The sequence below is a fragment of the Coptis chinensis genome, chromosome 3 (genome assembly GCF_015680905.1).
Source record: "Coptis chinensis isolate HL-2020 chromosome 3, ASM1568090v1, whole genome shotgun sequence".
NCBI lineage: Eukaryota > Viridiplantae > Streptophyta > Magnoliopsida > Ranunculales > Ranunculaceae > Coptis > Coptis chinensis.
In genome coordinates this window covers 81542275-81608784 of record NC_141458.1, presented here as the reverse complement: position 1 = coordinate 81608784, position 66510 = coordinate 81542275, and the positions used below count along the sequence as shown (strand labels likewise).

General features: G+C 37.8%; 1 protein-coding gene and 3 long non-coding RNA genes across 22 annotated transcripts; 1 reads left to right on the top strand and 3 right to left on the bottom strand.

Annotated features, from left to right (window-relative positions):
- Positions 1-23597: 23597 nt before the first annotated feature.
- On the bottom strand, positions 23598-28456 carry LOC147511087 (uncharacterized). 3 transcript variants are annotated; one of them, XR_015219205.1, is made up of 4 exons: positions 27953-28449; positions 27808-27854; positions 25130-26465; positions 23598-23883 (listed from the first exon to the last, which is right to left on the bottom strand). It is a non-coding gene; the product is annotated as an uncharacterized LOC147511087 (long non-coding RNA). The 3 variants fall into 3 exon arrangements; XR_015219204.1 differs by lacking the exon at positions 23598-23883 and adding an exon at positions 23911-24421 and having other exon boundaries at positions 24594-26465; positions 27953-28453; XR_015219203.1 differs by lacking the exon at positions 23598-23883 and having other exon boundaries at positions 25034-26465; positions 27953-28456.
- Positions 28457-31024: 2568 nt separating this feature from the next.
- Positions 31025-33815, top strand: LOC147511086 (rhamnogalacturonan I rhamnosyltransferase 1-like). Of its 14 annotated transcripts, XR_015219196.1 has the most exons (8): positions 31082-31133; positions 31247-31291; positions 31840-31999; positions 32109-32176; positions 32280-32369; positions 32497-32669; positions 32790-32927; positions 33498-33815. XR_015219196.1 is itself a non-coding variant. In XM_086602906.1 (6 exons), exons 2-4 carry the CDS (start codon positions 31484-31486, stop codon positions 32343-32345), a joined length of 453 nt encoding a protein of 150 aa, XP_086459032.1. In that variant the 5' UTR covers positions 31070-31133; positions 31247-31483; the 3' UTR covers positions 32346-32369; positions 32497-32669; positions 33498-33815. The 14 variants fall into 14 exon arrangements, 3 of the variants coding, with proteins under 3 accessions (XP_086459032.1, XP_086459033.1, XP_086459031.1); XR_015219197.1 differs by lacking the exon at positions 31247-31291 and having other exon boundaries at positions 31070-31124; XR_015219195.1 differs by lacking the exon at positions 31247-31291 and having other exon boundaries at positions 31070-31133.
- Positions 33816-44476: 10661 nt separating this feature from the next.
- LOC147511085 (uncharacterized) lies at positions 44477-44851 on the bottom strand. The gene is made up of 2 exons (XR_015219189.1): positions 44714-44851; positions 44477-44604 (listed from the first exon to the last, which is right to left on the bottom strand). It is a non-coding gene; the product is annotated as an uncharacterized LOC147511085 (long non-coding RNA).
- Positions 44852-44979: 128 nt separating this feature from the next.
- Positions 44980-49509, bottom strand: LOC147511084 (uncharacterized). 4 transcript variants are annotated; one of them, XR_015219187.1, is made up of 5 exons: positions 49369-49509; positions 48752-48809; positions 47181-47368; positions 45921-45967; positions 44980-45701 (listed from the first exon to the last, which is right to left on the bottom strand). It is a non-coding gene; the product is annotated as an uncharacterized LOC147511084 (long non-coding RNA). The 4 variants fall into 4 exon arrangements; XR_015219186.1 differs by lacking the exon at positions 45921-45967; XR_015219188.1 differs by lacking the exon at positions 45921-45967 and having other exon boundaries at positions 47181-47364.
- Positions 49510-66510: the final 17001 nt, after the last annotated feature.

Genomic DNA, 66510 nt, shown 5'->3' with positions numbered 1-66510 from the left:
GAAGAGCTGGTGAGCATGCGGGCTGCATGGGAGACTAATAAGAAGAAACTGAAGGTTGTGATGAAAAAACATCAGGACACTTTAGATGAGAGGTCGATCTTTGGTCACTTTCGATGATTGATTTGCGAGGAGAGGCCGGCTGTAGTAGTGAATCTGATAAGCATTGTTAGGTTGTTGCCGCGAAAGGTCGCGGTATATATACCGAAAGTGTGAAGAATATGCAATCTTTGGAGGAAATATACTTTGCAAAATGAAAAGAGGAGTATGATCATAGGGCTTTGGGTACATGTGTTCTTGTCGTACCAGGAGATGCGAGTAAAGCTCCTTTAACCAGTGTCGCTCCTGCTGATGATAAACACATTATTGCTGATGCTTGACTATATCTGTTGGATATCTTCATCTTTGTTGTAAGTTATGAAGTATTTTGAGTACTATGTTTGTTTTCTGTTTTGCAAGAGATTGCATAACAATAGAACCGGTGTCCTAGGCTTGTCTAGGCAGTTCGCCTTTCATTATTGTTACCAAGGTACAGAACGAACTGGTTTCCATGTGAGTGGTAGTTCAATAGTTTCAAAAAACTTGTAATCAGACTGATCTGAATTTCTAGGTAGGCCTAGCAGATTGGTGGATTTATGAACTGGTTTCCTGATTTTGTTCAAGTAGTTCGAATTGTGGATGTTATGGAATGCACTTATTTTGCTTATGTCCAAGTGTTGCTCGTGAAGAGCGTGGTAGCTTAAGAACTATAGAGACTAAGAAGCCTATGAGCTCGAGTGAGCGTGGTAGTTTAAGAAAGTGTGTTGCTCGTGGAGAGCGTTCTCGCTGAGTTGAGCCTAGAGTTATAGGTCATCAACTAGTAAGAACTATAGAGGCTAAGAAGACTATGAGCTCGAGTGAGCGTGGTAGCTTAAGAAAGTGTGTTGCTCGCGGAGAGCGTTCTCGCTGAGTTGAGCCTAGGGTTGTAGGTCATCAACTAGTAAGAACTATAGAGGCTAAGAAGCCTATGAGCTTAAGTGAGCATGGTAGCTTAAGAAAGCATGTTGCTCGTGGAGAGCGTTCTCGCTGAGTTGAGCCTAGAGTTGTAGGCCATCAACTACTAAGAACTATAAAGGCTAAGAAGCCTATGAGCTCGAGTGAGCGTGGTAGCTTAAGAAAGCATGTGTTTGGAGATTGTAATTAGCAACTTTGATACTGACGAGTTGTTTATACATGGTAGAAGGAAATTAAAAAAAAAAGAAATGAAAAATAACTTTCTTGATAAAACTTCTTTAAAGAGTAAGTGTTCCAAGGACGTGGTAATGCTTGACCGTCCTGTGTTTTGATCCAATAGGCTCCATTGCTAACAACCCGTTCTACTATGTAGGGGAATTCCCATGTTGGTGCCAGTTTGGAGTCATCTTTAGTCTTTTTAAGTACTAAGTCACCAGGCCAGGCTGAAAAGATCGAGGGTTCACTCGCTTATTGTATGAATTCTTTAGAGGTTGATGATAAGATGTCACTTGGATGGTTGCTAGGTCACGGTGTTCTTCCAGTAAGTCGACCTCTCAAGCTAGAACTTGGTGACAATGTCGAGTCGTGGTTACTGTCAGCTTGGTAGGAATGACAGCCTCTGTACCATAACATAGTAAGAACGGTGACTCGCCTATGCTAGAACGAGCTGTGGTTCGGTGAGCCCATAGGATGTTCTCTAACTGATTTGGCCATTGGCTATTATTCTTTTCAATCTTTTTCTTCAAATTTTTCAAGATTGCTTTGTTGCTAGCTTCTGCTTGGTCATTGCTTTGGGCGTACTGGGGAGTGGAGAATGCATGAACGATTTTCCACTTTGCTAAAAACTCCTTGACTGTTTTTCCTTTGAACTAAGAACCGTTGTCCATTACTAGTGTGTGGGGTAGGCCAAATCTGGTGATGATGTGTGTCCAGATGAAGTTTCTAACATGTGACTCTTTGACTTGAGCTAAGTGAAGTAATCAGTGGCAACAAGGACGAATCGAAATCCGGTGCTTTTCTGTGGGATGAATGGTCACATGATATCCATGCCCCACATGTGAAATGGCCAAGGGCTGTCAATGTTGATTAACTCGTGAGTTGGCTGGATGGTATTGTGGCCAAATGTTTGACATTTGATGCATTTTAGTACGTACTTCTTACCGTCGATCTACATTCGTGGCCAAAAGTAACCTTAGGAGATTGCTTTGTGAGCCAAAGACAGACCTCCAGTATGGTTCCCGCATTCTCCCTCATGGATTTCTGCAAAAATCAGCTGACCTTGTTTTGGGCTAATGCACTTCAAGTGAGGTCCACCCACAGACTTTCTAAATAGTTTGTTGTTTACCAGGCAGTAACGACGTGCCTAGTATTGAACTTGTCTAGCTTTGGTACAGTCTAATGGGATTATGCCATGTTGGATGTATTCTATGATGGATTGCATCCAAGTTTGACTCATCTGACTGTCAGAGAGTGGGCACAAGTCACTGATTGCCAGGACGTGCTCATCTTGATAAGCAGGTCGGTCTGTCACTCTATGAGTAATTCTCTAGGGGAGCAATTCGGTGTTTGAGTAGCTAGATAGGCTAAACTGTCCGCATGGTGATTCTCGTCACGCAAGAAATGGTGTATGGTGGATGTCTTAAAAGAAGGAAGTAACTAATTAACAACTTGAAAGTATTTAGAAAGGTTACCTTCATGGATAGTGTACTCTTTAGCAATCTGGCGAACAACTAGTTGCGAATCACTAAAGACTTTTAGCTCCTGGACGCTAAGCTGTAGTGTCGTTCTAAGTCCTATAATTAGCACTTCGTACTCCGCCTCATTGTTATAGGTCATGAAATTGATGTGAACTGATTTCTCAACCATAGTGCCATCTGGTGACACTAGGACGACTCCTATCCCGCTTCCTCTAGGATTGCTAAAACCATCCACAAAGAGTGACCAGGCTGACTTGTCTGGCTGTTTAGTGGATATGATCTCTGTTTTTGGTTCCCAGTTCAGGTCGTCAACAGGAAAGTCTGCTAGGAAGTCAGCAACGACCTATCTTTTCTGAGAAATTCGCGGGATGAACTTGATGTGATGTTCCCCGAGTTCCTCTGCCCAGACCGCCATGCGAGTTATCTTGTTGTATTTAAGAAGGATCTTCTTCAGTGGGAGGTCGGTAAGTACCTTGAGTGGATGTGCTTGAAAATAAGGCCTGAACTTCCTTGCAGAGTATAATAAAGCGAGTACTACTTTTCCAATGTAAGAGTAGTTCTTTTCAACTGGTGTTAACGTCTTGCTTGTAAAATAGATCGGCTTTTCTAATCCTTAGTCCTCTTTGAATAGAACTGAACTGATAGCAAAGTCAAAGACCGCGAGGTAAAGCCCCAATGTTTCACCATCTGTTGGTTTTGCCAAGACAGGTGGTGTTGTCAGGTACTCTTTTAGAGTAGAGAACACTTGCTGGCATTGGTCGTTCCATGAGAATTGTTCCCTTTTTTGAGAAGCTGGAGGAAAGGTCGGCATTTGTCTAAGGCCCTGGATATGAATCGGTTGAAAGCTGCCACCATTCCTGATAGTTTATGTATTTGCTTCTTTGTCTTTGGATCGGGCAATTCCAAGAACACTCGGATCTGGTTTGGATTAGCCTCGATTCCTCATTGTGATACCTGATACCCAAGAAATTTTTCGGAGGACGCTCCAAAAAGGCATTTTTCAAGATTCAGCTTCATCTGAGTTTGGCGTAATCTGGAGAACGTCTGCTCGAGGTGAGTGAGGTGATCAACTGCTTTCTTTCTTTTGACCACCATATCGTCTATATAAAGTTCCATGGTGTCCCCTAACATGTCCTGGAACATGTCAATGACGAGCCGTTGATAAGTCGCTCCAGTGTTCTTGAGACTAAACGGGAGGACGTTGTAGCAGTAGATCCCTTGCTCTGTGATGAATGAAGCTTTCTCTTGGTCTTCTTCTATGAGTGGGATCTGATTGTAGCCACTGTATGCATCCATAAACGACAGTAGTTTGTGGCCACAGGTCTGGTCCATGAGTCAGTCGATTCTTGGCAAGGGGAAACTATCCTTAGGTGTTTCTTGGTTGAGATTGGTGAAGTCTACGCAAAGGCGAACTATATCATTCTTTTTTGGGACTGCTACTATATTAGCGATCCATTCTGGGTAGTCTACCTTTCTAATGAAGTCTACTTTTTTGAGTTTATCGACCTCATCATTAATTGCTTTTTGAAATCTCAGGGATAGTTTCCTAGGTCGCTGACGGACTGGCCTAGCATTGAGGTTGATATTTAAATTATGATGAGCAATACTAGGACCTATATCAGGTATATCGATGTACGACCAAGCGAAGACGTCTTTATTCAATGATAAAAAGTTTACAAGCTATGCCTTGAGAGTAGGGTCAAGGCTACCACCCACAAGATAAACTTGGGATCGTCTTTAGTTCCTAAGGTTCACTCGCTCCTTTTCTTCAGTTTGAACTGCTGCTTTTGAAGCTGAGGCGACCTCAGTGGAGCTGGTTGCGAGTGATGCTTTGTCGATCTGAGGAATGGAGATCTTGGCAACAGGAGTTGGTGCGACCTCTGTGGTTACGACAATAGGGGCTGATGAGACCTCTGTAGTCATGACAACATGGGCTAGTGCGACCTCTGGGATCCTGACTGGTGGATTAACAGGGGCCGGGACATCCTCTGGGGTCCTGACTGGTGGAGTGACTTTTTGTATAATGCCCCTAGCGTTCTCCTTTGGCATTTTAGATTTGACCTCAGCAATTAAATCTTTGGCCATCGTGTAGCTGGTGGGATTGCATTTGGCCCAGCGGATTTGTTCGCTGAGAGGATCTAATTATAGTGGTAAGCCTTGAGCTGGTTGCTGCGAAGCTCCAACATACCTCTAGGGCTGGGAAAGCGGAGTACCTGATGGAATGTTGATGGTATAGCTTGCATTTGATGTTTCCAGTGACATCTTAGAATGGCATTGTAGGATGAGTGGATGTCTAGAACGCTGAAATGCGTGTTGATGCTAACTTTGTCCTCCTTGGATCCAACGGAGACGGGGAGTATGATGTCACCAATTGGGTCTGCTCGAGAGCCATTGAATCCATAGAGAGGGGATATTGGATCTATGAAGACCGATTTGGGCAGGTTAATATCTTTGATGGTATGATAGAACAAGATGTCACATGAACTACCTGGGTCTACCAAGACACGTTTGACTGTCCAATTGTTCATTTTGACGTGGACAACTAGGGCATCATTATGGGGGAGGCAAACCTTGTTGAGGTCGGCCTCCGTGAAAGTTATATCGCCTGAACTGCGTAGAGCAGGTGCTGCCTGAGAGGAGAACTGATAGACTTCCTGGAGAGCGCCTACGCATCTCCTCTTTTCTCTAGTGAATGTAACAGAATCATCCTAGAACGTGATATTGTTGATCGTCCCGTCATTATCTCTGTCAGATCAATGTTGACGACGGTCATGACAAGAACGGTCGCTGGGGCGTCCTCTGCTACGGGAACGAGCTTGACTATTATGGCGAGCTGAAGATCTGCTACACTCTCTGCGAGCCATGAGCTTATGGCGCAGATCGCCATCGGCGATATTGGTATAATGCTTGATATGACCCGACTCTACGAGGTCTTGGAGGTAGTGCTTGAACCCCCAGCCCTCGTTGGTATCATGACATTTTGCTCTATGGAAGGCACAGTAGGGCTTGCCTAATCGATCTTCTGGCTGCCGCACTTCAGGTCAGTAATAGGCAGCTTTCTTGATCTTTTCCAATATGTAACTGGGAGATCGAGTGAGTATAACGAACACTCGGCTGTTGGGCATTCTGTTTCCAGACTTCTGTCCATGTTGTCTAGGTCGCTTTTTTGAAGGTGGGGCGTCCTCAAAAATTGCTGCCACTTGTTGTTCTTCTGTTAAGCCTTGACGTTTCAGGCCCTATTGTAACTTGATGTACTTGTCTACTCGAGCATACATCTCAGATAAAGTTTCTGGACGTTCTTTCAAGAGCGATCTGGAGAGCGTTGTGTTGCGTACACAGCAGGCATTGGTGAATGTCAATGTGGCAAATGACTTTTTGAGGCTGATCTCCATGCAAAGTAGTTCGGTTTTGAACCGACCTAAAAAGGCGTGAATGGTTTCATCTTTGCCTAGTGAGAGTTGAAAAAGTGAATCTAGATCTGCTTTCTTACACCTGTTGTGGACGTACTGGCTAGCGAATAGATCAGTGAGATTCTCGAAGTTCTTTATCGAGTCTGGCTCGATTGAAAAGAACCAATCGAGAACGCCATCTTGTAGGCTGGCAGGAAACCGACGGCAGTGGAGATGGTCGAACTCCGGGCACTATAGAGTGCAAGGCTCTGAATGTAGCTAGCCATATGTTGACCTGGACATGTGCTGCCATCGTACATTGCAAAGTTTGGTTGGATGAAATCTGGAGGGGAAGGTTTACTGAGTACCTCAGCAGTGAAAGGGGACGCGCGGTACGTCTTTAGCATCTTTTGAACGATCTGAGTGGCGTCCTTCTTAACTGCACTCTGATCAATTCTTTATGACATCTCGTTGATCTGTTGGTTAACTTCATGGATATCGTCCTCTGCTACTACGCCAGTTGGGTTTTGCGCGTCTACTTGTGCTCGTAATGCAACATTTTCCTGCCCGAGGAGGGTGATGTGCTCATTCATTGTACCTAGTTGACTTGCTAAGCCATGGATTTTAGCTTCGAGGCTTGCCATGCTTCGTGGGCTTCAGGATTTTTGCTTATGTAAAGTGGTGTCTCAAAAAATCGAGACCACAGACGGCGCCAATGTAAAGGTGCTATTTAGTCTGGGCTTTATAACTTGTGATTAAGGTGGAGAAGATGGGAATAATTGTTTGGAAAGACCTAGTTCGTTCTGAGCAAACTTTCTACGTATTTATCTCTCACTTCTGGGGGGGAGAGTAGAATCAGGTCTGGCATAGTTCATGTAGGGGGTATTTATAGCTGCAAAATGTGGAGATCCATACAACACGTGTACTGACAAGCACAGATGTATGATTGAGATTGAGAAGGAGCGTATGTATGGTGTTGGTAGGAATTCTGTAATGATGGGGAGTGGTTACAGTGGTTCGTATTTTACGGTAATAAAATGTGTAAGTATGGCTTTGGCAATGATTACTTCTAGAAGATAGATGATGTCATGAGATAGAACGTTTTGCGTGAGGATGTGCAAGTTGAGCTTCTTTGGAGCGATCTCGTAGTTCGAGTGCGCGAGCTATTGATGTAGGTCGCTCTAAAGGCAGTTTGGGGGACGAGGGCATGAGGTCGGTATGGTATTTTCGTTATGTTAGACACGTGCATGATATTCCTGAATGAGAATATCACTCCCTCACAACTGTAATATGGAATTCTTACTTGTGTTGAATAAAAAGCTCCACAACCTAACTCCATCATTATATGGGCTTGGAGGTCATCTGCTATCACCATCTGAACACTTGAAAGATCAGGTGGATCTGGGATCCTGCCACCTTCCATATTGTTTCTATATTGGAGTCAACGGCAATCACCCACCGGAATCCATTAGTCAATCTTTGCCAAATTGCCAAAAAATGCAAGTTTCCCTCCTAAGAAAAATTCTAACCTTAAGTAATAATAAAAGGAGAATAGACCGAAAAGCCCTCAGGTTCTCACAATCGCCCTCTCAACTATCAACAAGTTTAAATCGAGTGTAAGAAGTTTCACCAAATATTTAATAGGTAAGAGCATCTTTAGGAGTGATACCAACCTACCATCAAACACCAAATTTCCAACAATTTGGTGTTTTTTCAACTTCAGGAGAGTCACATGTTGATGAAAACATCAAAAAAATACCAAACCAAACACCAAATCGGCCAATATTTGGTTCTAGCTTTGGTATTGTATCTAATCACTCACGCGGTTTTGCCAACACCGCGTGGGCTTGGGCTAGATTGTGGGCTTCAATCACGCGGTTTTGCCAAAACCGCGCGAGAGATTGGGAAAGAAAAAAGAGTTCTGTATTGGGAGCCACCAGAATTACATTGGGCAGCCTCCGCCTCAAATCCAAATCCCAAATCATCACAAAAGCCCAATACACCCCCACTTCCATTGCCAAACCGAAAAACCTCCCTTAACCGGGTCATCTTTCTCACAAGAAACCCTTCAACCCTAACAAAAAAACCAAAACAATCCAATATTATTGAACCAATCCAATCATGATTTAATCTAATCGCGAAACAATCCAATCACGAAACGCAAAACAATCCAATTTTGCTGAAATTTAATCCAATCGCGACCCAATCAAATCCAACATTCGAGCTTTTGCAATTTTGCCATTGAAGCTTTTGCAAGTTGGGAGAGCGGTGAAAGCTTGAAATTTATTTGGAGTATAAAAGAGACTGCTGTACTTTTTGTTCTTCTCGCTTTCATCATCACATTTTACATTGCCTTTTGCTAATGTAACCAAAGCGTCTTTGAGAGAAATGCAGGTTAGTTACCAATATCTTGTTGTTTGCAATTCATATTATGTTTGCTTTAAGGGTGATTGTTTATTATGTGCTCTCTGCTATTGGAGTAGCACATGGTTAGCACCATTCATTCGAAAATAATTTTGCGGTGGAAAGATCACGAGTTGTAACCGTTTAAGAATGTTGTTGTTGCTTATGAGCTATCAAACACATCATAATACTATTTTCTCGACCGCAGAGCAATGTAATTCTTTGAATTGCGGTTTATACCAACTCTCCAACACCTATCTTTAGGGTCAGTATCTTTGAGATCGGGTCTCTGCTCCACACACTAGTACTCTTGATGAAGATATAAAAGTACTCTCTTAAAATAAGGTCTGATCCTCTTCCTATATCCTGTTCTTGTATCTTTTTCTTTTTGTAGTGAAAGTGAACCTTTCTTGTAAGAAATCTGTAATGAGCCTGAAAACCGTGTATTTTTACTTCAAAAACTAAAGAACTTTCAAGTAAATATATTATCTTGAAGCAGTCTTTGAAGACGAAGAAATGCCCCTAGTAATTGCAAAACAAATGGACCGATGCTTAGAGGACTTTAGAGAAGTACAAGTATCCGATTTGAGATTATTTTTGTGTGTATGTAATGGGGGGGTTGACTTTTAATAGGATAGTCGAGCATGACACTAGTCTCTCCCCAAGTTGAACACCACACTCTACTGCAACCTACTGGTAAAAATGATTTGGTGATCGAAAAAACCGTCAACTCTACGGTTTTCCAAGGTGCTCACGGGGACTTGTGGAAATTTTACATGTAAACTCAATGAGTTGACATACCCCAAATTTTTAGATTTTGGCTGATTTTATGTGGATATAATATTGCTCCTCATATAATATACTCACTATTTAGGTCCTCGCCCCACAAAATCAGAATTCTGAAATTTACGACCCTACCAAAATGTAGTCACCAAATGGTGAAAACAAAGGGTTCACAATTCTCGTTTGGTAACAATTGTTTATGGTGATATCGTTTTTAGATTGGGCTGGTTTTTTAGAGATGTTTTGAATGGTTTAGAGATCATTCCTACATTCCTATGAGTCCCTGGACTCCCGGTAGGATTATTATAAATTGCTTTTGCAAAAATTTATGTTTCACTTTAACTTTTTTTTTTGCTTTTACTTTTTCTTAATTGCCTAAGGATGAAACTTTCATGATAATCGGGTTTTTTTTCTTACGTGTTGTGGAATTTCCAAGATTATTTTCAACCCGATGTTTTCCATTTATCCGCAGGGTTGGCAGGAAAGAAAAAGTTTTGGGTGTTTAGTGGGATAGGGAGGTTAACAAGGTAACAGTCTGAAGGTCATATTTTTGGTTCCCACAGGATAACTCTCTAAATGTATTTGATTGACTTTTATATGGACCCAAATTGAAATTTTGACATGTCTTTCTCGCGTCTAAGTAAACATTAGACCAGTCTCTTATTGTGTGTGCAAGGATAAATTTGCCCTGTTATTATGGTTTCACTGATAAATTTGTCTTTTGCATTGGTTCTTTACCGAAGAGGAGAAGTGGTCAGTTATTTCTTTGGTGATTAGACTAGATTTAGGGTAGTGGGGGGAAACGATTATCTTCTGTGCAAAATAAGGAAAGAATAAATTGAGTCCCTTCATTGTACTTCACCATATGTCCACTTAAGAGAAAAAAAAAAGTTTTTTCTCTTGGATGTTAAGAGCCTAACTGTGAACTCGCCAAGTTTTGTCAGTAGTTCATATGTTTTGGTATAAGACTCCACTTGGTTCTTATCATCATGTCCTCCACCACTCATGAACACAAAGAACTTTCCTAATGTGTGCATGGTCATCTTGATTAAGAAAATGAAAAAGTGAGAACAGCTGACAAAACTTTAATTTGATGAGTTATGGGAATGTGATGTTTGTCTTGTTCATCTTTATATAGTATGAGAAAATGAGCTCGAATTTCCTATATATTTTCTTCTTCGAAAAACTGAAAAAGAGAATCAATGCATTGAAAGTGAACAACAAAAGATTTTTTTTAAGGGTACAAAGTGTACTAAGTGTCGATTGTGTGAACTAAAGTGTACTAGGTTTTAGTTCCATAGATATCAGTCTCTCTGTAAAATTGTCGATTCGAGAGGGTGTACAAAGTGTCTTGGTAACCAATAATGGAACATCGATAAAACACAGATTATCTCTGCATTGACTACAAAGAGCGGCCTTGACCCTTAGATGATGGACCGGAAGATTGACAAAGGATATGTCTCGAGCAATAAAGCCATCACCGCCAGCACCTAAAGTAGAACATATACACAATAAGCTAGTTAACAATGTGGAAAATTAATACTAAACCAAAACAATATTGTAAAACAAATACAGTAAACATGTATATTTGATCATATAGAAGAGCGACCGGTTTTAAAAGCCCGCTTTTCTCCTTTATGATATGGTACTTTATCTAACTTGTGAGTTCAATCCACTGTCCGCCTATGAATCCATATTATAATTGGATACTGTTGAATTTTGGTGTTTATTAGTTATAAGCCCATTCATATCATGTCATGTGGGATGGGCAACAAAAATGCTGCTCATTCCTTAGTCAGCTGACATAAAAAAAAAATATAGTAGTTCTAGTATTTGAGAATCTTTATATTGTAATATGTGTTTATATTATAGTGTAGGTATCAAGCTTTCTCTTAAATGGACATGTTCGTCGAAAACTTATATAATATCTTCATAAGCTTACACAGTGTAGTCTCAAAACCTTTTAGTTTACAGTCTTATTAATTTGTTTAACGAACGACACTATATAAGCTAATAATCAAATACACTATATAAGTTTCCGATGGACCGTCCGTTTAAGAGAAAGTTTGGTGTAGGTATTGGGCAAACAACATCTCCTTTTGAGCTCCGAGCATGCCATTGCAGAAGAGATTGAAAGAAAAAAAATTACAAATAAAAATAAAAGAATTATTGCGTATTATACAAGCATGTGGACTTGGGGTTGTTGTTTTACTATCTAGGATGCTATTAAGTTGGTCTATAGTATGATCGAGTAAATGACACGAGGAGTCATATTGCAGCATAAGCTGCAATATAACTTGGACTGCATTTAATTTGCATAAGCTGAAGACTTGACGCTACTTTTGTTAGAGATTATTTTACATTCTATAAAGTTCTCCATTTTAGTAATAATACGCTTAGAGAACTACTAGTGATGCTACCCCTTAGAGGGGGTAGCATGGTGATACCCCCAAACATGTGATTTAGAGCCTCGTTTGAAAATTAAAAAATGAGTTGCTTTACATCTTGTTGCTAAACTTTCATAGTGCTCATCTTTCATACCTAGTATTTTCCTTTAGGGCTTGATGTTATAAGAGAAGATACTTTTACCATTTTATGATTAGTGTCTCAGTACATTCTCATTTACTCACCTTTTTATATTGCTTATGTTCTTGAGTCTTGACTAATGAGTAATGACCTTGATTACATGCAGCTTTTTACGAGTACTTGCTTAAGGTGCGGATCTGAGGGAACAAAACTGAAGCGGTAAAGCATTATAGGTGAGAAGCTTTTTCTTTGGTTATCAAATTTACTGAATGTACAATCAAGATGGTTTTTTTGGGTGGTTTCCCCTATGCTTGACGAGGGACAGAAATTGTATTGTGGGTTGAATATTTTATAGGGTGGTATGTACATATGGTTGTTGGAAGGATGTCATTATTGATTTCCAGGTTATGACAGGTTTAAGTATACGAAATGTTGACCAAACAAAGGAAACTCTGCCCAAAATTCGATAGAATTTGGATAGCGTAACCCCATTCTATTTCTTCATATATACTTGGAGTTATCATAGCAAGCTTATAAGTCTATTAGTTTTAATAATTGGGATGATCTCTTTTTTCTAGTGGTTTTCTTTGTACATTGTTTATTTAAATATGGTTTACTAATACTTGTTTTATTTTTCTTTGTAGCGATGGGTCCTCGATCAAAGAATGTGAAGAATGTAGCGAAAACTACATTCAAGGGTGTTAAGAAATTGTTTGGTGGCGGTTCCTCTAGCGGTGATGCAGTTGGAAGAAAAAGACATAGGGCAGACGGCTTAACGGCATCAGCGCGTAGAGGGGACCATTTGGAAAAAGAGGTTCCTGAGGTTGATTCGTTTAGTGAAGATAGTGTAGATAGTGTAGATAGTGATACTAATGTAGGTTTAGATGTAGGTTTAGATGTAGGTTTAGACAAAGGGAAGAGTATAGTAGAAGAGGAGAGTGAGAGGAGGAGGAGAGGAGGAGGAGGATGATGAGGATGATGATGATGTTGAAGAATATGTGGTAGAAGGCGTACCACCAGTGGAAGAAGCACCTCCGGTATTGGATTTAAGTAAGAAAATCCAATGATGATTTGGAGTTTCAAAGAGGTGTGTATGGGGAGGCCCGTATGAATCGAGTTGTTGTATGACTATGCGGTGCATGTCGCTCGCGATGTTTGGGAGAGAAGGGTAATATTTTGTTTTTCTTGTGTACTTTGATTTTCTTTTACAAAATCTTTTGTTTCTGTTCATATATATCTAATGCGTGCTCGGTTGTTTCAGGAGGATCGCGGGCGTTGAAGTGTGTTTCACACTTAGCGAAGTTATCCCAATGGAATTTCAAAATGAATGTGAAAGGTCTCCAGATTTGCGCGCGATTGAGAAGGACTGGGTTGTTTGATCTCGTGGAAGGTTATCACGAGCATATGGATCCACCATTGATCTCTGCGTTTGTGGAGAGATGGCATCCGGAGACCAACACCTTTCATATGCCAGTTGGGGAGATGACTGTGACTTTGGACGATGTTGTCCAAATCTGTGGAGTCCAGATTAGAGGAAGAAGAAGCGGTGCAAGGGGACAGTGAGTGAACTTACAACAATCGATAAATCTCTTTACATCTTGGTCCAGGGCTCCCTATTGATTTGATTAGAGGCGAGATGGAAGCTAGCAAGTTCACTTCAAAAGTAAGGCTAGAATTCATCCGGAAGCATTTTGCGAACAAGATTCATGATAGCCCTATATGTGACGTTTCTTTGAATGTGGTAGAGAAGGCCTCGAAGTTTCGGGGATGTTCAACGGATTGTTAGAGCTTTTATTCTGTTTTTCTTTGGATGTGCCGTTTTTTACAAGACAAGTCTGGGACCGGAGTGCCTATATGTTATCCGGAGGCCGTTGTTGAAATTCATGAGATAGAAGAGTATGCATGGGGTGCGCAATTTTGGCGTTTTTATATAGAGGTCTCGGGCTACCCACATGCGAAGGTGAAAGGGGTTACGGTATATGACTCTTCTACGTAAAATTTGAGTATTTTAGAGTTTATTTTTTTAATGTTAATTTTATTACTCTATCAATATGTTAACTATTTGTGTATATATCTAGGCATGGATCTATGAGTATTTTCCGTATTCATGACAATCCCAAATTTCAACTATATCTCGTCTCACCCGCGTGCTCATAGACACATCCCGGTCGCTCCACATTATTACGACACAAACGTATGCATTGCGCTTTTATCGGCGATAATTGATGATTTGAATGAGTTCAATGTAAGTATTAAATTCAATGACAATTTGGTATTTAAGTTTGTTTATATTTATTTTTAGTAATTGATCATTAGAGTTGTTAATGACACATTTGATTTTGTTTCAGTTGTTTGGCATCCCTACAAAAATATCGAGATACAAACCCGATCGATGACATTGCATTTTTGAGGGATTGCTATGTTTTTCAACATTGTCGAGCTTTTACGCCGCAAGGGGGTGTGGTCGCGTCGGTTAGGTCCGCGTGCAACTTGTACCTAAAGATCCTCCAATGCCAAATTGGAGAACAAGAACTGTGGCAGGGACGCGGGTATGAGGTGAGCTGGACCAATATTGGGCCACTTTCTTGGGAGTCGTGGCGAATCACGTGATCCAACTCTGCAACCGAGGACCTATTTCGTCTTATCCATGGGAGTGTCATCAAAACTACATGACTTGGTATGCGAGGAATTCTCATGTAGTTTTGGTGAACCCTGAGCTTCTTCCTATTCATCCCTCCCTGGAGACACTGCCTAACTGTTCACCGATTGTAAGTATTGTGATTTTTAATTGAGTTTTCTCTAACTGTGATTTTTTGCATTCGATTGGTAACTTATCTTGATTTTTCTTTTTTCGACAGAACGACGTCATCGATGAAACCAGTCGTTTGCTAGAGAGAGGTCTGCAATTGGCTGGGAATGATATGCCAGAGGAAGCAAGGTCCTCCTTCAACAGCGCATAACAACTTGACTAGGTGCAAAATTACATTGGTGGGCTTATAGTTGATTTGTTTCAGTTTAGGGTTTATAATTTTGTAATTTAGTTTGATGGATGTAATTTGTTTCAGTTTAGGGTTTGTAATTTTGTTAACTTCGAATGAATTGATGAATATGATGTTTGCATGAATGTTTGAATGGAATTTAATGTTTAGGGTTTAGGGTTTAATGTTTGAATGTAATTTGTTTCAGTTTAGGGTTTAATGTATGAATGGAATTTTATGTATGGATGAATTTGATGAATGAGAGTGTTTGATATCTGATGTTTGAATGGAAAAGTGGAATTTGATGAATGAGAGTGTTTGATATTTGATGTTTAAATGGAAAAGTGGAATTTGATGAATATGAAAGTGTTGTAAAAACAAAACGAATTTTGAAAAAATTTCTTCCAAGCGACCGCCCGCATCGTTTGGCATAAAGGCCAAACGACCTCGGCAGATCGTTTTGTATTAAAGCCAAACGACCACGGCAGATCGGTCTCTTTTAATCTCAAAGCGACCCATGCAGATCGTTTGGTCTAAAGGCCAAAACGACATGACCACATCGTTTTGCTCTAAAGGCCAAACGACATGGCCACATCGTTTGCCCTTTAGACCAAACGATCCGGCCGGGTCGCTTTGTATTAAAGCCAAACCGACTTCACCGTGTAGTTTCGGTCATTATTGACAACATACTGAACGTTATTTCAAATCACTTTCGATTGCGGTCCGAATCAACTAGTCGATCACTTTCGATTGCCATCGAATCAACTTAGTCGATCATTCGATTTCAAAATCACTTTCGATTGACGTCCGAATCAACTTAGTCGATCGCTCTATTTCCAAATCACTTTCGATTGCCGTCCGAATCAACTTAATCGATCACTTTCGATTTCCAAATCAAATCAAATAAAAGCCCTAACATTATTTCCAAATAACAAAAAATAAAATAAAATTACATTTGTTCCAAATTACATCAAAATATCAAATTACATCAATATATCACTTAGTCGATCGCTTTCGATTTCAAAATCACTTTCGATTGCCGTCGAATCAACTTAGTCGATTACTAGATTTCCAAATCAAATCAAATAAAATCCCTAACATTGATAACATAAAAATCAAATCAAATTACACTTGTTCCAAATTACATCAAAATACAAATTACATCAAAATATCATATCGACAACATACAAACAACTTAGTCGATAACATGTATTTGTTGGTCTTCAACGAGCTCATTTTCCCATATTAAATTGGGAATGTTCAATGCCATAAATTGCAATTGCCTTCTTGTCAAGGCCAAATTCCAACTTTCAAAGAATATCATATCGAGCTCTAAGCCATTTGCGACATTCTTGGAGGAACCGGACAATCTTCAACAAGTTCAACATTGACAAAATGATTTCCACCAACATCTGCTACCCAACACTTGGGTCACTCTCTCGGGATTTGCTTGGGTTCTCGGGCATGAGAAGGAAGCACCGAGCTCCTAAATGCATAAGGACAACATTAAATCTTGAAACAAATAAGTATCCAAAGAAAAGGCATGCTCATCCACTTATTTAAGGGTGCGTAACCTTCTTCATGTAGGATTTCCTTCATCGAATAAAAACCTCACTTTGATTGTACAAAGTACAATAAAGGGGAGGTTGTCGATAAGCTCTTCGTTACAACTCCCTTCTCATCGTGGCCATTCTTCTTGACTTCTTCCTAATGCAATGCAGAAAGCTCTATAACCGCTTGAGTTGCCATCGCCAACAGGGTCATGGACTCTAACAATGTATTTATGCATTTCTTCAGAAATATCCAACCCGTAATCCTTAGGACCCCTCGTCTTTCCAAAGTCTAAGCCATCTCTCACATTTAGGTGGTGTGACCGTTTTGGAGAAGGCTTATTTATTTAGTGGTGTGGTTGTTTTGGTGTTTTGGGAGAAGGTTTATTTCTTGGTGTGGTTGTTTTGGTGTTTTGGAGAAGGCTTATTTGTTGGTGTGGTGTGGATGTTTTGGGTTGGTAGTTTTGAGAAGACTTCTTTCTTGGTGTAGTGTGGGGTGTTTTGGGTGGGCGTAATGTTTGGTTGTGACAAGACCCACTCTTCATGGTCACGTTGAGAATGTTCAAAATGAGATGGATCTCGCTTTGAAGAGTTATCATCTCCAGTTTGAAGCTTTTCTGCTGCGGCTACCTTTCGGCCGACCTTTGGTTTTGCTTCCTCACAAGGCGGTACTAGCCATGTACTTTCGATGCGGCAATCTCCATAAGCTTCCTAATCATAACCCTCTCTCTTCTTCTTCGAAACCATTGCAAACCTATTCATGAACAAGTCCATCGTGAAGGTGCAACATCGGGACCAACACCCACCACCCGACACATTGGGAGAAGCGCATAATGTTTTCCAAAGGGGGTCGATAGCGATCAAAGGGATGGACCGCTCTTGCTCTTCAAACTCAATTAATTCATGAGCACATGGCGGTCCATGGCTCGTCGCAAATAGCACCAACACCTTATCTCTCCATCTTTAACACGCTTTTACGGGTATCTATTTCTTCAAATAACAAGTCTAAACACTTGCGTGAGACAAGGCCTCGAGTTCACGAAACAAAGGAATCCGGTGGTGGTCTTTGAGTTACAATCATACTTCTCTCGAAGGTAGCTCTAATTTCGGACATCCGGATCTCTAGAATCGGATGGATTAAGCTAAACATACTCAAAAATCATGACGGTTTGCATTTCCTAGTACACGCTTCACGAGCATGAGACCCTTCAACTCTATTGGTCGTTGTACTCCCAAAGTGAATGTGTTGGTCAGTCCAACAACATACGAATCGATCCCTGTGAGGAAACCAAGTCTCTCACAAATAACAAACAAAATTGGAGTACTCAACCCTGTAATGTTTTTCCAAATCATCCCATCTACTGAAAATAACCTCTCGTCTTCGATTTGACTACGATGTTCCACGAAACTGGGCCTTCTCTACAAGTTACGTAGTTGGAAAAATATCGTAACATTTTGAAAGGGCGCTGCGTAGCGATATGCCATCTACATATGCTTGTGCGCGTTAGGAAAAAAACTCTGTCGGCGGCACTCATCAGGGCTAAGTCCCTGTCAGACACGATCACAGATGGACTTATGTCACCAAGCAAGCCACTAAAATGATGCAGGGCCCACTCATAGTCGACTGTTGTTTCGGTGAAAGCGGCACGACACACCGCGGTGAAAGATTTCCACGTTGAAGTCACCCCAACAAACCATGCGAAAGGCCACCGATACCGGTTAGTTTTGTAGGTAGCGTCTAACATGAAAAAAAATTGGAAAACGTCCGAGCCAACTTAACACCTTCCGGATGGGCCCATAACAATCCGTTATCTCCTCGGTATTCTCATCCCGTCTCAACTCCTCAAAATAATGTTCTTTTGCTAACAACTCACTCAAATCTCGTAATTGTGTGAGACCGTTCATATCCATTTCCTCACCTTCGCGCCTTGCGGTGTAGACTTAGGATATACTAGAGATGTTATCATGATACCTATTCTTGATGGAATCCAATATTTGTTTAGGTTTCATTCCACACTTACTCATCTCGACAAAATACTTTCGAACTCTGGAACGGTTAGTCGAGTAGCAAATGCATGTCCTTCAAGGGTCTTCGCCAATGGATGGTTGTGAACACCATTAAGAGCGACAATTTTCCAACTATCGGCATTGCACGCGTTGGAAAATACCTTTTAACTTAAATGGACATCCCGATTTCTTGGTTCCCAACCTTCTCTTATTAGCCTTCTCTTAGCCTTCCTTCTTGTGTGACCGATACACACCCGAGCACTTTCATAAAGCCAAATTCAATCTTGCTACTTTCGGTTTCCTTTGGCACCTCAGACTTTTCAATGACCACAACAACATTAACTTGTCTTCCTCTAGCGGTTGCCCAATCGATTGCCTCGCCATTCGTGTATGAAAGACCTAAACACATAAAAACAACAACTATTATTAATACACTAATAAAATTATATTTAGAAAATTAAAAAAAAAAAAAAATGAAATCAATGCCTACTCAATCATACCTCTTCCGTAGTAAAAATTTCTGTTGTATCACTTAAAATCGGTTGACAATCCACATCATTCGAGTTTGCGAGAAGATCGGTTCCCGATAGCGGCAAAAGAATTCTACATATAGAAGAATAAAACAAGAGTCTCAAACAATTTACATTTAGTTTCAAACGACCCAGCCATGTAGTTTCATCAAGAGTCCAAACGACCCGGCCATGTAGTTCTATAGTGTAATGAAACGACCTGGCCATGTAGTGCTATAGTGTAATGAAACGACCCAGCCATGTCGTTCTGTAGTGTTCTCAAACTACACCGCCATGTCGTTCCGTAGTGTTCTCAAACTACAGGCCCATGTCGTTTGATAGTGTTCCCAAACGACCCAGCCATGTCGTTTGGGCTCGGGTTTTGCATTCATTCATTTTGCATCCATTCATTCATTCATTCAATCAATCAAGTGTTTTGTATTCATTTTAATCAAGTGTTACCTCATTATTTAGGTTTGCATTTTGTCGTCGACGATTTCTCGGAATTTCATTTGCTCGACTTGTCGCATCTTCAAATTCTTCACCTTCACCTTCAACATTTTGTTCCACTTCTTCACTTTCAACATATCTTCTATTTTCTCCTTCTCTAATTTGTTGTTCTTCTCTAATTTGTTGTTGTACCTCAAACATTACCTCAAATACTTCTTCTTCATCTTCATGTTCCATTTAGAGAAACTTGAGTGTGTAGAGAAACTTGAGTATGTAGAGAAACTTGAGTATTCTATGTAAACCCTAAACTCTAAACCGAAAGTGAATGAGTATTCTATATATATTTAAAATTTTGATATATTTGAATAATTGAATGAAATATATTTGTAAACCCCCAAACTAGTTTATTATTTACAATTGAATAAAAAAAATGGAAAATAACAAGTTTAGATATAAAACAAATTATTATTTTAGATTTGGATAATTTAGTGAAATATGTTTGAAATTAAATTTTTTTTGTTTGTAAATTGAAATTTGTAAACCCTAAACCCTAAACCCAAACCCCAAACTCCCAAACTAGTTTATGATTCAAAATTTGAAAAAAAAAATAAAAAATAATAAGTTTATAAATAAAACAAATTATTATTTTGAATAATTAAGTAAAATTTGTTAGCACGAAATTTGTAAACAACTCTAAACCCTAAACCCTAAATCTCAACCTAGTTTATGATTCACAATTTTAAAAATAAAATAAAAAATAATAAGTTTAGATATAAAACAAATTATTATTTCAAATAATTAAGTGAAATATGTTGGTACGAAATTTCTAAACCTTGAACTCTGAACTCTAAACCCCAAACTAGTTTATGATTCACAATTGAAAAAATAATAATAATAACAAGTTTAGATATAAAACAAATTATTATTTTAGATTTTATAGCATGTTTGATTACATGTAGCATGTTTGATTACATGTTTTAACTTGGTTATAAAGATACTATGTCATAACAGGATAAAGAGTGTAGAGTGCATGTAGTTTTATTGATGTAATTGTGTTGTTTCTAACCCCCAATTTTAAATCGATTTCAATTTTTTCTAATTCAATTGAAATCGTTTGAGTGCATTTGGAATCGTTTGAGTGCTTGTCCACGCGTCGTTTGAGTGTACACTCAAACCGTGACCAAGTCGTTTGAGTGTATACTCAAATTACATGTCCAAGTCGTTTGAGTGTATACTCAAAAACTACATGGACAAGTCGTTTGAGTGTTACTCACACTAACACACAAACTACTGCGACCATATCGTTTCAAGCGGCCATGTCGTTTTTGAGTGTTACTCACACTAACACTCAAACTTCTGGCGGCCATGTAGTTTTGAGTGTACACTCAAACTACGCGGTCCTCGTCGTTTGAGTGCACACTCAAACGACATGGCGTGTGGTGAGTGTACACTCAACGACATGGCGTAGTTTTGAGTTTGTGTGAGTGTAAACTTCGTAAAACGTTTGAGTATACACTCAACGACTTGGTCATGTAGTTTGAGTTTCAATGTGGCGTGTGAGTGCAACACTCAAACGATATGGACCGTAGTTTTTCGGTGTTAGTGTGAGTAACACTCAAACGACTTGTCCATATCGTTTGAGTATACACTCAAATGACTTGGCCATCTAGTTTGAGTGTAACTCAAACTCAAAGTAACACTCAAACGACATGGTCATGTCATGCGAGTGTACACTCAAACGACTTGGCGAAGTCGTTTCTATTTTCACTCAAACGACATGGTCATGTCGTTTTACGTTTTACACTCAAACGACACGACCCATGTCGTTTGAGTGTAAACAAAACGACTTTGGTCAAGTCGTTTGAGTGTACACTCGCACGACATGGTCGCGTGTCGTTTGAGTGTAAACGTAAAACGACGGGAGGGTTCGTTTTGGCAATACCGGTTGAATTGGTTGCTGGGCTTGGGCTTTATGGCAAATTTGTAATATGGCAAATTTGTAAAATTTCTGTTTTTTTGAGGGGTTGCCCAATCCAATTTGATGAGTGCCCAATGGAATTGCCAAAAAAAAATAAGAAAGTTGATCGTGCGGTTTTGAAATACCGCGTGGGCTTGGGCTTTTAAGATGGGCTTCACTGGCGCGGTGTTAGGAAAACCGCGTGGGCTATATGGCGCGGTTTATCTAAAATCGCGTCATTTGATGTCGAAAATTTGATGTTGCTCCTAAAGATGGTTTGTGTTTTTTTGGCTTGGTGTTTGGTTTGGTTCAAAATTTTGATGTTTTTTTGGTTGCACTCCTAAAGATGCTCTAACCAATTCATGGGTACCCTCCCTCAATTCATTATCACAATTCATGGGTACCCTCAATTCATTGTCACATAGACTAGCTTGAGGTTTTGACATACAAAAGCAAATTAAGAAGAAAAACAGAGAAAAAGAAATAAATGATATAATGATATACTTTACTTGCAAATGAATATGGACTCCAACTACTCTTTAGAACAAACATATGGAAGAACCAAACTGACTAACAGATACTTAAATTTTTAAGTGCAAGAACGTTAGGTTGAGATATGGCTACCGTATAGACAACTTCGCAGTAACTGAATATCAAATCATCCCTCCGAATTCAATCTGTCAATTTAAACTGTTTCTGGTCCAGCCAAACCCCTTCCACAACCAAATGGTTACCTTTGTCACCGTCCCAGTCTTGAAATCTGAAGTATCCGTTACTTTCTATTATTGACTTTTGCCTGAACACTGAATCAAAATACAGTATCAAACACAGCAGACATATGAACAAAACAAGGATGCGTGTGGGCGGATTACTAAATATGAACGTCGAAGTTAAAAATTCAATCCATCTTTAAGAAAAGGGATGAAAATTTCTCAACATAATTAAGACTAATATATCGCACCTGAACACTAAATCTACCAATCCATATATGCAATGAGGTCTATACCACAGAAACTACAATAAAAAAACTAATTATGATCATAATAAATATGCAGGTCGGTAATGGACGTATGGCAGGTCCACTCGTGACTCTTTCAATCCCCACAGATGGTTGCTCTCACAATTTACAAACAACCAAAAACTTTAAAGAAGAAGAGTCTACCGCAAGCCTTTTCTCATCACCAATTTCTAATAAAATATTTTGTGTACACCACAAATAGTTTGAGTTTATTGTAATTGAGATACTCTTCATCTTGTCATCTTTTATCACCTCCAACAATACAGGCTGGAGCGGTTTCAATGTTACATGATCACACCTGAGTTAGAATTTGTGGTAATAACATTCCTAGTGTCTTGTGTAATAACATTCCTAGTGTCATAGAATCACTCAAAAAAAAATATAAATCATTGAACATAAAATATGATCAAACACCATGATGTACTAAAGGAATCAAAGATATATAATATTCATTTATGTCATAAAGCCTTTCATGCATACAGACATACAGTATCAGAAAATAATTTTGTACTATATTCTGAGTTAACAAACAACGAAAGGGTGAAAATATATTCATACATGTTGCGAGTTTGTTGAAGTGAACCATGACTAGAAATGGTTCGGAGGGAAAATGAAGTTGTATATATATGGTGAAGAATGATGACATCATGAGAGATACAGATGGTGTGCTGGGATAAGCAAGCCTAAAAAGTTTAATTCACGTGCTAGTTGCGGCCATTTAATCAATGAATGAATGTGTTAATAAAGGCGGCGTTTGGTTTGTTCGAAGAATCTACTAAACAATAAATAACTGCGAGTCAGGAAAGAGACGGGCGTATCTTCATTTATTTTCCCTAGTTAACAAAATATTGGTGGGCATGACATGAACCAACATTTCGACCATTTTTGGCATTTCATTAAATATTTCGTCATTAAGCACTAGTAACCATAGTTAACAATTCGTAATGCGATAAAAATTCGATATTGAAAATATTCAAATAAAATTCAAGTTTCGATAAGAATTTATTTTTTCAATTCGGATTAAAAAAAACGGAAACGGTAAAAGTTCAGTTTCGTAAATAATTTGACTATAATACAAAACTAAAAATAAAAAAATATGAGAAAATTTGACAGCATACTCAACAGACTTTATAGTGAAAATACGAATAATTCAAGAATTAATGATTTCTTGCCGAATTAACAAATTATTCCGTGTCATTGAAAAATACGACATTTTTAAACATTTTCCAAATTAAACGAATAATTCACCAAAAATTCAAAAATTACAATTAATGATTTCTTGCCGAAATCCACTCTTCATCTTGAGACATAGAAACACTTGCACACTCATTTCTTTCTCATTGGCTAATACAATCATTATTATATAGAAACCTATGTACTTCAATAAGTTGATTACTTACAAGACACTTTAATAATACATATCGAAAAATAAAATACACTATAATAATAACAAGGAGTTTCCATTTCCCTTCAAAAGAGTTTTCATTCTTCTGCACTGTATCTTTCAAGAAACGGGTGCTTTAGATCTTATTTATCAATGAAGTATTATCATATACGAGCTCCAACCCTTACTGACCAGGCAACTGAATACCCTAACACATCTCTCCAACACTTCTACTGTACCTCCTGGATCAGCACAAGAAGTAAAAGCTGATTGAATGGAGAAAACAATATATTCTCGGAAAAAGGAATCAGAATTACTAGTAAGATGTTAAATTATGAATGTAAAATGGATAGTCATGACCTTGAAACTACAAATGAAATTTTCTTGACTCGTCATTAAAATAGTGTCTTACTTTTGCGTGTTAGCCAATACAGGCACAGACTTTAAGTATACCTAAATTGAACACCGTTCATTTTCAGGTACTACGAAGATACTTGTACAATATAAATAGGTGGTTGCATTTCCTTACTCGACTAGGTATCAAACACGTTCAACCACCTTTTGCATTATGTACGACAATGAAGGCAATGGCAATGGGTGGTGACTGTATAATCGATATTAACGACAATCCCATACTCTGGGACCTTATCACAATGAGAAGGTGGATCTACAACAACAATTCTCAAGCACGCATAAGAGGCATAGCATGTAGCATTGACCTTGGAGACTCCATTGCAGGGTAGTTGCGAACCACTGCAACTGTTTAATTTATGCGTCAACCTGAAAGATAGAACTCTCTCAAGGGGAAAAATGGAGACTGATATATATATATAACTCCCTCAAGCATTAACCAATAAAACTGAAAGATAGAACAGGGTCCATTAATGAAATTGGAACTTTAAAGACCAACGGCGCAAGGTCTAGAAAATTTTCAAAAATCCTTGAAACTTACCTGACCACTAAACAGATCGAGGCCATTTTCCACCAGATAGCGGTGGATGGACTTATTCCCTCCCTGAAGGTTTTAGAATATGTCAAAACACATCGGTACAGACAAATATCAGGCAGTCTAGTAAGCAGGAATACAGACATGAGTGTCAGGTCTAACTCAACACGGTCAGGGCGATACGGCAAATATTGGAAAACTTAGGCTGAGCATAGTTTTTTTTTTTTTTTTTTGCTCAGTTAGTACACCGGTACGTCAGGACACAACAACAAAATGGTACATAGTTGTTTCATTAGCAATAACTTTGTCACTATCAATCACATTCGACCTAAAGCAATCGTCATTTCCAGATCCCCCTCCCCCTCTTCTCAACTTTTCTTTGGTTAAGCCTAATCTTATGGTAAACCGGCCTACTTATGAACGAAACTGGCCCATTGAACAATTAGTCGACCAACTTATCTTTCCAAAATCACGTCTGTAATATTCAACCAGTACATTAGGATTTTGATTTTTGAAAGTAAGTCCTGAGGATGGATACTTACATATTATACATTGGTAAAACACTCACAGTTTCCTTTAAGCCCGCATATTGGGGAAACTTTTCCAATCATCTCCAAGAAGCCAGCCAGCTGGAATTGCAGTAGCAGCACCCAGTGAGCGGCCACATCAGGATTCACCCACTGTTTGGACACTTTCAAAATACCTTGGTAACAACTTCTTGAATTTTGGGAACTCTTGCCATTCCTCCTGCCAGGAGAACCTTATCCACGTCCATGGCAGTTATACCAGCTTCTTTCAAGTAGATCTCGGAAAGGTTTCTGGTCGTTTCAGTCAAATGGTTTACCAACCTCTCAAATGTCGATCTAGTAAGTGTGAAACTCAGGCCTTTTGTGCCTGTGCCTGATGCATAAGGGGAAAAAAAGGCAAGTTGATTTCAGTTGAGTGATATACATATGTGTAGGACTTGATGCATCAGAAGTAAGAACAGACAGGCTGATCTCAGTTTCAAATACAGATGAAAGTTCTATTTTAGCTTCCTCAGCTGCTTGGCAAATCCTTTGGCAGGATAACATGTCATTTGCAACATCAATTGCCTCTGTTCTTCTAATGTTGGTCACAATGTACTCCATTGAGGCATTCTCAAAGTCCTACCAACCCAAGAAATCAGTATGCATTCATTTTAACTTGATAGAACCTCTGAAGATTTCCAGTATGGAAAAATCAAATTTTCTACCACCAAGATCAAAGACTGCTATAAGACCATCCTTATCAATCAGCCCATAGGAAACTGCAGCAGCAACAAGCTCATCAATAGCTATTTCAAGATTTATCCCTGCCATTTCCCCAACAGCCAATGTTGCCTTTATCTTAGCATCATTTGACATTGCCGGATATGTAATTATAGCATCAGAAGCTAACTTACCGATGTATGTCTCTGCAGTCTGTTTTACATTGGTTAGAATCTTATCTACAATTTCCCTTCGGGAATACTGCTTTCCATAGAATTCAATCCATGCATCTCCATTGGGAACCTTGACTATCTTATAAGGAGTCATCTTCCTCTCTCTGTATTAGGGGGTCATCAAACTTGCAGCCTAAGAGATGCTGAATCCCAAAAATTGTGTTTGTTGGATTGGTCCCCGCCCAAAGCTTGGCCTGGGCTCCAACAAGAAACTCCCCAAGCCATTTCGGATGTAGGCAACCACTGCCAGACATTTGGCAATAACCTTAGCTCTTCCTCTTTCCATAACCGCTACACATGTATTAGTGGAACCAAAACTGATACAGCATGATCATTGGTAAGGGTCTTTGAGCTGAATGGTATTGCCAGTGTGACTGTGAGACGTCCATACGATCATTGCCTCAAGTCAGCATGCCCTGTTCAAGACAGAGGACGAAAAAACAAGTATATTTTAGTAACAACGTAGTTATATATAAGTGTACAACTACTAGTGCAAGTTCCAGTAAACTCTCAAACGAATTTAAGAAAGAACTATACCATCAACCAATATGTTAAATTCTTCCGACAGCAGTAGTTATCTTTAGACCAAGCACTATATATTCTTATGGTGTAATATCTGACCATATTCTGATGCACTAATGTATAGGTATTGTGTATGTACCAAAGCTAATAGATGAGGCTCAGCATTAAAAGTACAATTATCTCACCATGGACTTATAGTTGATTCCACTTGGAAAAATAAATAATTGATTCCAAAATCCCCAAAACCCATTTTGCTGATCTAATGAAATCTGAAACTACTAACACTGATCCATAAAAAATAGCACACAACAAACATTCAACCGCTTGCAATTGACAACATATGCTGAGACGTCAACCCCGTGGGCTACTGAAAAGAGCTGAGATGAGGAGAGAGTTTCTCACTTTCTCCTATTATCCATTTTTGTTTGGTATGTTCAAGAATAGCAGATAAGAGAAAGTAGCCTCTGCAACACCACTTCTTGTGTTGGTGAATCAGAGTCCCTAGGGGTTCTTCACTAGTTCTAAGTGGATGCGGCAAACAGACCACACCTCCGATTTTTCTTGTGGCAGAGGCTCTTACTAGAATGGTGTTCCGAGCTCAGAACATGAGGGATCATTTCTTGTTTTAATGTGTTGCGAACACATGCGCCTATTTCAATTCTAACGTATCCAGATGAGACTTTTTGTGAATTTCAGCAAAGTTGGCTCTTAGAATGGCCAGAGCAATTCACTCCCTCCCATGTTCTATTCCCAGGCCCCCATTTACAACCAAAGTTCCGATAACATTTTAATCCCAATTACTCTAAATGTACCAAATGTGTAACAATAATCATGATTCTAGTATATTTGTACAAAATGTGTAAATCTAATCATGATTCTCAATAGATGGTCTGTGTAACAAACTCTTACTATACGATTCAAATATTGGAGACTTAGGACTCCTTTATATTTCTAGACAACTTGAATCACTTGAGACTGTTTGAATACCCGGCCACTAAGAAGTAAGAACAAAACCATCAAAATCACTTCAAGCTGTTGAATCTCAAAACAAATAAAAACAATGTATGCCACATCAAAACCCATGTTGCAATCCATACGAACACACAAACACACTAATGCTAAACCTGAACCCATGTTGCAATAATCCTATAACTGAAGATATATAATACGTACAAGAACATGATCCACATTTCTATAAAGTACTATAGTGTAATAGAGGAAAAGGAGAGGACATACTTTTTTTACATATGGTGCTTTGCTCTGGAGTTAGTTGCTAGCTTTGGCTTCAAAGTTACAAAGAGAGAAAAGAATGTGAGAAAATCGAGCAAATAACACAGAGAGAAGTAAGGAGTATGAAAGTAACGAAGTACAAAGCATTTACCAGTAAGTGAATGAAAATGAGACCCTTTGATTCTTCATTTTTTGAGCTGTGCAGTTAAATCGCTACTCGGTCAAGCGAGTAGGTGTAATCGGTCGGGATTAATCGGGATTAGTCGGACGATTTTTCATATCACTATATTTTTTACAAATAATTATTAAATATATTTGATTTTGAAATACTATTTAAAAACACAATCAATCAATAAACAATTAAAACACTCAATCAACTAAAATAAATATGATTAAAGTGTAGAACTTTACATAATCGAGGGTTGGTCGAATCAATGAAATGTCGAGTTCAATGTTTAACATTGAAATAGTGAACACAATTACTCGGCTAATCGAGAGAGTACTCGGGGACTTTTTGAGTCCAATTGTGGTCGGGGATTAAATTGTTAGTCGGGCCGGCTAAACAGGGAGTAGCGAGTACTCACCAATTACTCGGGGAGTACTCAACGATTTAATAGCCCAGTTTTTGAGTTCATTTCAACCAGTGAAAGACTAAAATGCTGACAAAAGCTGGTTTTTTTTATTTCATTTAAAGTTTTCAACCTGTACGTACTAAAGTGGTGTAAACAACACAAAGTGTAAAGTTTACCTTCACGTGCCAAAAAACTCCTTCCCCAGGTTGTATACGGGTAATAGGTTATTAGTCAATAGGATGGGGTGGGAAATTCCCCATCCGGCTATTAGTTAATAAAAAAAGTCTGGACGAACGTATGTGTAATTTAAAAACTCGGACGTCACTTCAACTGAGGTTTCAAGCTTTATTTTTCTGTTTGCGACGGTCTAAGGCGTAGTGAATTATAACTATTACAAAACACCCACGGACGTTGTTTTGAGTGTAGTATGAAAGTGGACCATTATTTGTTTTAAGCCTTTGCGACGGACCAAGCCCGTTATTTTTTATTATTTTTAATGGTCTATGACAGTTTAAGTCCGTTGTTATCTTTTTTTACACATTCCCCACCTACCATTGGAAGAGCCACAAGTAGTAAATATATACTTTATATATTTAGAAGTTAGATAGAGTGTATAATTATAATGGCGCTTATGTAAAACCTATATTACTATGTAGAGGTAGATTTTTACACTCTCTATTGAAGATGCTCTAATGTACTATTATGTACCTTCTGTAATTTACGGATCTTACCCTTGATTTTTCTTCTTTTTCTTGGAATTGGGCCGCTGACCCATATTCCACTTATCTTGCTCATATTAGGGCCTGTAGAAATTGGATTTAGGGCCCTTACGTTCAATTTGTCAATTTCAAAAAATGATGCCTCGTTTTAAGGCTTGACATTTGAAGAAGTGATCCTTGTGTTGGTAACTTGGTATAGACGTATAGTAGTATCTAGGGGGAATTAGCGATACCTCCCACATTTAAAGATATCTTTTTGCGATACCACATTTTGAAGATCATTTGCAATACCTCCCACATTTGCAAACCGAGTCAAACCGTAAGAAAAAAACCCAAAAAACTCAAAAATAAAAAATAAAAAATAAAAAATCGATATAATTAAATAGTGGAGGTTACCAAAATATCCATCCACTAAAAGAAAAACAAACAACAGGATGCTATATAATATGTATCATCCAGAAAAATTGTATGTTACATAGTATGTATCATCCTTACTTTGGCAGATCAAATCTTCCAGTAAAAATGATGAGAACCAAGTGATAATGGTGCTTAAAAGAATGGTATATGGTATGTAGCATTCCAAATAATGGATGGTATATAGTATGTATCATCCTTACTTTGGCAGACCAAAACTTCCAGTAAAAATGGTGAGAATCAAGTGATAATGGTGCTCAAAATGATGGTATATGGTAGGTAGCATTCCAAATAATTGATGGTATATAGTATGTATCATCTTTACTTTGGCAGACTAAAACTTCTAGTAAGGGCATCTCCAATAGGGGTGTAAACCATATAGTGTGGAAATTTTACACCCCAAATGTCAAAAAACTCTTTCCAATGGAGGTGTAAACTTCTAGTATTAGTTGATAGAGAGGGTGGAGAATTCCCCCTCTCGCTATCAGCTAATAAAAAGCTTGGGCGACACTCGAACAGACGTCTGAGTAAAAACAAATTCGGACGTCACATGGAGTGTCGTTCCTATCTATTTCTAAAGTCACAATTTTAAAATTTTAAACTCGGACGTGATGTCCCACTTTAATTTAAAGAGGGTCCGAGTTTAAAATTAAACTTTTTTACACTTTTCCATTGGGAACAATAGAAAATGGATATTTATAGACTCTACAATAATTTACAATTGGAGTAGTAAAATCCTAATGGCACCTAGGTGGTGCCTATGTGGAGGTGAAATTTTACACCCTCCATTGGAGATGCCCTAAGAGCATTCCCAATGCAGGTGGTTTTAGGGGGTTTGTGGCTATAGTCACCGATTTTTGTTCAAAAGGGTTGTTCAATGCAGAGGTGAAAAATTGGTGATTATTTTCCCAAGTCAAAAACCAGGTGAAACCTTCAACCGAGATAGTGGTTGACTTGTGAACTTCGAACGGGATGTTGGATTCCGTCTCGTGTGTTTTTTTCAATTTTTTTTTCGGACGGAATGTTTCATTCCGTTTTGCGTGTTTTTTCAGTTTTTTTTTAACTTCAAACAAAATACCGGACGAGATATTACATTCCGTCTCAATCAAAATGCCTCCAGACGGAATCCAACATCCCGTCCGGGATTATTTTTCACTTTTGCATTAGGTAGCCTCACCTTGCTTTTCGCCAAAACGGTGAAAACCTTAGGAAATACTGCCTACGTGGCAGTAATAAGAGGGGAAATAAATCCACCTGCATTGGGAATGCTCTAAGAAATGTGAGAACCAAGTGATAATGATACTCAAAAGGATGGTATATGATATATAGCATTCCAAATAATCACTACAAGAAAATGGACTTTTTCCCACCGTATTTTTAGCCACAGTTATAAACCCTTATTACATACTTATTTTCACCGTAGCGAATAGGTTTCATTCCTGGGACCGTGGGTGCAGCCACGGCCGAAACCGTCGGGTACGATTTTTTAACCTTGACCACGGCTGTTCCAATCGTTTTGACCGTGGGGATTAGGGATCTATCTAAAATAAGATAATTTTCCCCAACCTTGACCGCCACTTACCTTTTTTTCTCTCTTTCTTCTTCACATCTCAACAAGGTAATTAAGGTAAGTACCGATTTTTTAAATTGCAAGCACCGATTTTTCTAAATTGGAAGAACGAACATATTGTTTTCAATTTTTTTGCTTGATTTCTTGGCTTTTAATCAAACAAATTGCAGAGATTCTCGGTAGATTGAAGTGAGGCAGACACTAATTTAGTCATGGTATGTTTAAATAACCATGACTAAATTATCGACCGAAACATCCAACGAAATTTAGCAATCGATTGAGATCGAAGAGATATAAACAATATCGAGGCGATTTCGTTAATGCTTATTTAAGTTAGAATCATTCTTCATATATTTTTGTTTTCACACGAATTATTAGAACAACCAGAGGGTTGGGAAATAAGTGTAATGTGTAGATTAGAGAGCAAGTCAGATGTGGAGATGGGAGTGAAAAGTATAGTGATAGATTGTAGTAGTAATAATAAGGTGGAGAAGTTGAAGAATTATCCGATGGTATCTCGATCTAGAATGAAGCTTTGGTTCATTAGAGCAACGACTATTGTATTGGTATGGACTTGTTTACTTCAGTTAGTGGCATTGGGAGAGATGTGGGGACCAAGTGTGTTGAAAGGATTGCTTTCTTGTTTTAAGTATCCGGATTCTGATAATACGCAATTGGATTATAAGCTTATTTCTGCTCAACCCAGATTACCATTGCTACCTAAAAGTGAGTTCTTGACTTGTTTTGTTTTGTTGTGTTCTAGTTGGATTGTTAGAGTGGAAAAAGTGGTTCTATTGTTGTTTTTGGAGAGAAAGAACATTGGAGAGTTAGTGGAGTTCAATTAGACTTTTTGTTATCTCTGTCTACCATTGAATTCCGATAAGATTTCATTCATTGCTGCAATAGAGATTGAATCCACATTGGTAATTTTCTCATATGGTTGTGTTAGCAACTTCGTTCTTGATGATATTAGATGCACTGGCAGTTGATTTTCACAGTTCTTTGTACCGATTTTGGTAACTCTTCCTGCAGGAGTTTATCCAAATAATGGCTACCTGATGGTTTCTTGCAATGGGGGTCTTAATCAGATGCGTGCAACAGTGAGTTGTAGTTAATTCTACTTCGTTCTTCGCTATATTGGGGTTTTCTCTACTCCAACTAAACTTTGTTTTGCTAATAATAACTTATCTGCTTGTTGAACAGATATGTGATATGGTTGCTATTGCAAGACATTTAAACATAACACTCATAATCCCTGAGCTTAGATAAGACCTCCTTTCGGAATGATCCTAGGTGAGTTTCAATTACGACATTGTTCGGTTTAGAGTATCCAAATTTTTATCGAAAGAGCTTTAAGTGACAGTCCTTTAACTAGTAAAATTATATTCGAATTGTTAATAATTTTTCATTGTTACTACAGTGACTTCCAAGACATATTTGATGTTGATCATTTTATTACATCTTTGAGAGATGAGGTTCGTATATTGAAAGAACTACCCCCTCGGGTCAAGACTCAGGAAAAGATATGAGCAAGGAATGTTCCATTCTATGCCACCAGTTAGTTGGTCTGACATTTCTTACTACCAGGATCAGGTGAGTTTGCTGCCTTTTTCATTCTTTAATCCGCCTTTTATTTCTATTGTTGAATTTTTAGTTCATTAAGCATTTGGATTGATTTTTTTTCTTTTGAATTTTTGTATGTTTGTGGGTTAGGGTTCAAAATTATGGTTGAGCGGTGCTGAGAAATTGATTCTCGTATTGGGGCTGGCATAAAAATCCTCGAATATGTTGGGGTTACACTCATTTGGAGCAGAAAATTCCAATGTTGAGTTATTCTCAGCCCCATCTGTGGTTAGCTAAATAACCCTCAACTTGTACTTCACTTTTTTTTAGAATCTCTAGGGAGGCTTGTACGTACAAAGGGAGTCTGAATACCTATGCGGAACAAATCATAGAGGCGAGTGGGTATCATTTTAGTGTCATATGGACACAATCTTGTTTTGGCCATATCTTTGTCGTTTCAAATCCGTTTTACGATCGGTTTTCACCGCTGTCTTTGTGATTTCAGTGAGCATCCTATGGAACTACTTAAATGTTAAGAACTAGTGCTTTAGTAGTTAGTACTATCAATTGGTCGTCCTTAAGTCAGCACTATGACCGACTCACTTAAGTCACCCTGCTTATGGGAAACTGTGCTCTCATTGCATTTATTTTAGATGGGTGAGCTGCTTATGGTGTGCATTTCCACACCGTTCCATTTGTTTTTTTCCATCTTCTCTTATAGTGAAGAACCAACTAGTTATTCCATTTGACACTTCTAGTACTCTAGTATTTTTTAATTTTTTGTTGACAATCAATACTCTAGTTGTATTTGTCTTATTGTATTCATTACTAACTTATCTTCTTTTCTTTTTTAATCAGATTAATGAGTGCATTATAGGATGTCTCGATGTCTCTCTTCTTGAGCATGCAACCTTCATTCAAGTGAATACTTTTTTTTCCCCCTTTTAATTGTTTGTTAGAAAAAAAAATTTAGCTTGCTATCTTACACCTATACAAAAAGCTTTTAGTTTCTATTTTTGATCACTTGTAATCATCCGACTACTTTGTACAAAGTATTGGCAATTGCGTGAATTCTTCACTACTCTGACTTATTACATCAGTGGTAATCATTCCATCCAAACATTTGTTAATTTGGTAAAGTAATCAACTAGTAAAGTGACTATTAATTTATGATGATACCGCTCTAATTGTATGAGTTTACCGTGCATTTATTAGTGATTGGTGTATATAATATCTCATATTACTTGTCTATTTTCTTGTTTAGGAAAGTGTTTATATAGTACATGTGTTAATTCAATCATTTGTTTTGTAAGTCTACTTTTTGTATCTTTCTAGATGATAAGGATGAATGGAAATGGTGATTTTGAGGTGTAGGATGGTTATGAAAACTTTACTTGGTTATTGGTAGGTTTATGTTGATTGCAGGTGAAAATGTGAAATGACCCAAGAATTAAAATATCAATATTTTAAAAATAAATAAATAAAATAACTCTGCCACGGTCTATAATCGTAGCAAAAACAGTATTTCCCACGGCCCCAAATTGTAGGAAAAACTAACTTTTTCCCATGGACTAACACTGACGGTAATACCGACGATAATAACTGACGCAAAGACCATCGCTATTGGTAGGCTTTACTGACAATTATAACTGTGGGCAGACCATTTTCAATGCACAAATAGCCCACAATCCTGCGACGGTCCAAAACCGTGGGAAAAACCATTTTCCTACAGTTTTGGACCGTGGCGTAAAACTTGTTTTCTTGTAGTGAATGGATGATATATATGGTATGTATCATCCTTACTTTAGCAGACCAAAACTTCTAGTAAGAATGATGAGAACCAAGTGATAATGGTGCTCAAAATGATGATATATGGTATGTAGCATTTCAAATAATGGATGGTATATAATATGTATCATCCTTACTTTGGGAATTTGTGAGTCTGTCAGAAAATGGTCGGTCAGAAAATTTTATGTCAGAAATGGTGAGTCTGTCAGATTTTTTTTTTAATTCCTAGTTAAAAAAAAGGTTGGGAAAGGAATAGCAAGAACTAAGGGAGGCAGTTAAAAGCCATATTTGAAGCGTAGTCGAGCCTCGCTGGCTCTCGTCTTCTTTTCCATTGTTCCAGAAAATTGCCAAAAACAATAGCAAAGAATTAAGACACCAGACTTCAATCAGCGCATACATTTCTCCTATGGGATACGCAAATAGATCCAGAATTTACATCACTTGGAATAAGACGAGATATTATTAAGTAACTCTTTTTTGTTTTCAATGTAAAATCTGAAGTTCAATACCAGGTGAAGCTATAGTTCAGACACATCAACTGCAAACTGAAAAAAGAATTAAGTTAGTGCTTCTAACAAGTTCTAGTATTCTTTCAATATATTCCAAGATGAGCAATACAATTCTGTATTGGTTAAGCCAATACCATTCCTCCTTTTTCTCTTTTGGTTTAAACAAATGATCATGCAATTCAAACACTAAATACTTGGATCAATTCGCTAGAATTCACAACACTATTAATACCATCACCCTGGCTATTGCAGTTTCCCTCTGGCTTATCCATTTGGTAAATAAATTTAATACAGAGCAATTGTAGAAATGAGTCATTCATCTTGCCTGCAATTGTAGCAATTGTAAATTTAGTACAGAGCAATATGATCCCAGAACTATTAACATGCTTTACGGCCCTGCCCAGATAAGAATAGGCAGAAGAAAGTAACTCGTGCTGCAAAAGGCAATATTTAGATAAAAAACTCACTGCATTTTTTATCTTGCTCGTTATATCAGTAGCTTTCACAAAAGCAAGGGACTGACTAACAAACTAACTCTGCAAAATTAAAACTAACAAACTAACAAACTAACAAACTAACAAGACATGTTCACATGGTTGCTGGAGGTTCAACTTGAACTTCCTCAACTAGTGAAGTAGAATTTAGTCCACCTTCAACTTGACTAGTCTTCCTGGACTGTGATTTCTTCCTTGGTGCAGTACTACTTTCAGGTTCTTCACTAACTACTGCTGCTGCCTTAGCTTCTTCTTGTTCCTTCTTACTTAAAGCCCTTGCAAGTCTTTACAATGTGGTTTGTGGACTGACATTTGCTGCATCTTCTCATGGCTTTTGGTTTTGCAGAGGTTTGTCCCTCCATTGTTTCTGTTCTCTCATCTGCATTCTTTCTTCTATTTTTCTTTGGTCTTCCTGCCGGTCTGTCCAATGGTGGTGGTAGAACTTCAATGATTGGATGTTGCATGTTATTGATATTAGTTTAGTTATACACATGTGTTTCAAGAGTAAAATTGAAGTTAAAAACAATAAATAAGTACTTGACCCCAGTCTTTGTCATTGGGTATAGGTAGGACAGACCTACTATATGTTCTCATGTATGCCTTCACTGTTAAGTATTCACTGCAGTAGCTGGCAAGTTCAAAAACTCCATTAGTAAGACAATGGAAGACCAAAAGAAAAATTGAAGTGAGAATGCAAATGTAAGTTACCTGGCATAGTGCAATCTCCTCTGATTAATGACACAAGCAGCATGTATACAGGGTATGCCATTAATTTGCCATACATTACACTCACACTCTTGCCTATCTAGGTTAACCAACCATCGACTACCATGTGAACTAAACACTGTAAATTGTGTATCTGTTGCAGATCTGTAAGTGTAGTGTTGTATATTTTTCTTGTTTTGCATGTATTGCCTTCACCCTAGGAACAATATCATTAATGTCCAACTCCATTGCCTTAGCTCTTCTTTTCCTCATAAGAGTCATCAACATCAAATCCAATTCCTCCACAAATGTACACACTGGCTTGTCCCTTAGATCCATTATCCAATTGTTAAAACTCTCAGTCCAATTATTAGTCACATGCTCTGATTTTGTATGACTCCAAAAATGTGATCTATACCATGTCGTAACATCTCTCTTCTTCAACCAATCAACTGCATTCTTGTCATGCTTCTCCAAGTCAGCAAGGATCTTATTACAATCACTAAGCCTATATGCCCTAGCTGCCCCCCAACACAACTCCTCAAATAGCTTGCCTCCCTTGTACTCTTTCTTGAAGTTTTTGTACATGTGCCTGAAGCAAAATCGATGAGCTGCTCTTGGAAAGATTAGAGGAAGCACTTCCTTAAGTCCTTTCTACATATCTGACATGAAAGTGAGGTTCTATTCATTGTCTGACAAGTATTCATGCATAATACCCAAGAATGTTCCCCATATCTCTTTATTCTTTTCTCTGCATATGAACACTACAACTGGGAATAGACCATTGTTTCCATCTAAAGCTACCATGCTAAAACACACACCACCATATTTGCCTTTTAGAAAGAAACCATCAAGTCCTATTATTGGTCTGCATCCCTCCCTAAACCCTAATACTAGCTGAAAATGCAATGCACACATGATTAAATTGAAAAGTTTCGTCATCTCTTGAGCATCTAGCCACAGAACCCGAATTTCTTCTCAACACTTGGATACACATTTCAAGAGCTTTTGCATAACTCTCCTCGTAGTTACCATTTACCAGTTCCATAATTTTTTTTTAGCATACTAAGCCGTGTAATAGGAAATCTTCACACCAAATTTGTTCCACACATCTTCTTTTATAAGCCTTGTGATGTGTTCTCACTGTATCCAACATCTTCTCAACAACCCATATAGTATCAGCCAACCTGTTCTTAAACTTACTATGTTGCCCTTCATACTTATTACACCTAGTAGTAAATCCATCACTCTTCTTTGATTTGATTATCCTAGCATAGAACAACATGTACATTCATTTCCCCTACATTTAACTCTAATTCTGTCTCTATCATTCTTCAACCCCTTGTAAACAAACCTATTTGCAATGGCATATGACCTCAAATAGGTCCTACAAGATTTCAATGTAGACCATTCCATGCCTACATATGGCTCTTCAACTTCCATCTGTGTAGGTACTAGTTCACCCTTTGTTTCATCAACTAATTCCTGAGTTTGTTCAACAAAATCTTCATAAACTGGTTCATATCCCTTAGATCCTTCACTTTCAGACTCTTCAAACCTATAAACTTCTTCAAGATCAATGTGATCAATATTGACATTATATGGGTTCAACTCATTAAATTCTTCTACAACCACAGTTGGAACTACATCTTCCGCCAAATCTGGAATTGGATCCAATTCCTCTTCTGACAAATCATTTTTCTCATAATTAATAGTTCTTTTCCTCTTCTTTACAACATTACTCTTCTTTTCCCTCTTAATCGGTGGAGTACAGAATACACCAGGTTGTTCATCCACCCTAACAATAGCTTCAAAAGTAATAAAGACATTTACATACCCAGTATCATCGATATCTGCTTCTCTCATCATCATCAAACAATCACTATCATTTGCCAAAAGGACCATTACTCCCCTTGTAAGAAAAATAGGATCATCCACTATGTTAATGGTATATCCATAAGGATTTGGAAGTGACTGTAGAAATGACGGTAGAAAATTATCAAAGAAAATGTACTCAACACTAACATTTTCAAGTAGAAAATTTCTACCTCCTATGTAATCAGATTCAGTCCAAACACCAACAACCTTAGGAGTCGCACTCCAGTTGCCACGGTAATGCACACTAATATTTCTGTCTTGTACTGTCTCGTAATCCAATTTGAATTTCTCACTGCAAAAATAAATGTTAACATATTATTAATGGTTTTGTGATAACAATTACATAAAAGAGACTTTTGATCATATGAAAATACTTACAAAACTTTGCTCCAACTTGTTTTCATATCAACCAAACTAGGATCAGTTAATCTCGGTGTTTCTTCTTTGATTTTATAGAAAAACCCTAGGGTTGGTTGATAAAATTCTGGACCCTTAATTCTATCATATAAACTTCCATGAAAGCCTTTAACTTTACTTTCACCTTCGGTTTCTCCATTCACCTCCACAACCTTCACTAATTCGCTAATATTAGTCGATTCAAAACAACCACAACCATTCTCACCACAACCACAATCTTCACTAAAACTGTCATAATAATCTTGCTCATCACTGCTACTAAGAGTGTTAACTATTTTCTTTCTTCTCCTCGCCATTACCGTCAACTGAAGATCGAGAACTAGAGACCGCACGACACCCTTTGTGTTTTTCTCCTTAAACTCACGACCACTCTTTTCCCCTTCCTTTTTTTTTTATTTGTTTTTCTTTTAGTGGAGGGGTATTTTAGTAACCTCCACTATTTAATTAGGTCAATTTAAAAATTTTTTTTTTTTGAGTTTTTTGGGTTTTTTTTCTTATGGTTTGACTCGGTCAACTAACTGTTGACCGACGGAAGTTACAAATGTGGGGGGTATCGCAAATGATCTTCAAATATGGGGGGTATCGCAAAAGAGATCTTTAAATGTGGGGGGTATCGCTAATTCCCCCTAATCCATGGGCTTGCCAATGGCAGCATTAGTTCACATCGTGGGCTTGTAATATGTGTTGGAGCATAACTTTATGGTGGACTGCTAACAGTGAAATATATTTCCTACTGGATTAGTAGGCCCAGTTCATGTTTAAAATTTTCATCTAGAATATACACATAGAGTTAAAAACAAATTAGGTTGTGTTTGTTTATTGGCAAACCAAGCTGGCAAATGATATTTTCCCACTTAAACAGTAGTTTTCCCGCGTTTGGCTACGAAATTGAGTACTAGCAAATAGAATCTTGATTTGTCATTATTTTCCCATGAGAAGCGGGAAAATAGGCTCCACCTCCTCCCTCCCCCCCCCCCCCCCCCAAAAAATCTTTTTGCCAGTGAGAAAATAGGGGTTATTTTCCCATTTACGCAAGAAAATTTGCCAACCCTATTTCCCAAACTATCGGCCTCTTCTCTCACTCTCACTCTCTCATAGCCGCCACTCCTATCTCTGGTTCTCTCTCCGGGTACGTTCTCTCCTCCATCTCGATTGGTTCACTCCTCTAACCTCTTTCAGTTCTCAACCTCTCTCTCTCTTTCAGTTCTCTCAGCTCGATCTAACCTCTTTCAATTTTTTTTTTTAATTATTAATTAAAGTTTAAGCCTTTTAATTTGAAGGCAGTAGTTACATTCTAGAACGAATTCATTTACATTTGAAGCCTTTTAATATGAAAATGACAATATGATATTCTAGAACGAATTCGTTTACATTCTTGAAAAACTGTGCAAGCTCATGTGACTTCCTAGACCATTCTTTTATAATTGATGTTTTTCTTCATTTTATTTGATTCACATTCGTTGAGTTTATTTGGTGCTAAATTTTATCATAGAAATTGTATGGTTTGGTATAAATAACTTAAATGGTGGTCTCATTGTTTAAAGAAGAAGAAGAAGAGAGGTGTGAAGTGTGATTTGTGATTTGTGAGCATAATGGTGGGAGGCAGACATACGGTGTTGTGAGACACAATTCTCGATTTATCTAATAGAAATTGTTGGGTTAGTATTAGAATATGTCAATATTAATTAGAATATGTCTTATATGTAAAGTCCCACGTTTCTATAAGTGTGGACATCCATATCTAGTAGTTTCTATTATCATGTTTTAGCCTTTTAGGTTAGTATAAATATGTAACTCTGGGTAGAGAACAATAACTAAGAACTCTCTAACCCTAATCAATCTCTCTCTCAATTAATCAATCTCTATTATTCTCCATTGTTTTTCTTCTTGGTTTCTCTCAATATATCAATGTCACAACTCTCCTAGCATCACTACTAACATGGAATTTAACATGGTATCAGAGTGTCAGGTTCAAATCAAAGTTTAGTGGTATGCTAGAAGAGGAATCCTTCACCAACAATCAAAATCAAAATCAAAATCAATTTTTTTTTTCAATTTTCAGTATTCAATTCAAGTCAAGTTTCAATCTTTCTCACAAGAAGAAGTTCTTCTATCTCGATTCAAGTTTAAATCTTTCTCTGGATGGATTTACTGTTCACCGACATTGTTCATCGGTATTGTTCATAAGTACTATTCATCATTACTGTTCACCGGTACTGTCCATCGTCATATTCAAGGCACTTTTCAAGGTTTCGCAATCTCTCGTCTCATTATTCTCCATGGTTCGAAAGCCAGATAATCTCTCAGTCTCCGTATTGATCAAGGCGAGCACGTGCTTAAGATTGTCTTCGTCAAGGTGCGCACGCCCTCATCTCTATATCTCGCAGTTGCTGTCATTATTCTCCATAGGCATAGCCCAGCGCTACACTTTATGTTATCTCGAGCTGGCCAGCGTCGACCTCCGAAGAACCTAAGTTTGTGTTTTATTCAGTTCAAAGTATTTGTTATATGTTTCAAGTTGTTTGTTTAAAGTATTATAGGGGCACACGTCCTCTATCTCGAGAGGAATTATTCTTTCCATCTTCCTCTGTTCATCGCACTGTTCACAACAGTTTCTTCTCGTCTTAACTAATATGATTTGGTAGAATTCCTGATTATTGGTTGGTTGATAAGTTTTTTCGTTTGTAAGGGTTTGATTCCATTTCATGTCATGGTTCTAAGTTCTATGGTGTTTCACCGGTTTTCTGTTTTAGCCCTCTTATTGAGGAGCTTCTCATATGCTGCTGTCGTTGATGGTTCAACTTTTCAGGTTTTGATTCATTCATGTCGCAGTGGTACTAAGTACTCAATATTAATCTCTTAGGTTGCAGTCACATCATAATTGCCCTATTCAGTTTTCATCAATCTCTCAGGTTGCAGTCACATCATCACTGCACTATTTAGATTCATCTCTCAAGTTGCAGTCATCACACAAGTGTTATGTTTCCAGTTTGTGCCTGTGGTACAAATTCAGTTTTCAGGTTAGGCCATTGTCTACACCGACAGTTTCATTTTCCAGAACGTCTCGTCTCAACAGTTGTTTGAGTTCTTCAACTAAAAGCGATTCTATGCAAAAAGGGGAGCTGTATTCTTATATTTTCTTTCTGCCATGTATTCAAGCTGTAATTTGCAAGTTTGTGGCATTACAGCTTGAGGGGGAGTATTAGAATATGTCAGTATTAGAATATGTCCTATATATAAAGTCCCACGTTTCTATAAGTGTAGACATCCATATCTAGTAGTTTCTATTATCATATTTTAGGTTAGTATAAATATATAACTCTGGATAGAGAACAATAACTAAGAACACTCTCTAACCCTAATCAATCTCTCTCTCAATTAATCAATTTCTATTATTCTCTATTGTTTTTCTTTTTGGTTTCTCTCAATATATTAATGTCATAACTCTCCTAGCATCACCACTAATATGGAATTTAACAGTTAGTCTGTATGTTTTTGTATTCAACTTAGAAAATACATAATGGATCTTTAACTCAAATGGGAGAGCTCTTGGGAGTTGGAGTACATGTTCATGTATCCCAGGTGATGGTGGTTCAAATCCACTGGGATCCTTTTTCTTTCTTATCATAGGTTTGTTTATGGCAGTGTGATTGTGTATGGTTGTATGCGTGCATGTGGTTCTGCATTTTGCATGACTATGGGAGTGTGTGTTTGTGCTTGCTGGCATTGTGTGGACTGGTGTGTGTGTGTGTGTGGACTGGTGGTGACAGCTGTGTGTGCGGTGGTGGTGGTGTGTGTGTGTGGATGGACTGGTGGTGACTGTTGTGTGTGTAGTGACTGGTGGTGACTGCTGTGTGTGGTGGTGACTGGTGATGGAGTGTGTGGACTGGTAGTGACTGGTGTGTGGACTGGTGGTGACTGGTGTGTGTGATGCTGCTGCTGCTGCTCCAGCTAGGGTAAACTTTTGTATCGTCCTCTTTGTATTATAGCGCATGCAGTAACATGTTTGCTTTCATTTCAGAATGTTTCATTCTCATAGTAATAGTGCTTTCAATTGTTTCAGCTCTCTCGGTAGGGCTGTAGCATTATGGTGAATGCCTAACTGAAATGGCACAAAGAGTTTTGTTCACTGTGATTTATCAGCACATTGTCCTGCATCCCTTTCGCGACGAGCGGAGGAAGGGCTGGCCACTGTCTTTGATGTATTCACATGATGACGTGAACACACAGACACTTCACTCACGCAAGTTGATGTATACGTCTGTTCATTTTTATTTATTTTGGTATCGTTACTTATATAAAATTGGAAGATGGATGAAAGGATTCTACAAATTGTTTCTAGGAACAATTCTTTTGTTAAGTCTGAAGTGAACTTCCAAGTATTGCGTCTATATATTTTAACTTGAGAATCATGTCGATTATATATGGTATACTCTCAGATATAAGTTTACTCCCTCCCTAGTCCCTAATTTGGAGATGTTCGATCAACTCCACTAATGGTATGGTAAAAATCAATGAAGAAATAATAATTTTAAATCTTGAGATTCTTCTTGCACAATTGTTTGAAAACTAAAAAAAAAAAATAAAAATATAAAATATTATTTGCCACAAGAAAAAATCATGAAAACAAACATTGACAAAATTGGCAAATGCCATTTGCCAGGTGATGTAATTTTTGTAAACAAACACTGGCAAACTGAAATTTTTCCACTAGAAATTTGCCTGACAAATGTCTAGTGGAAAAACACTGGCAAATCTTTTATATATTTTTCCACTAGAGATTTGCCAGTAAACAAATACAGCCTTAGTGCTATATATTCCCGTAATTTTATAGCTTAGCAAGCCATTTTTAAGAACTGCTTCGTGTCACCGTGTGCATGCTAGTGTATTACAAACGATTTAATTCAGATTCCATGATTTTTATATCGAAATTTTTGTGGGTGCATTCTGTTTTATTTTAGACTCCACATAAGAGTTCAGCGACCGGGCACGCGTGTTGTCGCCAGAAGGTGGATCATGTAGTGACGTGAGTGGTTGCATGAAGAGATGAGGTTTCGAAGTAAGGTTGTGTGGCTAACTACTGCACCCACGTCAGATTTTTCATTGTTAAGACGACCCAAATTTTCATCTCAATCGAAAACGACATCCCAATCGTCAATCCTTTCTTATCGTCGTTTTCCTTCAATCAATCTCGATTATCGGCTTGGATCATCTTTCAATGCACCACATGACCAAGTAACCTGATTGCTGACCTCACAACCTAGGAAGATAAATCTCATTCTATTATAACTCGTACTTTTCCTCAAACTCTGCTTACTTGTGAAGTACTTGTTTTCCTACCTTGTGAGCTGGTTGTTATTTTTCTTGTTCTCATATAACTTTGTACACGTTCACACTCACGAGCCATAAGAACTATAGTAAGATGGCTTCCCCAGGCACCATTGATGTTGCAAACTCACCTAAAGACAGTAAAGGAGAATCGACGATTTCACCAAAGCAGGGTCAATGTCTTTGCTCTCCGACTACTCACAACGGATCTTTTCGATGCAGGTTTCATCGTTCCGTGGCTTCAACTTGGATGAGGCGATCCAAGTCTATGCCCACAAACAACTCAACGACAATATCACAAAAATCCGTTGAGACTTCATAGAAGTTATGTTTAGTGTGTTAATTGATCACTATTTGTATCTCATCTTCGTTACGGCTTGGTTACTTTGTATAAACTATTAAGTTCACTCTTGCTTGTTCGTTGTTGCTATTGCTTAGAACTTAGAAGGAACTATTTCGCTATTTGCTACTCTTCCTGCTCACGCTTTGAAGGTAATACTGCTGATCTCTGTCTAGATTGCAGTCTTGAATTTCTGTTGCTTTAGCTACACGTCTGCATCTTGAATTCGTGCCTTAGCTTCTTTCTCACCATCATATCCATTATCTTCACGTACATACATACATGCCATACATACAAATTGCAGGGTTACCCATGGCTTGGTTGACAAGCCTCATCTGCAATCATGAGTCAAGCCCAATTAGTGTTCCTGACTCGCAAGAATAAAGTTCAAGACTAATGATTTTGCCGCAAAAAGAAATTGATTGTCATTGATTAATTCCCACTTATAAGAAAAGATTATTTGTGAGAAAAGACTATTATATTTGTGAAAAAATAACATATATACACTGCTTCTTATAAACACTAACATCATGCACGTGCGATGCACGTAGAATACCATGTAGAAGATCATGTATAGAAGTACTGCTTGACATGTAATTGTTAAGGGTTCTGTACCTGTCGTAGGTACAATGTTTGAAAAAAAACTGGATATTTTAAGAACAATTGTTAAGGTACTAAATACCAGCATATAAAATGGTGCAAGTCTGTATATATTTTAAAACTTGTATTCTATATATCCTAATAGAAGACAGTGATGATTTTGTTAAGTGCCAATCTAAGTTTAAATCTTCACAAAGTTATAGATAAAGATCAGTTAAGAGAGCTGAAAAACGATATATACAAAAGAGTTAATTAAACGATGTATATAGAACAAAACAATGTATAAAGAACACATAAATTTACTCCAAAAATTTATAAGTTTCTTAGAAATATTCTTGACAGAAAATCATATTGCTATACATACATCATTTCTGACCTCTTCCCCAAGGCATATTTTACCAGCTACCAACTTTGTTTATAACTGATTTAGTCTTTTATTCTCATTCCAAATGAACTAAAGAAGAAAAATATCAAAAAATTGAAGCGGCCAAAGCAATTCTAGAATGACCCTGTAATTCCATATAGGATGGACTCTCACAAGGTTAAACTCTTTGCTTGCTTATCACAAAAAAAAAAAAAAAAAAAAACCCTTTACTTGCCATTAAGTCTCTTATAGCTTGGATCCACTTTATTTCACGTATATTGCAGCCTTTAGTTTAGTAGGAAGGTTAACAGCAACCCTTGCCCTAAGGATAAACAAATTTTGAGCTAAACTTGGGGATTGATAAAAACACCTTTGCATAATTCGCACCTATTTTTGTGCCCGAAATGGATGACGACTTCCACTAATAAGGTGTGGGTATGTCATGTTTGTTAGGCCAGAGAGGTATATCTGCAATAGCTGCTGCAAGCCTTCTTTGTCAGTTACAGATTGAGGTAGAGTACTGTCATGAGACAAACACACAATGCGAGCATCATTGCATTGCCTTTTATCCAAGACTACATTCCTAATCCATTCTTCTACTTTTGGTCGAACTTTAGGTAGTGAATCAATTATATCAACCTGAAACAACACCACATATCATTCTCCGAACAAAACACACAACAAACACACACAATTGCATTATTAAATAGTAGGGGACATGGGAATTACCTTCAGCAAGGTCCTTCTCATATGAGATTTTCAAGAAAAAGAAACATGTTATCATGTGTAATTTAAAATATCAACTTATTAATTATGATCCAAAAGAAAGTATTAACTAATCAACCAAAGAATTCTTACGTCAAACCTTGCAAGCTTCAGGAGCTTCAAGGCATTGTCTTGTTAACCTGATGTCAGGAAGACCATAACCAAGCTCAATTTCTGCCCATGTTCTCAAAGTAGGTTGCTTATACTAAAAATTTGATGAAACGTGAAAAAACTCTGAAGAGAGCCAAAACTGCTAGAGCCTCGATGTGTATATCAATCTAAATGTGGTATATGGACATGGTTCATCGGCATGTGTTCTAACAATTGCAGTTAAACATTTACTCATCAAGATATGTCTCAAAATAGCGTAATCGCTTAACACCTATAAAAAAAACTCAAGCATGCAAGTAGTTGCCTCCGTATCTAAGCATTTAGCATCTATCAACTCAGAAGTTCATAGGAAACAATGACATCATAGACGTGGCTGTAGTTGCACAGAAGAAACAGATACACAGTGAGAACATTATATAAAGTAGGAGATTAATAAGACACATACAGGTAGTATATACATACCAGGATACATGCAGGCTACAAGTTTTGGTTATATGGGCATGTGCAATAAGATTAATGACAATAGAAATTTTAGATATATATATATTTACAAAGGTAAGAAAATCAGTGATTAATTATGACTGTAAGAAGGTGTCTACCTAAGAATGTATGTGTGAACGGCATGAGCAGAGGGCATATTTGTAAAAAATATTCCTACTAAATGTTCCAGTATATCCATCTAGTACTCCTTTCTTAACTAAAATTTTAGTTGAGATTCTGCATACTCCCTGTGATAGAGCATACAATAGCCTTGTTCCATTGCACAACCCATTTGCTGGATCAAAGTTTTTAAGAAGTAATAGTAATTAAATTTTTCGCAACTCGGCTCATTAAAAAATAAAATAAATATAAAAGATAAAATAAAAGAAGTGTATGTGACTTGACAGGTAGAAACATTGTATCGATACCTTGATGGTGCATGGAACAACTCTGTTTCTAGTAAGCTAAATGGATTTTGTTAACCAAAAAAGTATAAATAGTTCACTTGCTAGAGCTAGTGCTGGAGGTTGCAAAAATTAGGACGACTAAACACATGTACATTATGAGGTTTATATTTTTGTTGTTGCCTATTAGAAGTTTGTAACACATGAAAGAAGAATGTGATTATATATCTAAAAACAGCAAAACAACCATATTATTTATGCATAACATAAATTGACAACAACAACACACTATCTGTATATAAGAGCTATGAACATAGGAATTTTTTGATAAATACAGAAAAGCTTCGAAGCTACTTACGGTAGAAAGAAGACAGTAACCTCTGATAGACATCATTTGCTTTGGAGTTAATTGAGGAGAACACGTTAGTGTAGACGACATTTCTTGTGAAAATTCCCAAGTAACTTGGTTGGTTCCCCTTTTTTACTAAAACCTTGGTCATGTGTCTTGATACGCCTCTTGAGAGTGCCACATAGAGTTAGCCCTGGCTAAATTCTTTGCAAATCAATAAATTTTGTAAAGAACAGAAACCAAAATTGTGATTTGAGAAAATGCTTAACTAATTTTTTTGCAAAACGATCAAGTGGAAGATTCTACAAATGTTTTCTTGTATAACGCAAGGTGGCAAACCAACGCAAGGTAGCAAACCCATAAAACATAAATAAAAATATACCAAAGTAAGCCTCTAACTATTTATCCAACTACTTGCTTGGTTCCTTACTGATCCAGAATATAAAAGTTGGAGCAAGACTCAATGAGTTATCCTCATAATCATTCCATGAATTTCTACTCAAAGAAATTGTTACAAATAGTTACGTTGAAACCTCATGGCAATGCTAACCTGGTTTTCGGTGCCGGTAATCGGTTTTGATGGAAAATTTAAGGGCTTGTTCTTGTTACTTGCACAACAGGGATTCAATTTCAGTCCAAGTTTTATAACTTTCTTCCTCTTACTTGGCTTAGGTCGTTATGTTCCTCTTCTCTCGATCAATTGAACCCTGCCCTCGACAAAACCTCTAATGACACTAAAATAATTTTTTTTAAAAAAAACTAAACCCATTATTGAGAAAAAAAAATTCAAACCTTGAGACCTCTCAGCCAAAGGGTGAAACTAAAGGATGAAGTTATTATCCAACATTACTTTGAATGCTGAAAATCAAGAGTAATCAATGGAAGCTCAAGTGAATGTGAATGGGGGAGACGAAGCGAGAGGAAAAATCGAGAAGGGTCGAGATAATACCTTTTGATAAAGTACCCCCCCCCCCCCACAATAGGCAGTGAAATTACCAAAATATGAGGAAAAATCGAGACGGGTCAAGATAATACCTTTTGATAAAGTACCCCCCCCCCCCCCCCAATAGGCAGTGAAATTACCAAAATACCCATGGGACCTACACCAAAAGTAATGTTCCTTGACCCCGCATTTTTTTTTTATATAGTAAAGATGTTCATTGCACTATCTTGTTATAATCCATGCTCTTATCAAGTTAGCTAGATTTCTCTTGAGAACAACTCCTCAACTCCTCCGTACATTATTCTCCCCCAAAGAGCTTCCTAGTCCCCATGTATCTTATTAAATAAACAACTATTAGAATAAAAAAAGAAGAAGTAATATTTAGTAAAGACTAAGGAACAATAAATTTAGCACAGGTATGTATGGCAAATCCAAAAGTAGTTGTATTCAATATATATAATTTATGTGAAGAACACCAGAAGATCAAAATATAATATGTCATGCATTTACTGTCACTCTCTTTGCAAAAAACAGGACACATACACAATCAAAAGTTAACTATTCCCACCAGACTAACAACTCGAATACAGGGTTGGTATATTAAAGAGTCGTGATTCTAGTTCAAAGAGAAAAGTACCTGTTTATGATGTTCGCAATTTCTAGAATTTGCAAATTTAGATATAGCTTTGTTGCAGCTGTAGACGACAAAACATATTCATGATATTCGAGACAATCAATTTATGAATCACCAAGTCGTACAAACATCTATTCAACTTATATATATTAGAAATCACTATATTTATAGCTGAGTATGTGTGTTATAGCCGTAGTCATACCATAAAACAATGATTACTAGAAAGCGCGAAAGATGTTGATATGATCAAAATTTTAGATAACAATTTGGACAGCTTATCATTGAGACCATAAAGCTTTAGATCAAGTTTGTTAACAATAATAGACAAAGCAGTATCCAATTTGGAAACACCAGCCTGCACAAAAAGGTGCTGAGGATTCATGAAGAGTGGCAATAACAATATAAGCGAAATTTAAATGTAATCCAGATTCATTGAACTCAGGATAAGCGAAATTTAAATGTAATCCAGATTTCCATGAAAGAATCAATCAGAGCCTGATTTGATAAGCATCAATCAACCCGTATGAATTCCATAATAAATCTCAATTCATGGTCAAACCTCTCTTACCTAGTTCAATGATATGTTGCGATTGATTAAACTCCTTCAAAATAGATATTACCTTATTTCAGTACCAGCAGAGTAACAACCTTTGCCTTCTTTTACGTTAAAATGAATATTCCTTCATGTAGCGGTCCAAGATTGAAGATAGAGGAAGAAGGTGAAATCGCACACACGGAGAGGGTTCGAGAACCGTGGAGATAATACCTTATACTTTTAAAAGACTAAAATACCCTCACATTGAGATAACAAAAAGACAAAAATGCCCCTGTGACGTCGTGAAAAATACTGTTCATCAGACCCCAGATTTTTCTCTCATATAGGAAGATTTAGAGAGTCCTACTGTTGACAGACCCCAAATTGTGTTGGGCAGACCCGGCCCATACCCACTCCCCCCCTCGGGGCCCCCTACCCCTACAAAAAAAAAAAAACAACTTAAAATAAAACCGGGTAACTGGCTAGAACCAGTTTTTCATACCCTTCTTCCTCCCTTCGTGTTTCAGAGTTTAGGCCCATCTCCATTTGGCAACCACACTCTACACAACTTAAAGCCAACAAATTTACAAACTCGATCATTTGTGTTATTCCTTGTTAATGTCTCTGGGATGTGGGTGAAAAGTGATCTAGAGTTTTGTAGCTGGATATTAATTGTAGTTAGGAAGAAACGTGGATGAAGAAGAGTATAAATAGTACAAACGAGATTATTCTTACAAAGCAGCCTATAACTCCTTCTGAAAAGGAAGAGAGGCTGAATCAACGATATAGGAGTACTAAGCTTAGAATGGTTCAGAAAATGAGAACTCAATGACCAAGCGGCTACTGACAATAACTACAACTACATCCCCGACCTTGAATGGTTGAAAATTATCATCTATGTGCTACCTCTGCCGGCTATTATGCATGTCAGCTTGTCACCCGAGGTCTATATGTTATGTTTACGGATTTTTGCTTGTAAAGTTTCATGGAAGAATTTGGCATCTATATTTGCAGCTTAAAGTCTCTCTCGCTGAAGTTGGGTTTTGAACGATGATGCAATGTCGTTTGGAGCATAAAAATTCTAACACGCTTTTGGACTGACACCACCACATTGCTGGAATGTGGTTTAAACGATGTATATGTGTAGACTGTAGAATGAATTCCATTTGAATGACTTCATGCATGGGGTCAAATTAATGCACCAAAAAGTGAAATGGTTGAGTCGTTTGGGAGTGCTTTATGGGATTGCCCCAAGCCTAAATTCCTAAATCAAAGACATTTCTAAACTAACTCCACCAAGTCACTTGACATATACCCTAGAACGACGCTACCACATCAGTTAGCCTAGTTCCAAATGACTCCACCACATCAATTTAGTGCATTATAGAGTGATCTGTCTAGGTCGTCCAAGGATATATTTTTGGAATTAATAGAACTTTGATTTCAATTAAAAAAAAACAATTACATTAAATAAAAACACAATTAATATGGATATTTCAAACTTTTATCAGTTAAATTTGATATTTGTGGAACAATGTAATGAAATCTCATGTAATATAATCATTTATATTCTATGTGTATTTTAATTGATGTAATTGTGTTTTTTTTAATTGAAATCAACCTTTTTAATTGTGTTTGTTGTTAAGGACTTGGAAATTTTGAAATAGGGGGGAAAGGCAATAGGAGGTTGCAATATGTTACCAGTGATGCAGTTGGAGGGTGCTCAACACAAAACATGTATTTTAGGGCAATGACAAACTTGTAATAAATCATTTTTTTAGTATGCCCAACACAAAATGGAAGGTGCTCGTAGCGAGTACCATATTTAAAATAATGATTTCTTTGATAATAGTCTCATTCGGAGATGTTTATATGAACTCCACTTAAAATGATTCCAAAGTTACTCCACTGCCTAAATACAATGAATTAGTAGTTGATTTTTTGTGGAGATGTTCTCCACATAATAGAGATCATCCTCACAAAAAATCAATTCAATTGAATATGTATATGTACAACCTCGTCAAAAATATTATAGAATGTTATGAAATTATCCAACGGCTCATATTTTTTTAATTTCATAAGAACCTTTAATAAGGTTAAACATATTCAATTGGGCTGATTTTTTGTAAGGGTGCTCTCCATCATGTGATGTATATCTCTACAAACAATTAGCCTTAAGTCTACTTTTAGGAGTGGAATAACTTTGGGGTCACTATAATGTGGAGTTCATATAACCATTCCCTAGTCATAATACATATCTTTAAGCTAATGGTGCGTTTGTTTACCAAGAATCGGACTTGAGGGGAATTAAATAGAATCCTTGGTGGACCACCCACTTTTGGTCTTCTAAGACCCTTGTTAATCCAACAGAATCGTGGACTAGGTGACTACCAAATACAAAAATTTAAATATGAATTGAATTTCAATGATTTATGAAAGTTTGCCAAACACAAATCTTGTAAGTTGGAATCAAATTATATTCTAGTGGATTCTATTCCAATGGATACCAACTCCATTGTATTCCTAAGTAGTTTCCACTCTCATTTGCCAAACGCACTCTAAGATAATCCATCTCAAGAATCCAATAAGAAAACCTTATTATACTCTACCGACCAAGGTGTATATTCAATTATCAAGCATGTGTAGCCGAACACGTTATATCCTAGGTCTTAAGTCCTAACAATTCAAATTATCTTCCAACGCTTATCTTGATCTTCACCACACGTTAGATGAAGTCCATAAAACATAATAAACCTCTTCCACTCAATTGCACAGTAGGCTTGCAAATGGGCCACTACAACCAAATATCACAAAAATCCCATTTTGTGGAGGCATAAATTTCGAACTTCTGATATGCTATGGGAATTTCGATTAGCAGATTTAATCTTACTTAAATTGGATGGACTTACAAAGGCAAGAATGATCAGACACGACAATAAAAAGTTGACTTTACTAACAAATAAAAGTTACCAAGGCGGAAAAGGACATTTGAGCATGCACGTATCTTTGACATAATTACAAGTACAATGTCACTGTCTTCATTCACTAACCTTGGATATTCCTTCCATCAATCCAACTTCAGCTTTGAGCTTTGAAAAGTTTAAGTGGTCCAAGTCCAGTGTATGCTATAATCTTGGTTCAAGAGAGCCAATATTCTTTTTCGATTTTTTTTTGCTAAATGATTTATCCATATAAATATATATACATTTATAATGGGAGTTGCAAAGATTTGAAAAGAACAATAAGGGATAGGAAGGGACAAGTAAATTAAGGCCTTCTACATACACACCAATCATGTACACTGATGCGCCTTAAAGTACAAACTTTTTTTTTTTTTTTCTCCGGTAAAATCCTTTTAGAGTAGGCGAACCTGTAGTAGGTTAAATAATAGGGTAAAAAGGGTGCCTCTCATTTATATAGCATTATAGCCATAGACCATAGTGGCCTCCCTTCATGGCTTCATATATAACATCAAAAGAGGATATAGCCATAGACCATAGTGACCATAGTGCACACTTCCAAATGGTCTAGCTAGGGTAGCTAGGGTAGGCACTTTGCCAAGTGAATGCATGGTATGAAGTATGACTTTGCTTTTTGATCCATCTTCTCTTGTGACCCCTGTTGGAATGTATTTCTAAATACTTGTGTGTGTGTGCAAAGTGGAGGAGATGAACAAAGGATGTTCTCTCCACTTTAGTGCATAGTAGATAGTCCCACATTGGTTATCTATCACATCGGGTAGGGTTCGGACTTGGGCTTGGGCTTACTGTTGTGGGTAGTGGTTTGACCAATTGCCTAAACTTGTTTTGTTTTTTTTTCTTGAGCAACAAGTTTCAGTGTTCTATTAGGAGTTGGTCTCTCTTCCTTATCTATTTAGGAGACCGACCTAACCTCTATAAATAGGACTGTGAGTCCATAGAGGGAATGTACTTCAATAGAGCAAAACCCATCCAGAGAAACAGAATTTGTGACCTGCCCTATTCTTCTTCTCTTCTTCCTGTAGCCGCCAGAGAGAGTTATATTGCTATTCTAGAGAGTAGTTTGTTCTAGTGCAAAGTCAAGCTACTGTAAACCATTGAATCCTGTGAGGAAGACGCCACTGCTGCCTTTCTACACCACTGGAAGGGGGGAAATCTTTCCTTAAGATTGTTAGAATAGAAGTATGAACACAGCAACTAGAGTAGAACAGAAAGAACAATAGACAAGGACAGCAGTAATAGGGAACAACTAAGGCGCGTATTAGGCTGTCCTTAAGTTATATCTCAAACTTATATGTATTCATTTCCCATTGCACATATTTCTTTATGTCTTAGATATTGCAATGAGACAGTTCCAAAACATATACACATCAGGAGACTGTTTAGAGCCAATAGGAAGATTTGCCAAGAGGTTGCTAACCCACTTAGCATCATCACATGCCTTTTCTAAGGTGATTAGCTTGGATGATATCCAAGACACTCAATTTCCACCAAGGGAATGTTGGTTCAAAGATTTTTTAATCCACCACTTTCACGTATTATAAGACATATTACCCTATGACTGGTTCAAGCCTATAAAACACCAGTATCTTATGCATTGTTTTTTCGATTCTCTATGGCATTTAGTTAACCCATTTCTTTTGTAATATCCTATTCCAAAATAGTGGGGGACTATTAGTATTTTGAAATAGTGGGGGATTGTTGGAATCTCTTGTGTATTTCTAAATACTAGTGTGTATGTGTGCAAAGTGGAGGAGATAAACAAAGGGTGTTCTCTCCACTTTAGTGCATAGTAGATAGTTCCACATTGGTTATCCACCACATTGGGTAGGGCTCGGGCTTGGGCTTGGGCTTACTGTTGTGGGTAGTGGTTTGACCAATTACCTAAACTTGTTTTGCTTTTTTCTTGAGCAGCAAGTTTCGGTGTTCTATTAAGAGTTGGTCTATCTTCCTTATCTGTTAAGGAGACCAACCTAACCTCTATAAATAGGACTGTGAGTCCATAGAGGGAATGTACTTCAATAGAACAAAACCCATCCAGAGAAACAGAACTTGTGACCTGCCCTATTCTTCTTCTCTTCTTCTTGTAGCCGCCAGAGAGAGTTATATTGTTGTTTTAGAGAGTAGTTTGTTCTAGTGCAAAGTCAAGCTACTGTAAACCATTGAATCCTGTGAGGAAGACGCCACTGCTGCCTTTCTGCATCACTAGAAGGGGTGAAATCTTTCCTTAAAGACAGCCTAATACGCGCCTTAGTTGTTCCCTGTTACTGCTGTCCTTGTCTAATGTTCCTTCTGTTCTACTTTAGTTGCTGTGTTCATACTTCTATTCTAACAACCCCAAGGTAAATTTCTAGTACCAAATGCCATCACTACTGCAAAAGTTGAGTTTGACTCTATCCAGAGTCCAGTCTATCCTTTCTTATCTATTGCTTCCTCTATAATGACTAGGATGGCAAGGATTTCATCAATAAAATTAGTGTTTGTAAGGGACATCCTATCAAGCAAGCACGTGATGCACACGCAGTCCATACACAACGACTCTACCAACTTGACTTCAAATATACGGACACTTGCCACCGTAATACTCAAATCAATGCCATCATTACATCGAACTTTTACCCACTGTAATACTCAGATCAGCACCATCATTACACTCTTACCATCATTACAGCCTTAATCCTACTCTCCCCCTATGCCAACTCAAACATTCTAGTACTTTAAGTCACCACACACGTGCAACTAGTGAGAACGTGTCGCTCATCCTAGCAGCACACTTGTCCATACCACTACATGTGTGTTATCAACTGTTTGTTCACAACACCTATAAAAGCCAACTCTAGAACTACGTTGGCTTGATTCCAGTCTCACTTATACAGTGTTAGATATGTAGACATCTTCTTACTCATGAAGATGATAAGAGCCCTTAACAATAATACTTTTAGACCAATTATACGAGTAATAAATAAGAGTTAATGCTGATTATATGCTTTTATGTATTTCAGGCATTGGAGTCAATTACGTGCAAAATATGTCACTTTTGTGAGATAAGGAGCAAGGGTTGGTTGCTAAGAAGTTTTGTGATTAAAGGCTAAGATACAAGGAGAAAAAGCCTTTTTAAAGCCCAGTCAAAGCTGAAAAGTCAAAGTCAACGCGGGCAGAAATAGCGCATAAAAATTAGCAGAACTTTCGAAGATCGTATCTTTGGACTCAGACCTCGGAATTGGGCCTACCTTATGGAAAAACGACCGTCTTGGAAAGATCTTTCCAATGGTCCAAACCTTGACCCAATCAGAGGAGCAAAAATGGATAAAAAATCTGTTGAAGTCAAATCCAGCTGAAAGGACCTCTGTGGACTGAAGAATTTGGGTTTTGGGCTCGATTTTTCGACCCAAAACATGGCTCCAGGCCCATGCACGAAATTGGGGATCTCTTTATCTTCTTGAGGGGAGGAAAGAGGCAGACTCATTAGCTAGACCTAGATTAGAAAATATATTAGTTTTATTACCTAGTTTTTAATTCAGTTTTGAATCCATATTGTTATTTATTCATTAGATCAATAAAGTTAGTTAGTTATTCATAAATCTAGTTTCATTCCATTAAATCATTTTAGTTTCAATTCATAGATTTAATTATTAATCATTACTAGTTCAATTCAATCTTGCATGATTAGATTTCCCTTTTAATTCAAATAACTAAAATTATAATAATCTTTATATCATGTCTTGTTTTAACTCATATAGAAATGATAGTTTGATGAATCAAGGCTAAACCTTCATTAGAGGGGGTTTGAGGAAGCCTTGATGGAAATTTGATTTGTTAGCTTAGAAATCGTCGTGATAATCTATTCAATTCTAGAAAATAATTAGTTCATCATGAGAATGGGTTTGATTGCTTTACATGCTAGTTATTATTTGGTAGAGATTGCCATGAATAAATAGGGATTAGAATTACCAGTTTGTTATGCGAAAGCATTGAAATTTGGATTACGACATTTCTCTATTAGTTGATTAAGTCGAGTCAAGGTGGAATCGAATTCCCCTAATTCATTCTCTATTGTCAAGTTAGTATTTGAATTCCGTCATTTCGTTATTCGCATATCGACATTTCTCTGTTAGTTGATTAAGTCGAGTCAAGGTGGAATCGAATTCCCCTAATTCATTCTCTATTGTCAAGTTAGTATTTGAATTCCATCATTTCGTTATTCGCATATTGATTAGTAGTTTCTCATCGTAGTATAATTCCATTGTTACTCTCATTAACTTTGATAGACTGATAATCGTAATTAACGCTAATTCTAAAGAACTAGGAGTAGAACGAATTCTTTACTCTAAATATATATAACGATAACAAGAGTAGAAAAACTTTGATATATAAAGCGTAAAATAGTTTTAGTTTTACTTACATTTGAGTTTAATTGTTTATCCGTAGGTAAAACTATATTTTTACAGATTATCAAATGGCACCGCTGCCATCTTAGTTCCCTTTAGTATTGTTTTTGTTAGTATTGTTAATCTTCTTTAAGTCCTATTAAACCCACCCACCCTTGTTTGCTTCTAATAGTGATTGTCTAGTTCAGAAACTGAATTTCTTTTTCAAAGAACAAGCCTGAGTGCGCCCCGCGCCAATACAATTCTAACTTCGAGCGCCCCTAGCGTTGAAGCGCCTGGATCTTGAATTGGACTTGAGCGCGACCCGCGCCCTACCAATGAAAAGTTTGAGCGCCCCCCACGCTGAAGCGCCTGGAGCTCGAGTTGGACCTGAGCGCGACTCGCGCCCTCTTATGGAAATGCCCGATTTTCACTGGTTAGTTCAAACTTCCATTACTTCAACTTATTAAGTGTTTCTAACTTGTTACACACATTGAGCTCGTGTATACAAGACGCTATTCATAAGGGAAACAAGGAGGCATTCAGGTACTTCTTTCTTCCACTCCTCGCATATCCTGTTAGAGGTTTATACTAGCATATCAAGATTGTTTTGAGTGTTGTCTTGTTAGTTAAGATTGGTCTTAGCCTTGCATGATATTAAGGTCAGGTAGAAGAAAAATGCCTAACATAATCAACCGGCAACGTCAACAAACACGCCTTTCTAGTATACTACTCACTACACCTCCAGCTAATATACCACACACTTCACCTGATATAATGGCTAAAGAAAGAGAGTCACCTCTCTTTGACTTTTACAAAGCCTTGAACGATATCCCAAAATCTTGCATCGTTCTTGCAGACCCAGTGGGGGATTTCCGAATCCCTCCAAATATATTTAATTTGTTACCCGTTTTTCATGGGTTAGATCATGAAAAACCTTATCAGCACATGCGTAGGATTGAACAAGTCCTTACTACATTTCACCATCCTACGGTTGGTGCTGAACAAATTGAACTAAAGGTGTTTCCTTTCACTTTAGCCGATAAGACGGCGTCTTGGTTAACTGCCCAAGTGCCTAATTCTGTGGACTCATGGGCCAAACTTGTTCAACTATTTATGGAACATTTTTACCCACCACTGAAAACAGATGAAATGCTTTCCAAGATTCATTTCCTTCGAACAGAATCCTCATGAATCATTTTTAAAGGCTTGGAATCGTTTCACCGATCTTCTTATAGAGTGTCCACACCATAACCTCGCGAAAGACCACGTTAGTTTATGCCTTTTTCAAGAGACTATTACACCACCACAAAGAGGTGCTTGACATAATGAATGGGGGTAGTTTCCTCAGTAAAGGAGCCTCAGAGGCTTATAAATTTTTAGAAAATCAAACAAAGCGTAATAATAACTAGGGGGGGGGGGTAGTGACGATATCTCCCGTTCCGCTAGTTCTTCTACAATAGTTAAGGCCGCCGGTATGTTTGAGATTAAACCTAATCCTGAACAAAAACTTTAATCGAATCTCTCACTAAAAAGTTAGAGGCTATTTCTGTTTAACAAAAGCCTATCCCCGTCATGAATGTCAACTCCAATCCATGTAATTTCTGTTTGAGTCTTGAGCATCCCGACTCCTATTGTCCTCTCGCTTATGAACAACAAACATCACAACAAGACAATGTTTGTTCCATTAATAGCGAACCTAACGCACCTTGGCGACAAAACCCCAACTATGGTTGGCGAAATAATCAACAAGTTACACCTCTAAGGTTTAATAACCAAAATGTTAGGCAAGCAAACAACTACAATCAAGCTCCACCATGACAAGGACAAGGTCAGGGTAATTATAATAGTTATAACAATAATAATTATAATGCTAATAGAGGTATTGTTTCGGTAAATAATAACTATCACAACCACCCATTAATAATCAACGTGACATAGTTCCTGTCACACAACCTATAGCTAACACTCCTCCACAACCGGATCGTTTTGATGCCTTTATGCAAACCCAACAACAGATTTTACAAGCCATCCAACTTTCCTTATAGCAGTTAGCACAAGAGAAAGTACAACCAAAAGGTGTGTTTCCAGGTCAAGCGATACCTAATCCAAAAACAACAAACACAGCTTTGCATTGAGGTAAACGGTAATACTAGTATAGAAAATGCAAACGTAGGTGAGCTAAATGCCATCACCACTCTCCGTTATGGCAGAGTGGTTGATAACAACGTAACTATGCCTATAGTTACCCCACCAGTAGTACCTACACCGGATATTGAACTAGATACCGAAATAGAAACTGAAGATCCTACCCCAGTAGAGGTACCTGTTAAACTCCAACCTAAGAAACAGAAAGGCAAGGTTAGACATCCTGTTGATCCATACGCGAAATATAGAGAGAAACCACCGTTTTCCCCAGAAATTAGCAATGTTAAACAAGGATACAAACTTTGACGAAATTAGGGAGGTTTGTAAAAATCTAACGATAAACATACCTTTTTTCGAAGCAATTAAAAAGTTACCTCACCATGCTAAGTTTCTCAAAGAGTTGTGCACTACTAGGCGTAAGACAAATATTCCTAAAGACGCCTTTTTAACTGAACAGTTTCCAACTTTATCAGAACATAATGGAATCGTTAAGTACAAGAACCCTGGTCGTCCTACTGTATAATGTACCTTAGGAGATTCCCACACGACGACCGCTTTATTAGACTTGGGGGCGAGTGTTAACTTACTCCCGTATTATCTATACAAACAAATAGGTCTACATGAGATGCAATCTACTAAAATGACGTTGCAATTAACTGATCGGTCGATTAAGTATCCAAAGGGTGTGGTTGAAAATGTGCTTGTTATGGTTCAAGATTTCTACTATCCTCCTGATTTCGTTATCCTCGATCATAAAGTCGCATTTTAAGGCATCCTTTCTTGGCTACTACTAACACGCTCATAAACTGCCGCGATGGTTCGATGTCCTTGTCCTTTGGCCATCTTTCTGTTGAGGTAAATATTTTTAAAACGATGAAACAGTTTCTAGAAACGACTTTGGATAGAGAGGTTAGCATGATCGAGAGCTTAGCTCAAGATTATTTCAAAACCACGTTTTCGGATGATCAGATGCACAAATTCCTTTTCTTTGGAAGTTCCAACTTCGATGAGAACTCCCTGGGAGTCGAGGAAGAGTTCCTTCGTCTCTTTTGCAACTCTTCCTTGCCACCTCGCGAGTCCCACCCTGCCAACATCCATTCATCCCTTGACGCTATGACGGAAGATGAATTTTTCACCCTCTATCCCAGTGATTCTTTTGACCCACCTATTGAGGAATGTCTTGCATATCTCAAAGTTTTTGATGATCTAGACTTGAGAGCTCTAGCCGACCCCCATTCATCCACCTCACATCATCCTGCCACTCATTCATCTTCCCTCACCAATTTTCCCCATTTTCCACCTTTTCAAAGGAACCTTGAGTTTGTACTTGACCCTCTTGCTTTTTCTGTGCTTAATGATTTTCTAAATCCTCATAATACGGAAATAATTCCCAAGGAAAAGACACTGGACACCTTCATTTTCAAAATTGAGACAGTTCCTACCTACACCATGAATGAGTTTTGTGCTAAACCCACATTCCCATTTTTTCCATTCTTTCCTTCTAAACCTTATACATATCCAACATATCTTCCACAAACATCCATTTTCTCATGATCATTCACTTGGAAACCCTCTCATTCAAAGATGAAGAAGAAGGTGCATGCTCTGTTACGTTCTAGATCGATCAGACTTCGCTTTCATTTCACTAAGTTGCGTAGTAGAAAATCTTAGTGCTTGATTATGTTTGGGGGTGCATTCCATGGTAATTATTTATGGAATGATCCACAACTATTTTGGTTGTTGATATATGATAAACTATATGTTCATTATATACATATGTTTTAAATATAGTCTTGAGTATCTGACTATAAATGACTCATTTTGTTGTTTGGTGTACTTTCTTTCACTTTCATATATTGGTTGTAAGTGCACCATTCAGGTAACCGGGCCCTCCCTATAGAGTGTGTGGCTGTAAGTACCAGATCCTAAGTCCACGTTTAACATAATTCACGTTTTCCACTCTTGCATGTTTTCTCGGTTTTTGAGTCATATTCCTCTATGGTGTGAATTATGTCTTTATGGCTTTTCGTTTTTCTTATATTAAATCTTATTCATAAAAAGAAAAAAATTTTAAAACCAAAAATAGTAATCTAGGAAGTCTTGGGAGTCTAACTTTAAAAGACCCACGTTTAAAACAAATTTTCTAAACTTTGTTGTCTAAAATTTGTTTGAGGGTGGGGTGTTGGTATTTTCGTCTGTGATTGCTAAACTTTCCAATTGTGTTGTTTATGCCATTTAATCGTCATATTCTTATATGTCACCCACAGTTTGAATAGAGTGTTTTATGGATCATTGGATTGGAAGTTCTCTCCTGATCGTTTCCATATCTAATTCGCAAAAATCAGACCGGTAACGAATCGGCAATTTTAGTTTGAAGCTGCGCAAAAAAATCAAAATTTTTGGATATCGAATTGGGCTTGGGCCCAAATCTCGCACACACGCACCACACATGTGCGTCTCCTTCCTCCAAACAAAACAGATCGCGAGTTTTTGTTCTCACTTCCGCCATTACCAAACTTTAAACCCTAACCAAAAGAAAAAAAAGAAAAAGAAAACCTAAATACCACCACGCCAAAAGTTTAAACCCACTCCAAAACTTCTCCACAACATCCCCACCACCATTTCTAACCTTTTGCACCACCAAAACATAAAAAAATTAACAAAAATTTTGAACCACCACGGCGCCACCTCCCATTTTTTTTTAGTGAGTTTGGATTCAAACTCGTTCCCTACATTGTCTTTGTAACGTCCGTATTTTTAAAATACATATTTAATTATTTATTAATTAACTTAATTATTTATTTAAAAAAATTCGTCGGATTGGACTCGGGACATGTGGGCCTGGTTTTTGGGCCCGAGTCGGTGTTGGGCTTGGGTTTCAGACCCAAGTATATAAACACATTGTTCTAGAGAATAGGGTTTTAAAAATAATAAAAATAATGAAAATGGAGGCAGAGCTAGAAGCTTGTTTGCTGGAGGTTGGAGCGCGACGAATCGGGCTAGGAGGATTCGTCGGGCTGTTAATAAAGGTGAGTAGCTATTTTGTTATTTCACCAGATTTATGGTTTTCCGTGTATCGGAGTATACCGACTAAGGTTTCGGCCTATTAATACTGTTCATTATACTGTTGTATTGGACTTCGTGCCATTTGTATTATTAAACCTTGTTAAATTTCAGATTTGATATAGAACTGTCGAAACTTTGGTAAAATTGGTTTTTGAACTGTCGAACTATGAACAGGCGTTCAGGGAGGCACAGCCCATGAATCTTACTGCCTTTATTATTTTGTTGTTTTGTTTTGGGTGGGCCTAGCTTGTTTTGTTGGTGGTGGAAGAGAATGGGTGGAGAAGATGAACAGTAACAGTAAATCGGTTTGGGCCTTGGGCCAAAGCCTTTGGTTTTGGTTGGGCCGACCTTGTTTTGTTTTGTTTGGGCCTAGCTTGTTTAGTTGGTTGGGCCGGAATTTCATTTGTTTCTATGGGCCGATTTTATTAGTTGATGGGGCCAGCTCACTTTAGTTTTGATTGGGCGGTTTCAGTTCAATTTTTGGACCGAACCACTTAACTGTTTTGGGCCGTTTCTAATATTGCTTGGGGCCAGTCCATAGGACTTAAAATAGATCTAATTGGGTCTTTAAATGTTTAGACTTTCGGGTTATAAGGTTTGGGCTTGGCCAGTTGGGTCCGAACTATTACCTTGGTCATGAGCCCATGAGCCATGCACCTTTGACCTTAGCCATGAACCATGGCTATGACCATGAACCTGTTGAACATAGAAACGACAGTTTGACTTCGACCATGACGTGTTGATTTTGACTTTGACCATGATGTGTTGACTTTGACCATGATGGGTTAAATTTGACCATGATGTGTTGACTTTGACCATGATGTGTTGACTTTGACTTTGACCATGATGTGTTGACTTTGACCATGATGGGTTGACAGTTGACTTTGACCATGATGTGTTGACTTTGACTTTGACCGTTGACTGTGGACTGTTGACTTTTCCCAGTTTTTCACATATTTGATTTTATGGACTATTGTAATAATAAAATATTGTCGAACATTATATAACATTGTTTGTCATTATCTAATTATGATTTGACGTGAGTAGTGTGTAAAACATATAGCTATTGGGCTTTGATTGTGGACTGTGGACTGTTTAATTGTGCTACATTTTATGTTGTAAATTGTATGGACAAATCAAATGCTACTATGAGATAGTATAGTATGTGTGGATATTTTTCCACGAGATTATGGCTTAGTGCAATAATATATTGGCACGTGAAAGAATGAAAGCTGTTATGAGATATAATTGAGATATTTCTAAATACTGTGGCTTAGTGCAATAAGGTAATTGACCTGCACGTGATATAGTGGAATGATTATGAGTCATTAATGTATGACACTTGAATAAATTACATAACGAAAATCTTAGAACCTAGCTACCACAACTCATGTGATTGGCCCTTCTGGCGTTTCAGTGAATCTGAATGGCCTTCGGCGAAGTAATTTGATTGGCCCTTCCGGGCGTTTCAGTTAATCCAATGGCCTTCGGGCATAAGTAATGTGATTGGCCCTCCGGCATTTCAAGAAAATTTGAATGGCCCTCCCCGGCGTAGCGAAATAATAGTAACTTAATTATTCCGTTCAAAAAATAGAACGCGAGACGCGATATTTTATCTTTGAATAGTGGCATTACTTACATAATGGCTTCCGTGTGAGGATTTACCTGGTGTGCGGCATCCCGCTCAGGGTGGTTACGCACGGAGTGGTTCATTATGTAAGGGGAGGCATGTGGATGTACATGTTCGGCGTTGGGTAGCGATTGTGGTAGCCAGGGAAACTAGGTAAGACATAGATACAACGTGAATTTTAGGGACACACAAAGAAAGCCTTAATTAATATAATTATGGTAATATGTTGGTTAATGATATATCTTTAGATAGATGATTGTATATGCTTGGCTGATTATTTGTTTAGTAAGAACCTAAGGCGCCTCGTGGAGGAACTACATGCCTTGTTTATGATGCGTATATTTTATGGTGTGGTTAGTGGGAAGTTAAGGCACCTCAGTGGAGGAACTACCTACCTAGATTATTATACTTAAGGATGATGTATTAGTCGTGGAAAGTTAAGGCGCCTCGGTGGAGGAACTAACTGCCGTAAGGTTTGTGTATATATATGTATAATTATATGTTGTATTTTAGAGCTACTCACACCAAAGATTTTTATAATGTTGACCGATTTGCATGTTTGCTTATCGGGTGTGTTCATTAAATGAACACAGTTGATAAGTCTTGACAGGTTTAGTGTTGAAGAAGATTGGTTGCCGCTTGTGGTTTGCGTTAGCGTCGCTTTTCAAGATAGGTTTTGTTTTCCCTTAAGGTGATATAAATTTTCAGTTTAGGAAATATTATTTGTATTTTCATTTGTAATTTTAATTAAAGAGTTATTGAAAAGAGATTTGTAACCTAATCTTATTTGATGAATTTTTGTAATGAAGATATGACATTTGTTTAATTGAAATTTTTATTGGTTTTTAATTATCCGCATATTTAAACTGTTTATGGGTTTTTGGGAGTTGAGAGTGCGTCACACCTCGGAGATCGAAGAGTCGGGAACAAATAATATTTTTTCCGAATTTTGTCGAAATTCGGGGTGTAACAGTCTTCATCCCTCAAATCGTTTCAAAACTTTAATGGCTCTAAGACAAATAATTTTGCCGGAACAAGCTTTTACTGCAGCCTGCTTTAAGCTGTTTTTTTCGTTATGAGATGATTAGGAGGGATTGGAATAGGTTGTGGTATTCGACAGATGATTTCTACCACTCCGATTTGGTCGAACAATTCTATAAGAAGAGGGAGTTGGACGGTCAGAAATTTTTTGTGAAGGTGGCTGGGACTAGGAGAGAAGTATCGAGAGAGTTGTTGGCTGAGATTTTATGCATTACTGATAAGTGCTCAAAAAGTGCAATTTAACCCTCGATTATGCCTCTTGTTTAGCCATCTTAGTAGACTAATAGTGTTTGTAAGTTATGTTTTAAGATTCTACAGGTGACAAAGAGAGTTTTGTAGAATATTAGAGAAAAAGGGATAAAATGGAGCAATTCAGAGCATTAAGGATCACATGGGAAGCCCGTGGACAATCATGGAAAAGGCCAAGGAATTGAAGCTATTAAAGATGCGACTTGGACCTATTTTAAAGCCTATTTGGAAGCGCAAGGCCAAAGGATTCGTTGCTTGGACCAAAGCCCGCAAAAGAGGATAAAAGGATAGAGCAGAAGAGACAAAATAGGCTTACGTGTCTGGGATGCATGGATCGAGCGTCCAGACGCATTGATCAAGTTTGGGACGCATGGATCGAGCGTCCAGACGCATTGATTAAGTCTGGGACGCATGAATAGTGCGTCCAGAAGCATGAATCGACACTATAGCCAATTCCTTCTCAGTTTTGAAGATGAAGTTGGACTCTGAAAGAATTTTATTTGTATTAGGAAACAAATGATAGTTTGGAATGCTTCTAGAGCTCATTGTAACCCCTATAAATAGAGGACCTAAGTGCCTCATGTAAAGGGCCAATTCACTTATATTCTTGTTTCCAGAACTTGAGGCAGAGAGAGATTAATAATAAAAGATCGGTTTTAACTAGCTGAGTCTTAATAAATTAGTCTTTCTAGTCTTATGTTCTTCGACTCTTCTTCTTCTCGTTCTTCGTGTTCTTCCTTCTTTATGGAAGGCTAATCTTCTCCTTCAAGGGAGGAGATGAAGCCAGTGCTAAGGTTTAATGATTCTTCTGGTTCATGGTGTTCTTCAATCAGGTTAGTTCTTTATATTTTTAGTTATTAGTTCCATTGCCCACACCAGGGGATGGAAGTATATAATAGGGTTTATGTTTTGCAATATTAATATCATGCTAGTGTTCTTTACTTTTCTTCTAGTAGTATAGTTATTTAGAGTTAGGGAAGTATTCTTTGTGTTGCCTTAGAAGGGGTAGCTCAGGGAGTGGCTGCCTAGGGGAAGTATTCTTTGTGTTTGCCTTAAGTGGTGATTCATTGAATGGCCGCCCTATTGAGAAGTACTCCTTGATGTTGCTCTTGGTAATACATTGAATGGCTGCTCGAGCTTACATAAAAGGAAAGAAGATATTAATAGCATAAACATAGGAACAACCTTAAGATATTAACGATGTTTCGTCCAAGAGGGAATCGGCACTTGCTCGATTTCCTAATTGTAGTCTACTTGTAAGAACAACCATGAAGCAGAAGGTCATAGATTAAAAGTATTGGTGGATTCTAATCTTTTGAATTCCCTCTCTTATAAATTCCCAATAGTTTAGTTAATTTAGTTTAGTTTAGCATTAGAATCTAAATCTCTATAATCATAGTTTTAATCCCTTAAACCCCTTTCCAAATCCTGTCATTCACATAACATACACTTAAAAGTGGAACGATACCTTACTCATCCTTTACTTATTGAGGGATAATTAGGTTTTGATACGCTTCTATTTGTTCAACGACCATCATACATCTACATCATCTATCTACATCATTCATATACCATCTAAACACACAAAAAGGAGCGAGTGTCAATTATGCCTGAACTCCACCTCGACACCACCTTGTAGGAATCGCAGTATACTGGAGTTCCTGCATTGATGAAAGACACTGTCATGGAGGGCCAGTACAATCCGAATTCTCATAGTGTTCGACAGTCATCTTTGCGAACCAACTAAC

Coding starts and splice junctions, on each gene's coding strand:
- LOC147511086 (XM_086602906.1), top strand. CDS start 31,484: ATGTGTAGATTAGAGAGCAAGTCAGATGTGGAGATGGGAGTGAAAAGT. Junction 31,803..32,108: donor ATTACCATTGCTACCTAAAA/GTGAGTTCTTGA, acceptor CTCTTCCTGCAG/GAGTTTATCCAAATAATGGC. Junction 32,177..32,279: donor TTAATCAGATGCGTGCAACA/GTGAGTTGTAGT, acceptor CTTGTTGAACAG/ATATGTGATATGGTTGCTAT.